Raw genomic sequence first — 72,089 nt, forward strand, 5'->3', positions numbered from 1 at the left:
ATGGCACCAGCATGCGCTTTTACGAAAGTGTCTGCAAGCATAGCAAATGAATCAATAGAATTAGGAGGTAAGTTGTGATACCATCTCATGGCTCCCTTTGACAGGGTCTCCCCAAATGTTTCCAATAAAATAGACTCGATCTCGTCGTCTTCCAAGTCATTTCTTTTGATGGCACATGTATAAGAAGTCACATGCTCGTTTGGATCGGTCGTTCTGTTGTACTTAGGTATTTTGGGCATACGAAATTTCTTGGGGATCAGTTTTGGGGTCGCTCTTGGAGGAAAAAGGTTTTTGCACGAAATTCTTGGAATCCAGTCCCTTCAATATCGAGGGCGCTCCTGGGATTTGATCTACCCTGGAATTATAGGTTTCGACCTTTTTATCGTTCGCTTCGATCTTCTTTTCCCCTTATTCTACCCGCTTTGTCAGCTCATCGAGAATTTTTATAATTTTGGGGTTAGCCCTCGACTCTTGCTCATTCGATCTTACCACAGGTGTTTCCATTCTGCGAGTGACTTCTTGGGGCGGATCGGGTTCAACCCTGCTCGGTGCCTGGGTTTGGCTCTGCAACTAAGTTATCGCTACCTATTGAGCTTGCAGTATTTTGAAGATCATGCGTAGGTTGATCCCGTCTTCTTTAATGTTTTGTGTGTTTCGAGCTGCTGATCGGGCTCCACCACGGATACTATTTTCAAGGTCGGTGGGCATGTTCGCGTTGATGTCCACATGTGAATTTATATTAATCGGATCCGCGGTCCGAATTCCAATGACATCAGCAGGTGGCCCTGCATTACCAGGCGCCATGTTGTTATTCTCACCTTGATGACCGGACTCGTTGTCGATATGTAGGGGTGCTAATTGAGAGTTTGTCATTTTTAGCATGAAATCAAAGACACTTCAAAGAGCAAGTGTAAAGCAGTGTGTGTTATGGAAATTTGTATCAAATAACTACTATTATCCTTAGTCCCACGGTGGGCGCTAAACTGTTTAACCTAGAAATCGGATAACAATTGAATTTGTACGTAGTTTTAAGGACACGTGATACAATTTGATACAGAGTGATAAATCAGATCAGTTACGAAAATAAAGATAAAAAGGTAAATGTAAACCACGCAAGTTTGAGCAATCCTAGCCTGTGAGATTAATCTTCCCCGAGCTGGAAATAATATAATTGATAATATTATTGATGCTGCAGTACAATGAACTATAGCAAAGATAGAAATAACAGTATATAGCCTTTTGATATAAGTTACAATGTGTCCTATGAATTATCAAGTCCCCCTTATATATTACGGGAGATCTACCTTTTGAGGTATTATTTTATTGTTCTATCAAAGGCAAAAGTCCTTGATTTGCTGACCGTTGGTTCCCTTTTTGAGTCATTCCGTGATTTCTGCCACAATGATTGGTTAATGGAGAGAATTACGGACCCTTGTCTGATGAGTTAGCAAAGCTTTCTTCGAGACCGTTAGAAACAGGACCGGTCACGCCTTCGACAAACTCGAGGGCAAATCTGATGGTTTCGATGGCTAATTTTGATAGTGCTTTGAGTTCGATCATAATTACCATGTGCGATTTTGGTTAGTGGTGTTAGTCGTCAGATTGATCTTTGAGCTTGATCTCACCCGATCATAGATATTTAGGCCTTGGCCTAATCAAGGATTTTGGAAGCTCGATCGAATATCGAGCTCGGTTTACCCGTATACACAGTCCAAGTTGATCTTTTTATGGTTGACTTACACTAATTTTATACGGAAAATGAGCTAATTAATTTGTTCTTCTAATAATGTATACTTGTGTAATAAAGTGGAAGGCTGGAAGCTGATCCCCATCAAATATGAACTTGTTAGTAACAAGAACAAAGAGGAGAAACCCGAGTTGTAGCATATTATAACGTGGTGGGTTAATTCTTGAAACTGAATTTAACTTAAGTGACCGATAGAGGTAGACCCAGGATTTGAAAGTGGTGAGGGCACCACTGTCAAATAAAAATTGAGCAAATCCTAGAGTCGGAATCAAACTCAGGCACCGTACTAAAAGTCAAATTGTACCCCTAAATCAACCAATGCAGCTGGTCAAAATTTAAATCTTAGGATGCCACCCAAAATATACCGTACATGTTATACACACACAAGTGTGTTTGGAGGGGGGGATGTCTCCTCTGTCCGAAGGGTAGGTCCGCCTCTGTTGACAATGTAAATATATTTACACTATCGGTGTGTGTGTAACTTTGATTTGTTATAATAGGTTATTTAACTTGCTGTTTAATTAGTTTGGGGAAATAGACATACTATAAATACTTGCCTATTGACAGTTGTTACAAGTCACATTAACCTAATAGTGTAAAAAATTTATATCGAACAGACTTTAAACTCATTGAAAATAACTTGGCAGTAAGAGAGGAAATAAAAAGTACAAACTGATCCATTGAAGTTACAAAGATAATTTAGCAGATATATGGACGGGGAATCCTTATCATCCACGTTGGTGTCCAGTAAAATTTCATATTTGTGGATACTTGTCACGTCCCTCTCACGAGCTTTTAAGATCATCAATTTTATCCTTCTTTTTCTTTTCTCCTTAACCCCAAAATTTGCAACTTGAAGTAGGGCTTCTTATTCTACATACTGGAATAAGTGTTGTTGAATGGATTCTTTATCTTGAATAAGACTATATTGACATTTTCAGCTTAATTGATTAAGACAGGGAATCACTCACTTTTACGAGAATATAAAAAAAAAGCAGCCCTCCAATTAATCAGTTTTAATTTTGCCTGTTCAAATTTCTTAAGTCACTATCGCAAATTATGATAAAGATGCTCAGTGTTGAATGCAGTGATCATTTGATGGGAAATGAGCTTTGCAACTTTCTTGGGAACCTTTTCAAAAGTTGATACTCACACACGGGGCTGAGTTTGAGTATTCCGTCCGAATCTAATTTTTGCTGAGACCTTATATTTGTATTAAAAAATTAATTAAATATATTTAAATATTTAATTATCAACTCAGTAATTAATTAAAGACGAATCATGTGTTTGATAGCAAATTTAGAACTCATAATTTGATACAGGATGTGATAATTGGATTCCTTATCATCCTTGTCTAGTTTGGACTTTGGAGTAAAAGCTTCCCATGGTTATCGCACCAATTTATATCTCTTTCATAACATTTGAAGCACGTCCAGCTATTTTAGCCCATCACTTTCTATGCTTTTAGGGTCCCAGGAAGTACATTTATTCAGAATTTTATATTAATGGATGAAAAATTATCATTGCACGCACCGTAAAATATTTGCAGATATACATTATAGATACTTATTTATTTAAATTAATAATTTACATTTTTATATAGTTTAAGTCGAAGACAAAGGATGTGTTCGCCCCGACTATTGAAAATATGGATCCACTCTGTATGTACTCTACTCATAACTCAAAGGCTGAGATCTTTTTAATATATACTCCATGAGAGAGAGAAAGAAAAAGGGAAGTGTGAGAATTTCTTCGGAAAAGTTACTTATTTGGCCGCTCAACCAAAAATATTTATTTCTCCTAGTCAATATACGTTTATATATGATTTATATTTTGAGTAAGCGGCTATTTAACTTAATTTCCCAATTTCTTATACTTGCAAAAGAAGGAAAGGATCTGCCTTTGGTTCTTTTCTATGACAAAACAAGCATAAAGTGATGATCCATCCATATTTGATGGGGGTGTCCAACGAATTAAATTAGTGCTGAAGTAGAATCTTACTTCGTCCTTGGCCTTAAATTAGTGATGTTTAACAATTATGCTTCTAGCTAATTTAAGGAAATTCCAATATTCTCAACACTCAACAAGACACTTATAGATGCCTTTTAACACTTCGGTTAAAAATAATTACAATCGCTAGCTAAATATATAAACTATAAAGATTATACACTAATTAATGTGTAAAATATGATTGGTTTATATATGTTATATATTAATATATAAGAAATATATATATTTGGAGGGCGGCTATACAGTATAGATTTCCCTAGATTTTTTATGGGGTTATTAAAAGTGACTTAGGCCTAGTTGAAGGTAGGGTGGACGTTCGGGCAGTTCTGATTGGATATGAAAATTTTGGTTTGGATTTTCAGTTTTCAGATTGAAGAAATGACAATACAAATCCAATCCAAATTAAATAAGCTCGGATTGGATCGTAAAATAAGAGCACCTGGCTTTGCCCATTCACAAGGACTCGTTTCTATGTCCAAACATCATAGAAACGAGTAATCAGTTTAGACATTTTGGATTTTCGGTTTAGAGCTTATAAGTTGAGATGTTTCTTCTTTTTACAAAAATAAATATTTAAATGAAGTACATGTTAAATTGCCTGAAAAGTTCATTATCACCGCAATCATCGAAATAAAATATTCAAGTAATGAAATTATTATCAAGAAAATGTAATAGAGACATTAATACGGCCGATAAGAAGTAGCAATAGCAAAACCGTATCCAAATAGAAAATATTATGACAGTAACTTTGTAATTAATGTTGAATAAATGAGATAATATCTAATGAGTAGGATATTTGAACTTATTACTATTGACATATGGATAATAGACTAAATATAAAGTATAAAAATTTCTGATTTTTTGATATCCAAAATTCTGAAGTACCAAATCCAAAAAATTTAAAAAATTAAACCCAAAATCCAATCCGTAATTTGAAAATCCAAACAAAAATCCAAAAAATTAGGATTTGGGCGGAATCAATAATATATTTATGTCATGTATTACTTGCAAATATCATATCAAGAGGTATGACACTGTTAGCAATAATAGCAAGTGGTGTACCAATAATGATTTTATTGTTAGCCCACCCACTTTAGATTTGAAATACCTCTTCAAACAATTTAAATAACCATCACAAAATATATCAAAGTAGAGCAATGGTGCTAAATTTATAAGGAAAGCAAAATTAATAATATGGGATGAAACACTTATGGATAAGTGTCAAACGGAGTTCTAAAAATATATTGGATATTAATGAACCATTTGGTGAAAAATTAATAGTTTTGGAGGTAATTTATGTCAAGTAAATCCAAAATCGATAAAAGTAGAGACTGTAAAAGCTAGCTTGCCAAAGTTATACTTCTGGCCTCAAATGAAAAAGATTCAACTGACAAAAAATATAAAGTAAGAACAGATCCAATATTTAGTGTCTTCTTGTTTCGTGTTGAAAACAAATAAGAGCATCCAATAAAAGATGATTTGGTTCTTCCTGAACACTTGGTTATCAATCCCAATAGTAATAGTAGTGCATTTAATAAGAGAAATATTTCTATCATTAGAGTAAAACGCAATTTATGCAAATCGCTAGATAGAATTAAAAAGATATCTTAGCTAGCAGAAATGAATATGTTGATCAACTATATAAAAGGTTGATTGCAAAATTTTATAGTAAAAATAAAATATTTTTCTGTTTTTGGCTCAATAGAAAATGATACCAATAATTACTACTAAGAAGAATACTTAAATACTTTAATACCAAACAGCCTTCTACCATATATGTTTGTTGTCAAATTTATTATGTCTTACGTATGTTAGTGTCACCGCATATATCATAGACTGAGTTGATCTTCCATTGTATATAGGTTGGTTTTGAAGAAAAATATGCATGTCATGCTACTGAAAAACTCAAATACGCCGAATAGCTTATGTAATAGCACACAGATGGTATATAGAAATTTTGAGAATAACGTCACACATGCAAAAATTATGATACTGGTCAATGTGCTTCTAAGTATATTCTTATCCCTGAATTCAACTTTCGTCTTCCGAAACTAAGGAATATCCTTTTAAATTTGTGTGAATAATTTTTAGTATGTTTATATTTTGCAAATATAATAAATAAAGCACAAGGACAAACATCCTAAATATTGGAGTATATTTACCGCAATATATTTTCTTGCACGAACAACTGTATGTTGCACTTTTAAAAGGGATATCAAGATCGACAACAATAGTTCTGGTTAAGGAAGAGCAACCAAAGCATTAGGGCATTAGGAGGAAACATACACAAAAAATAGTTGTCCACAAAGAAGTGTTCTTAAGATACCATCATATTAAATACTTTTAAACTATAATACATAATTATCTAACTAACATGACAAAAATGATCATTTGTGTAAGTTTTGATGATGTCATTTTATTTTAAATTCATGTATTATGCTAATATAATAATATATATTTTTCGGCATTTAGATGATTGTTGTATTATTATACATAAAATTCCTCTTATTAATTAAATTTTATTGTTCCTTCATATAAATAAATATTTCTATTATCATGTGTCACTATTAACGTGCAAAACATGTTCATAGATACTAGTATGTATTATATACATATAATATATATTATTTTATTCTTTTTTTGGTTAGCGTATGTAATTAGTTTTGACCAACCGGCCAATTTATATTTTGCCCTATCTTCCCTATCTTAAATTGTTGACTAGGTTAACTGTTAAAAGAAAAGGCATATGGGCCTTTACCAAGGTCAAAATATCAAAATTTGAACTACAAGTTCGAATCCAATTAATCGGCAAGACCAAAATGTCTTTTGAAAAATCAAATTAAGTTACGTATATTGTTTGAGAAGACTGCTCTGAAAATTGTGTTCTGTTTGTTTGGCGAAAAACAACAGTTTGAAGGAATTAAATCTCAATTGTGTATTAGTAGGGTGGGCATAGTTTGGGCAAGAGGCATCTACAAAGAATAATCTCGTTATAGCAGAGTCGACTCTTTATAATAAAGTTTTGAATGCTTGTTCTTGTTTAGGATTTAGCTTTGATTGTGCTTTCTCAGACACTTGTATAGCATTTTGATTCTTAATAATATATTAATTACTTTGTGTTCTAACTCTTTTTTTATAGAATAAATTTATGTAACATAAGATATTTTTTTAAACTTGAATAAGAATTTTACTCATATGATGAATTTTAAAAATAATTGAATTGGATTCTCTTGCTAAATAATTAATTAAAAGATTTAATTATTTGAGTTTAACATAAAAAATAATTTATTCTATGTTGATTCAGATCTTAATATTAGTTCATCTCTTATTTTGAATATTTAATCTTAATTATAATTTTATCCACCATAAATTTTATTTTTAAAGAGTAAAAGATTGATATGACATTTCAATTTTAGATCTTTATGTCTGTAGAATCATTAGTGGTATTGACTCTTACCTACCTTTTTTTTCTCTTTCTACCACTTTTATATTCTTAAATATTTTCTTAGTTGTTATTTAATAACTGAGTATTTTTTAATATTACATAAAAAATTGATTAAAAAAATATTATTTGAAAAATATTTCAAATATAATATAAAAATATATTATCGTGGACGTATATTTTTTCTCAATTTTAACTCTTTACGCAGTCCATTTAATATTTGTTTTTTGGTATTGGACATTATGGAGTGGCAATGTATTGTCAATGCGGAGGATTCTGATGAAATTGATTTTATTAAACCTTCCTACATAATTTTAAAATCTTAAATATTAAAAATTAGCATAGAAGATATTGTAGTCCAAAAAATAAGTTATTGCAGTTATGCTCTTTCCCTATGAGTTCTTCCGTTTAATATTTTAGGGCTATTTTGGTATATTAATATTGTATTTATGCTTTTATAATAATATAGGCTCTCCTTTTTTCTAAATGGATTCAGACTGTCCGATATAATACATTCTCAAATTAAATTAGTAATAGGACATTATAATACGTTTTTAAATTAAATTAGTAATAGAAATTTTTAAGAAGTATATCTTAAAAGTAATATGATTACATGACTAAAAATATTTACTTGTTCAATTTTATATGAATTAGATAGCCGGAAAGTAGTTATACTAATAGGATTCCTAAAGGTAATCATATAGGATTCCTAATGTGTAGTATTATGTCCTAAAACTAATAGGATTATAAGGCTAATATCTAAAATTTCGGTTATGTCCTTTTATTATAACTTTTTATGTTTAATATTATAAGGTTATTTTTGTAAAACGATATTTTATTCATGCTTTTATAATAATATAGATATAGATATAGATATACAAAAAATATAAATTTTATCGATTATTATTTCTAGAAGAGACTAAAAATATATATTTCTCTTTAAGTTTACGGTGTTTAGGAGTCCAGAAATTGGTAATTATTTTTTGTTCCATGGAATATACGAGGTCTTGGATATCTGCAAGCAGTTCCTTGGGACATGGTTTGTTAGAGACTGATCAAATCACAATGGCATTAAACAAGAAAGAAGCCCAAAACCTTGATTTAGCCATGAAAGACAAAAAAAAAAAAAAAAAAAAAAATGAAAATAGCAAGATTTACAATTGCTAATTAAAGATTAGTCATAATTTCAAAACTAATTGACATGTAGCAAATTTTTTATGTAAAATAAAATCTGAACAAAAACACCTTGAAATTTCGGAAAAATTCCAGCATAACATGCTTAAGTTCAAATTCTTTACATATGAGATTCCAACATAATATGCTGGAGTTCCAACATAATATGCTGGAAGTTTATAAGCAGGAGTTTTATAATCCATCATATCATGCTGGAACTTTTTGTGTTTCAGATAGGGGCGGAGCTAGCATACGACTTATGGATTCGGCCGAACTCAGTAACTTTGGTCCGAATCTTATATTTATCTTAAGAAATCTATTAAACATGTTAAATTATTGATCTAGAACCCAATAACTTAAAAAGATTAAAATTCCGAAACCATAAATTTTAAATCTTGGCTCTGTCTGCGGTTTCAATTAGGGTACTTTTGTCCAGATTTTATCTTTGTATTAAATAGTGGCTACTTTTCAATAACTTTGTAAACATTTGCTATTTTTTAATAACTACCCGTAAAAATGGTTATGCCACGCCATTTTGACCAAAGGACTGCACTGATTTGGGCCGAATTGCAAGTCAATTTTTATGGGGTGTTTTTCACTTTTAGCCCGCGCCAAAAACTATTTACATTCGGTAGTCGAAAAAGTGGATAAAATTTGTATAATTTTTGTATATAACATACATAATATATATATATATATATATATATATATATATATATATATATATATATATATATATATATATATATATATACACACACACACACACACACACACACACACACACACACACACACACACACACACACATATATATAATTTTATTATTTTATGCATATTCCTCATCTAGTGATCTAGCTTCGTTTAACGGATTCTAGCTAAGTAAAATGATCTTCTCATCAATCCAAAGATCATTTCAATGCCAATTAAGTCATCATATAGGTACTGGCTACAATCACATAATTTCCTATCACAAGTTTTAAGAAACTAGCGTTTTAATTTTTGACCCAAATCCATCAATTTGACGAACTGTGTGCGAGACCTGGTATATCTTATATGTGGGGAACCTGATCTTTTCCTATTTCAGCCTCTTTGTTATGTGTTCCAACTCGCTCAATAATTGGTGTTACTGTTATTCGATTTAGGTTGACAAACAATGCTAGAGTTGAAACCACTTATTATCTCCTGTTTAGTGAAAGGGATTTTGGAATGATAATTTACACCTACTATTTGAAAATTTTAAAAAGGGATTTGAGATGTCAGACATGATATTGAAAAAAGTAATTGGGAATAGGATTACACGGAATCCCTGATCCCACGTCATTTTTGTTGTGTATTAACCTGATCTGATACTTGTGAACCATTGAACTTTTTTATCGGTTACTTTAAGTTTTTTCTAATCTATATTTATCTATCTATCTATCTATACTATATTAAAAACATAAAAATTCTTAACGAAATATTTTTCGTCTTTTTTATCCTTTTAAAATAATATTCATACTGGACAAAATAGTTATTTATTTATTTTTTCTAATATTGAGGAATAGTCATTAATTATTTTTCTAATGTTTAGGACTTTAAAATCAACTAAAATTTGTATATTAAATTATACCTTATTTGAATTATAGATTTGTAAAAGAAAAATAATACTGCAATTTAACCCATTAATTCTTTCTAAATATTTTAAGTAATATTTTCGAACACCTTCATTTCCTTTTAGGTTTAGGGCTCTTTATATACATATTTTAGGTCAAAATCTAAAAGTATTTTAGGTCAAAATTCGAGAGCTTTCAAATCGTTTTAGGTTTAGGAGTATCTCTTTCTTCTGTTATGAAAATCTAGGTTTAGGAGTTCTAAACATATAAAGAGTAAAAACAACAAGCTATTCACACTTTCTTCTAATTGAAATTTATCAACTCTAAATATTATAACAAAGGTTTGTGATATTTATTTATTTATTTATTTATTTTTCAATTGCTATTGATAATATCTTGAATGGTTCCATTTATCTTTCTAATCATTGTTTATTATGAATGTGTTAGAAGGAAGTTTGTTATAGATCCAAAGAAAGTTAAGCAATTTAGCTGTAATTCTACAAGAAAAACAAAGTTGTAATTATATCATAAGTACTTTTAAGCCATTTAAACCCTGGTACTTGAAAAATATCAGTACAAAATGTAAACAAAATTTCTATACATACTGAAATTTCTGCCTATAACCGAAAGAAAAATTGTTATGTAAAAACAGAAGCATGATTAAACAAATGGGTTTCTCATTGGCTCATTCTAATATATTATTACTGCAGAAATCATGATTTAAGATAAAATATTCTTGGAATCTAAAGGACCCTTTTATTTTTAAAATTTAATAGTATACGTCATTCAAAAAACGTAAGTGATACAATAATAGAGGTAATTCGATATTTTCCTTTATCTATATTGTTTTAAAGTATTTTTCCTACAGTTAAAAAAGGTTAAGGCGGATTTATACTTTTTGGTAACTACTTTAAGCTATATTTTATACTTAATAATGCTGAAATTTAAACTTCAAATGAATTAAATATTTTGGATTTTGAAGTTAATTGTAAATTATCAAGCCTATATTGACGTTAAAGAATAGGGGTGGGCATAATACCGACCGAACCGAAAATTTCGATTTTTTCAGTTTTAGTTTTTCGGTTTATTCGATCGGTTTGTGGTTTATAGTTTTAAAAAGTTCGGTGTTCAGTTAGGTGATCGGTTTTAATGGTTCGGTTTTCGGTTAAACCGAAAAACCAAATTTTTTTACCAGTTTTGTTACTCTTAGTCCCTTATATTGTTACTCTTTCTTAGCCTTAAAGCCCAAAACTAATTCTCAACCTATAGAAACCCAATCCATTGGATATTCTAACACAAACACAACTCCAATAATATATTAGTCCACTTTTGAATTCTCCTTGATTATTTCTTTCTTCCATCCAAAAAGTATTTAATATGTTTGTTTGAAGCACCAAATTGAAAAAGATAGAAAAAATTTAAGATAATTAATTCATACTATTGAAGTTGCTGATTTGCTGTTATGGTAATTTGGTTGGATCTCCACTCTATACATTAGTTAGATATAGAGTTTTAAATTTTCTTCCTTCCCTTGTTTTCCCTCCTCTTCACTTATTCACGGCCCCATCCATAATTCAAAAACTTTTAAGAAAAAAGAAACTAAAAATAAATCAAAAGGAAGAGAGTAAAGGAAAAGACCAAAATAAAAAAAGGAAGAACATTCATAAAGCATTGCATCAGTTGTTGATTAATAACACTATTTCGTAAATGAAGTATATATATATTGCCGAAAACTTTTAAATTCTATATATGGACAAATATAAATGAAGTTTACTTTATATTGGATCATCCATAATAAATAAAATTAATTAGTAACCCAAAAAAATAAATCATGTCTCAAACTCTTTAGTTAAGTTGGGCTTCCATAACTCTCGCGTAAAGATTCTTATCTTTTTAGTGTATTTAATGGAATTTCTTATTTCTTTTATCTTTTTCTGTCAATAAGTAATCTATTTTCGTTGTTTCGTATTAATTTTGCCATAGTTTGAAATCGAAAAACTGAACCGATTAAACCGAATCGAACATGAATAAATTGAACCGAACCGAAATTATTATGATTCGATTTTGGTTATTAAAATCAGAAATCGAAAATCGAAAAAACTGAACCGAAATTCTACAAAACCGAACCGAACCGACCGGTGCCCACCCCTAAAAGAAGTACATTTATTGTAAAAAAGTCCTTGTTGCCGGTTGCAAAATTTTAATTTTGATATGATACTTTTAAAGGAACTATATTATCTCATTTTTTCTATATTCGTAATGCTATGTGCACATATAAATTCATAATTTTAGCACACTTTTGTTTGAATTATTTATAAGGGATGACACGTGTGAAATGTGCTTACGCTAAAGCTAGTATTTTTATTATTGTGAAACCTTTTTTCCCTCTTTTAAGTGACAAAGTGGATTACACTTCTAAAAATGAAATTGATTTCTGTAGCTTTTCAAATCACCTCAAAATTGTATCACTTTGATAAGTTATAAGGTGTTGTTTTCTGTCACTTCTTGTACTGGGGGAGCACCTACTTGGTTCAATGTTTTTGCTCCTTCTCAAAAGGATGAATAGAAAACCCTTCTTTTCTAGTGAATTGGACATAATTGTGGAAAATTCTCTTCTTCTTATTTTTTGGTGTTTTGTGGGTAAGTTTTCCTGTTGCAGTGTCTCAAATAAGTCCTCTTATCCACCAAACATTGGTCCAAATTATTTTTCTTCATTTTCTCTCCTAATATAATATTCACCTATTAAAAGGATGCAACAACAATTAAAACAAAGAATCACACCACAATTTCAAGCAAATCGAAATCGACTATATGAATTCTCTGCATTTTTTTTTTTGTCATTTCATCATAAGGCTGTAGATTGGTTGCTTTAGGTACTTTTATTTTTATTTTTAATATTTGTATACGGTCAAAAATCGATTCTGCCCTTCATATAATTAGTCAAAATTGGAACATGATGGACCGATGGTCGTTTTCATAATACCGAGATGAGATCTGAAGCCAGGTTACCAAGCTCAAGATTCAGGGACCGATCAATACCGAGCTCAAAGTCATTATCGAGCTCGAATCCAAATCGAACTATGATGTGAAGTAGCGTTATCGAACTCAAGATCCCAGCCCGAGTCAATATCGAGCTCGAGTCAGTATCGAGCTAGAAATCTGGAGATCGGCCAATATCAAGGCTGACCAAGATCGAGCTAAGAGACAAGAGCCGTTGTAGCCGCACTTGGGGAGAAAATCTCGGCGGGAATTAAGGAAAAGATAAATTAACTAATCTATCATGGGATCCCCACTATGTATTTTTTATTATATCCAAAAGTAGGATCCCTCCACTATAAAAGAGTGGCTATCGTTTCTGTAAGAGACAATTGAACATTAAGACATCTACACACTCCCTTATTGAAAAGATTATTGATATTCACATATAGATACAGAAGAAATTATCCTTTTCTGAGCCTTGTACATTGATTTTTCTCGCTTGTTCATAAATCGTTTTCTACTCAATTTGGTTTGTATTTCATTATTTTTTTACGGTCAATATTCGATATTTTTCTATATACTTTTTCGATTTGTGCCAAGTTATACCACGTATTCTTAGAACTACATATAAATTCAACTCTATCCATTTTTCGGGTAAGCAATATTAAAGCTAGATTCACCTCATGCTATAGGTTGCTTTCGGGTATATATTCATGTCCCTTGGGCTCTAGTGTCCTCTCACGGTCTTGTGAGATATATTTCTTTTAAAGTTTTTTTAACGTTTCCTTTTCGACCAAGCCCTCTTGGGCTCTAGATTGTTATCTGTATCCAACTTTGGTCGAGTAAGATCAATTATTCTGCAAATTTTTCAACTTCAAATTTGATAGGCTATGAGCTGGATTGACTAGCTGATAAGATTGAACGATTCAGTATATAGCCTTCTAGTTACGGCCCTACATTTTGGGAATATTTGCACTTTAATGTGGTGAGTTTTCTAATGTCATTTTCATTTTTCTTGAAATCTAATAGAATTTAGTTTCTCTTGTGAAATGTCATTTTTCTACATTGCATAATTGTTTACGTGCAGTACTTGCAAACTCTTAACTATCGAAAAAAATCTGGTTCCAAAACTAATAATCTAGTTCATTCCAAAAAGAATGACATATTTTTATATTCGGAAACAGTTTAACTTTAAAATTTTTATTTTATCCATATTATTGTTAATGAAAAATTTTTATGGCGACACAAATATTATGATACTACAAAGCTTTTACCTCTTAAACTTTTAGGACCACAAATTTTAAAATTCTTTATTTTCTTTTTTTAAACATTGTACAAAGTCAAATTAACTAATTTAAATTGAGTCGATGTAGTAGTATTGATAGCTGCCGACCTGAAGATCTTTTCCCTTTGTCATCAAAACTTTTGCTATATGATGATAAACGATATACCTTTGCATACCCGGTCCAAAGCCAGAAGAAAGGAGAGGTGTTGTAAGTTGACAACCAATGTAAAAGTAATTTAATCAATAATGAATCTTTTAAACATTATTGGAAAGAAATAAATCCAAATAAACTAAAGTACATATAGATGATTTATATAACAGATTTTGTGGAATTTAATATTGAGATGCAATTTAATGATTCTTTTTATTTTTTCGTGTTCGGTATTCATTTTGGTACCTAACTAATTTAGATTCTTGCGGAGAAATTACATTTTGGGAGATGCAATTGAATGATTGATTGATGATCGAAAGCAACATGGGACGTGAACATTGAATAATTGCTCTAGTACTCAAAATAGTGTGAAGAAGAAAAGAGGGGAAATGGGAATGGTCTGCGCTTGTTGATAATGAAACTTTAACCCAATGATGAATAATGGTAAGAGGGTTGATTGTGCATATTCTTGGATTTGTCTATGACCAAGTCAAATAACACCCCACAGTGTCTTGTTATTATGTCTCTGAAAACTATAGAAGCTGTAAGTTCATTTATAATGACAAGAAAATATGGACATGGTTCTGACCTACTACATTAGCAAACCCTTCACCTCCTCCACACACATACACATGTACAGACAGACACATCATATTTCAAATTTTTGTATTCAAGACACGTATACGTAGTGACAAATTTAACAATGAGTTCATGATTTTTACAGAATTCAGTGTTATTTTGTCAAATCCTATATACTTGCGGGTCTGTGCAAAAAAGCATATATATATATATATATATATCTATATTTTAGGACCACGTTCTTAATTCAGATTTCATAGCATCTAAATTGTAGGCCACTGCATATACGGTATACCCATTGTTTGTAAGTTAAATTTACCCTTTCGTTCATATTGGGAAATGTGATAAGCAAAGGGAAAAAAAAGAAGAGAAAATTAAAGAAAGTGCAAGTAAGTTTGGTCATGTAGTGACGACAATTGCGTGTTAATGCACTCCACCTTAGCAGTCTTTTCTTAATCAGTTGTCACATGGGGAAAAGGTCCGTTTCGTGAAAAGAAAGTCTTACCTGATACAAATATTAATAATTATTTTAAGCAATTTGAATTTGTGACCTATAAATCACATAGAAATAATTTTACCGTTGCTTCAAGACTCCCCTTTCACAGAGGGATACTTCTCATTTTGAATATTGTGTACGGGTGAAACCGAGCCCATGGGAAACCTCGATTTTCGATGAAGTAAATAGAGGAAGAGACGTGATTGTAAGGAATCAGAATCGAGGCAAGGAGCCCCTCGAGCCAGGGTCCAAGCAAAACGTCTGTCCTCGGGAGTATCGAGGCCACGATCCCCATGATCGGTTCGAACCCCAAAAATCACGGAGGGCATTACCAGATAATCGAGCATGACCAACAAAAGGTCGTGATATCCGTGACCAGCCGGATGTCACAGCGTGCATCTCGGCACGTATCGGCAGAAAACCGTTAGTTAAACGGAAGATTTTTACCTTTTGTGGAATTACACTTAGGGTAAGATTCCCCTACTACATAAAGGGGGTCTGATTATTCATTAGACACACTGTAACACGCATATCAAGGCAATATATTCTTATTTTCTCTGTTATTCAAAGTTCTTACTTTTGTTCATCAATTCCTCAATAACGTGAGCCCGGAATCGAATGCAGGTATTTCATTAAGCTATTACTAAGTGCGAGATCACTCTTTTTGATTGGTTTGATAATTTATTACGTCATTTATTTGTTTAATCTAACTTAATTTATTATTTGTATTGAATTAACCCACGTATCCTTAAAACCACTTACAAATTTAATTGTTATCCATTTTTTAGGGTAAACAGTTTGGCACCCACCGTGGGGCTAAGGATAATAGTGGCAATTTGATACAAATTTTTATAACATACTCTATTTTACACTTGTTCTTTGAGCTTTTAATTTCAGGTCAAATTAAAAATGTCAAACTCCCAATCTGCCCATTTGAACGTGGATGATGAGTCCGGCCACCATGGCGAAAACAACAACGTGGTACCCAGCAACGAGGTGCCCCCTTCTGACCCCAACAGAGTCCCAGTTGCTTATCCGATCGATACCAACTCACACATGGCTATCGAAGCAAACTTTCCCACTGACCCCGAAAACAGCATTCGCGTGGGAGTCCGGTCAATAGCCGGAGTATATACGACAGCGAAGGTGATGGGATCAACTTGCGTGTGATCTTCAAAATGTTACAGGCTCAATAGGAAGTGATAGCCCAGTTGCAGAACCAAAACCGAGCCCCCAGCATAGTTGAGCCCGAATCGTCGCGGAAAAACGCCCGCATAAATGAACCAGCCACAAAAAGGTAGAGTGAAGCAGAACCCGGGATGAACCCCGAGATAATGAAGATGCTTGAGAAATTGACAAAACGGGTAGAATCGGGAGAAAACAAAATCGAAACAACCGACAATGGAGATTGAAGGGGTAATGGGTCCGGACGTAACACTGAGTGAAGTGAAAGAAGAAGCGACCGAGGTCATAATAACCGGGGACTCATAAGCAAAAACGGTTTTGACAGACCCATCGGGTCTAAGGAAGCACCAAGGTTATCGGAGTAAAATTTCAACATCGATGCTGCTGGCATCGTATCAGCCATCAGACGCATCAAAGATACTAAGTGGCCTCGACCGTTATAATCCGATCCTGCCCAAAGGGATCCCAACCTAATGTGTAAATATCATGGCACTCACGACCACAAAACCGAAGATTGCCGACAACTGAGAGAAGAAGTAGCCCGGTTATTCAATAACGGACACCTCCGAGAATTTTTGAGTGATCGAGCCAAAAATTACTTCAGGAACAGAGACTCCAACAAGCAGATTGAGCAAGAGGAGCCTCAGCACGTCATCAATATGATCATTGGTGGAGTTGACATACCCCAAGGGCTGATGTTAAAGCGCACTAAAGTGTCTATTACAAGAGAAAAATGGACTCGAGATTATGTACCGGAGGGAACCGTATCTTTCAACGATGAGGATGCTGAAGGCATCGTGCAACCACAAAATGATGCACTAGTAATATCTGTACTCATAAATAAATCTCAAGTTAAGCGTGTATTAATAAATCCAGGTAGCTCGGCCAATATTATCAGATCGAGGGTCGTGGAATAGCTGGGTCTACAAGACCAAATTGTGCCTGCAGTCCGAGTTTTAAACGGGTTTAACATGGCATGTGAGACCACTAAAGGGAGATAACTCTGCCGGTAAACACTGCTAGAACTGTTCAAGAAATAAAGTTCTATGTGATCGAAGGAGATATGAGATACAATGCTCTGTTCAGGAGGCCTTGGGTTCACAACATGAGGGCAATACCCTCGACACTACATCAGGCATTGAAATTCCCCACACCGGGAGGGATCAAAATAGTTTACGGAGAGCAACCGACTGCAAAAGAGGTATTTGTGGTCGATGAGGTAGTCCCGATATCCGCTCTCTCGACATTAATGAACCCGAGTTTGGTCATCAAGGAAGAAACCAAATAGAAATCACCGACACCGGCCCCGACCGAATCAAAAAAGTAGGGGCCGGGTGAGGAGGACGATTACGAAGTCCTTAGGTCTTTCATAACCCCTGACAATTCCGATGCCACCAAGTCAACATTTGAGGAGCTGGAACAAGTCATATTGATCGAGAACCTGTCCGATCGGAAGGTATACATGGGCACGGGGCTTACTCCCGTGCTTAAGAAAAAATCATTGAATTCCTTATAGCTAAAATAGATTATTTCGCTTGGTCCCATCTTGACATGATAGGGATCCCGCAGGAAATAACTACTCACAAGTTGAGCTTAGATCCGAAGTTTCACCGGTTAAACAGAAAAGGAGGCCTCAGTCCGAAGTCAAGCACACATTCATCAAACACGAGGCATCCAAACTCCTTAAAATAGTTTCCATTCAGGAAGTTAAGTACTCAGACTGGTTAGCAAATGTAGTGGTAGTGCCTAAAAAGGTAAATACATTAAGAATGTGTGTAGACTATAAAGACTTGAACAAGGCATGTCCTAAGGACTCTTTTTCTTTGCCTAACATCGATCGCATGATCGATGCGACGGCCGGCCACGAGACACTCAGCTTTCTCGATGCCTATTCCGGGTACAACCAGATCCGGATAGATCCGGGCGACCAGGAAAAGACTTCCTTCATCACTAAATACGGCACCTACTGTTATAATGTAATGTCATTCGAACTAAAAAATGTTGGTGCCACTTACCAACTCCTAGTAAGTCGGATGTTCGAAGAGCAAATATGAAAATGAATGGAGGTTTATATTGACGACATGTTAGTTAAGTCCCTGCGAGCAGAGGACCATTTGAAACATTTGCAGGAAACCTTCAACATACTAAAGAAATATAATATGAAGCTAAACCCGGAGAAATGCTCATTCGGAATCGGGTCCGGGAAGTTCCTTGGATTCATGCTGTCCAACCGGGCAATCGAGATCAATCCCGACATGATCAAGGCCATAGAAGACATCACCGCGGTGGACAATATCAAGGCCGTTCAAAGACTAACCGGGTACATAGCTGCCTTGTGTCGATTCATTTCAAGGTCCATCGATAAGAGCCATCGATTCTTCTTGTTATTGAAGAAGAAGAATAACTTCTCGTGGACTCCGGAGTGCCAGCAAGATTTGGAAGAACTCAAACGGTATCTTTTGAGTCTGCCTTTACTTTATACTCCGAAGGCAGACGAGCAGGTGTACCTGTATTTAGCGGTATCCGAAATAGTGGTAAGTGGAGTCTTAGTTCGGGAAGAAGAAGGTACGCAATTCCCTATATATTATGATAGCAGGAATCTAGGCGAGGCCGAAACGAGGTATCCTCACCTAGAGAAATTGGCGCTCGCTTTGCTAAGCGCCTCCAGGAAGTTAAGGCCATATTTTAAATACAATCCTATATGTGTCGTGACTACTTACCCATTTAGGAATACAATGCACAAACCCGAGCTCTCGAGACAATTGGCCAAATGGGCCGTGGAAATTAGTGGGTACGATATTGAATATCGATAGCGAACCGTAATCAAATCTCAAATTTTGGCAGACTTCGTGGCTGATTTCTTGCTGGCCTTAATACCCGAAGTCGAAAAGGAATTATTGTTAACCTCGAGGACCTCTTCGGGGATCTGGACCCTCTTTATGGATGGTGTTTCGAACGCAAAGGGGTCCGGACTCGGTATCTTGTTGAAGCCGCCCACATGTAACGTATTTAGGCAATCTATTAGAACTGTGAAATTGACTAACAATAAGGCCGAGTATGAGGCCATGATTGCAGGTCTCAAACTGGCTAAAAGCCTGGGGGCCGAGGTGATCGATGCTAAATGTGATTCCCTCCTTGTGGTGAATTAAGTCAATGGGACGTTCGAAGTGAAAGAGGAACAAATGCGAAGATACCTGGATAAACTACAGGTAACACTACATCGATTCAAGGAGTGGACCCTGCAACATGTACCCCGGGATCAAACCAGCGAAGCCGATACTCTAGCTAACTTGGGGTTGTCGGTTTATGATGATGAATTCAACTCGAGAACGGTCGTACAACTCATGAAATCGGTAGTGGAAGAAGGCCACGCCGAGATAAACTCGACAAGCTTAACCTGGGACTGGAGAAACAAGTATAGAGATTGCCTGAAGATCGGGAAGCTGCCATCAGATCCTAAAGAATCGAGAGCTCTGCGCACGAAGGCGGCCAGGTTTAGCCTGTCCGAGGATAACACCCTATTTAGAAGAACGTTCGATGGCCCACTCGCCATATGTCTGGGACCGGGAGACATATGGCTGGTGAGCTACTGCATTCGGTCTTGTCACCTTGGCCATTCATGAAATGAGGAATGGACATTGTCGGTCCCCTGTCATGGGCACCCGGTAAGGCTCAATTTATATTATTTATGATTGACTATTTTTCTAAATGGGTTGAAGCTCAGGCATTTGAGAAAGTGAGTAAAAAAGAAGTCATTTATTTTATATGGGACCATATAATATGTAGGTTCGGAATGCCGGCCGAGATCGTATGTGACAACGGGAAGCAGTTCATCGGCAGTAAGGTAAGCAAATATTTCGAGGACCATAAGATTAAAAAGATCCTTTCAACACCCTATAACCCTAGTGGGAACGGGCAGGCGAAATCTACAAACAAGACCATACTCCAAAACCTTAAGAAGAGATTGACCGACGCTAAAGGAAAATGGAAGGAAATTTTGCCCGAAGTCCTGTGGGCATACCGTATGACCTCAAAGTCTAGTACTGGGGCCACCCTATTTTTGTTGGTCTATGTTTCCGAAGTGCTAATACCGGTCGTGGTAGGAGAACTGAGTTTCAAGTTCTGATATACGACCGAAGAGTCAAACGGTGAGGCCATGAGCACGAGCTTGGAACTATTGGATGAGAGGCGCGAGGCCGCCTTCGTCCGGTTGGCCGCCCAGAAATAATGGATCGAAAGGTATTATAACCAGAGATACAACCTCCAACACTTTAATATCGGAGACTTAGTGTTAAGAAATATGACACTAAACACCCGAAACCCGAACGAAGGAAAGCTGGGACCGAATTGGGAAAGCCCTTATCGAATTATCGAGATTACCGATAAAGGTTCGTACAAACTCGAAGCAGGGAACGGTGAGAAACTACCGAACAACTAGAACGTAACCCACTTAAAATGATACTACTGCTAAGGTACAACCCCATTCATTTTTTTTACATATATTGCAAATTATACTAACACTTGTAGGATATAGTCAAAGGATGATGTAGTTGTTAGGCGTGAAAGCATGCGTTGCACTCTTTTTCCCTTGAATTGGTTATGTCCCAAATGGGTTTTCCGGCAAGGCTTTTAATGAGGCAACAGTGGATCGTGCTAACTTAGAATCCAAGACCAGTTATGAACCGGAGTCGATGGTCACATCAACAGTATCAGAGCCATCTCGACGATCGATCTTGAAAAATGGGGGCCATCACCCTCGGGTAATGATTTTTAACATGGAAGAAAACTTTGTGCTTGAACAGTCTAGGCTCGGTAGATAGGATTTATTGTAAGGGCCAAACAGTCAAATGAACCGTGCCTGTATAGACCACTTAAGCCATAACACGAAACTTGTACACACTTACAATCTTGTATATTCCGCATAGGAATGAAAGAAAGTTTCTACCTTGTAGATACATATTTTGTCCCTTAAGACTATTACATTCTGTTCCTTAAGGATATCGAGCCCAAGGGCCGCTTCTATCTGGATCCAAAGGATCACCCCCACTCGGGGACTGTCGTCCAAGACAAACCCGGACGACTCGGGATATCGAAGCCCGGAGGCACAAAGGCCTATTAGGCAGTGGCTAAACATAAAAGGCTATGGCCACCCCCACTCGGGGACCATCATCTAAGGCAAGCTCGAACGGCTCGGGCTATCGAAGCCTAGAGGTGCAAAGCCTATTAGGCAGTGCCTGAACTTAAAAGCCTACGACCACCCTAAAAATGGCTCAGAGATGTCCGAAGCTAGTAATCAAAATATAAGGCCTTCAAAATTTCAAGCCGATTCAAAGGTTACCCTCGGCAAAATTATACTCTAAAAACATCTAAACAAACACTTTGGGAAAAGCTTCCAGTCATATCGAGCTCCCACAAGTTTCAAACAAAACTTACATCGAAAACAAGTCTTGTTCGGACCTCCGAACAACAACTTATTACTACGTTTTATTCCGTGCTAAAGCATTTGAAATCTTTGCAATTGTAAAAAGAATGCTGAAGGTAATAGACTTGAAAATTGCCAAGAGAAAAAAGAACTTTGTATATATACATCCCAAAATGTCTTTACAAAGGCTAATGAAAACGACCTCAACAAAATAAAAGTACAAAATGCAGACAAAAATTCCTAAGGCACCTATGCTTGATCTTTACCAGAACCCGCCTCTTCACCAGAGCCGTTGGGGTCTTCTCCATCCTCGGGTTCGCCGGAGCCCTCAGAGCATTCTTCATCCTCGGGCTCAACCAACTTCTTCGCCTCAACCTCGAGCATTTTCGATCTCGGTTGAAAAGTCAAAACAACAGGTATGGATCACCTCGAGGGTCTCCCTTCGAGAAAACCGCTTCACGTACTCAACAGTAACTTTCAGACGGGCCTCGACTGCCTCAACACTAGCCCTATACTGGGCCACTATCTCTTCAGCATCGGCCCTGGTTGTCTCCGACTCAGACCTTGCTATTTTAAGCTCCTTGCCAAGGGCATCCCATTCATCAATAGCGGATCCTAGTTGAGCTTGGAGGTCCTCATTTTGTCGAGCCTGTGCATCGGATTTCTCTTTCGCTACTTGGAGTTGGACCTTTACCGATGCTAGATGCTCTTGGGCGGTCTCCTTCTCTGAAGCTAGTCGGTCGATTCTTTCCTTCCAGACATCGGCCATTGCCTGGACCTCATTCATTTTAGCCCGGAGCTGGTCGATCCGGTCAACCTTCTGCTGGACCTGCGAGGTTTGATCGTTAGTCGCAATGGCTAAGTCATCATCGCTAACTTCAAAAAACAATTCCTGTTCTACCAGGTCGGCATACTCCTTTTGAGCCGTATCCAACTCGGCCCGGAGATTCTTGATAGCTTCTTCGTGTTGCTCGCTGAGAAGCTTATACGTTTCCTTCTTCTCGGTGAGCTCCCTGGCCTCAGCCTCAAGCTAATTAACCTCAGCCCGGTATCGGAGAAAACTTTCGTGATGGAGTACTGAGGCCTGCAAAAAGATAAAAAAGAGAAGACATGAGAAATATCAAAAACTAAGTTGGAAGATGGAAGAACGTGATGATGCCTTACCCAGTTCAGCGACTGCTGCGCTTCGTTGAACAAGCACGACACATCCACCTCGTTCATTTTTGCCTGGTCTTCTTCGGTTACCAGGCACCGGAGGTAGTTCACCACTCCAACGGGGGTAGAAAGAACCTGGGCATCCTCCAGGACGGTGATGATTATTGACCTCTTACGGTCGGGATCCATGTTCGGGGCGGGGAACTGGTTGATTAATTTTGGGCTCGAGTTCAGCCCGCCGACCTCTGAAGATGGGTCTTTCCTCGGCATCTCCAAGTCACCCAACCTGGAGAAGTCTTCCAGAGCGGTCGAATCTACACCTTCAAAAAAAGAACGAAGGGGATCGTCCGCTCCATGGGCCCCTTCGTTAGATAACTCCTTCACCGCTCGGGTTTCGTCAAACATGGATTCGGTGAATGAAGGAGACCCTAGAATATCTATGACACCGGGCGGACCAGAGTCGACGTCTCGATAAGTCTCAGTCCTTATCTCTACATCGGTTTCCCCATCTTGAGGGGGATCAGCCCCATTATTTCCCCCTCGGCTGCCGCCCGCTCTTCGAGAGAGGTCGGCTTATAAAAATATCACCTTCCTCGGGCTCGTCCCTGAGTTGGAAAAGTGAGTCTGAGTGGGGTGCTCGGGAGATAGAACTCTCTTTTGGCTTATGGGCCAACCTTCTTCTTGGTTTCTTCTTCTCTGAGCTCGGGGAACTCTGAGCCTTCCTTTTCTTCTTCTCTCCTGCTATGGCCCTGAGCTGCTCCAAAGCGGAAGGATCAATAGACAGGTCCTCATCCCCTACTAAAGGCCTAAGCTAAATGGTCTTAGGAAAGCCTGCGAAAAGAAAAGAGAGGGAATGAGAATACGGTGCTGAAAAAGGGGCCTAATGTTTCTTATTCGGGAAAGAGATCTTATCGTGAGAATGGTATCCTCCTAATGGCCCTTCGAGAGTTTGCGCCATGTGCGCTCAAAATAAGACATCTACGAACAAGTGCCCTCGATCCGCTCCTTGAGCCGAGGAATGGCGTTTGGGACTCGAGCAACAGCTGCATCACCGCAAATACTGGTGAGAAAAAAGGAGATAAATGTAAAATTGACATTTAAAGGAACGTTATGCTTACACGATACATTCCACTTCTCAGGCTTGAGAATGTGGCTTTGCTAGCCCGGCGTATGAGCTTTATCAGTCCCCCTCAGAAGATTCGGGGACTGTACAACAGAGTAGATGATCGATGGTGAACCGGCAGGAATCGATTTTGTTCACGAAGTATCGAATGAGGATTACGATCCTCCAAAGCAACGAGTGGATCTGACCGAGGTATATTTCATACCTCTTATAGAAGTCCAGAATAACCGGGTCCACCGGGCCTAGTGTGAAGGGATAAGTGTAAACACTCAGATACCCCTCCACATGAGTAGTAATGGCGTCCTCAGGCACGGGGATTACTTCGTCTTTATCCGCCTAGCCACAGTCCGTTCGAACCACATAAAGGACCTCTTCGGTGATGGAGCATATGTACCTAGATACCGCCTCACATCGGCCTTGCACCGATAAGGGCTTTTCGACCTTAAAATCATCCGCGATCGAGCACCCCCAGGGACGAACATTTTCAAGGGAGGCTCGGGAGCTGGTTCATTGGTAGCCGCGCCCGGAGCGGTTCTCTCAAGGACGAACACATCGGGAGTAGTCTCCTCGACTTTGACGGTCGATTGTGAAGAATAGGAAGCAACTTTTTTGGGGAACAGTTTTGGAAGTTTTAGCCATTGATATCTGAAAATGTTTTGAAAAATATGAAGAAAGGTTGGGAGATGAAAGGTAAAAGCTTTACTGAGAAAGTCAAGTGCACAAGTTTGGATAGAAAATAAGTAGAAGCTTGCAATTTACTTAGGAATCTCGAAGAACAGAGGTAAAAATGTTAGAGTATGAAGAAGGGCGATGATATCCTGAAGACTCGAAGGTAGAAGCTTGATCATAAGGTAAAAAGTGAATGAAGGAGGGGAGTATTTATAGAGGCTTGGTGTCGTTTCACATCCAGGGACGACCCGGCGATGGCTGACACACGTTTAAAGTCATAATGACGCGACTGACGAGACTATTCGGATTCTTTGTCGTTTCTGTCACGACGTATTGAAGAAGGAATCGAAGTGCACATATCATTTCTCATCATTTTCGTAAACTTACTCACCGAGAAACGATAGGAACTTAGGATCCACCAAACTGTATAGATAAACTGGTTCTCTATCAGTTCCCACAGAATACACACAGTAAGAGATAAGTAAATGACACAGCAGAGTTTTACATAGAAAACTTCAAACTCACAGGATTAAAAATCACGACCTATACTTGTAGGATTTCAACTTCACTAACCGAGCAACTTTTAAATTACAACCTATTGTAACCTAGGAATTAAACTCTCAATCCCTCACTCACTTGTAATAACTCTATTACAAGCCTCTTTGTAATAACTCTATTACAAAGCTCACAACTTGACTAACTCTAACCAAGACACAAACACAAGGTTTATGATTTTACAAATGATTTCCTGCACAATGCTTCTAGCTAAGCTAAGTAGGAATTACAAGTAAATCACTCTAACAAAGGTGCAACATAACTAAGGACATATAATAACACAATGATGGAAACTGATCCTTCGTTATGTTGTTCTTTGTTCTTGAAGCCTGGAAGTCACTTGCAGGATGGCAACATACTTGAGAGGAAACTTGATTAATTCTAGAATGTGCAAGTATGTGTTTTCTTCATTGATTCATGTTAATACTATCCAAGTGATGTCACTTGGATGATGCAAGTAATATCCGGTACAAGGCATTCCCCATAAAGTGGCTGCTGCACTGTTCACACTGTTGCATGTGTGCAGAGGACCAATTGCAGTGGCTTTACAACAGTGAGCAGTTGATTGGTATAGTCAGTAAGGGAACTGATGTCCATATGTTCCCTCTGTCGTCTCTTTGACTCTGATTGTTGGAACTTGTGCCCGACTTGAGACTTATTGTTCTTGAGCACTTTGAGGATATGTAACAGGTTCCATATTTGGTTCTTATCATTGAGTTTGTTAGATCATCAAAACATAACAGGGCACATAACCTATCAATTTTCCCCTTTTTGATGATGAAAAACTTGTAATTGAAGTTCCCCATAAGAACCAGAGTACCATACATATTTCCTGTATTCCCCCTAAACTTGTTCCCCCTCAATTAATCTTCCCACTTTTGGCATCATAAAAAAAATCAGTTACTAGTAATAAGCATAAAGAAGTCTATCATGGTTAACTCATGCCATATGTGTGTACACAGACATGACTAAGAACAGAGCATAAGAGCAAAGCATGCATAGTAAAAGGACGAGATATTTATTAATTTAAAAAGAAAAAGGGAGCAGAATTAGCAGTACCATTTGTTACATAACCATCCACAAAATAAAACAACAGAAAAAGTACCAACCACTAAACACATCAAAACAAAAGGACAAAAACAGAGGACAGACAACTTTGAACTGGACATTGGGAAGGGGATGATTTTAAGGAGCACTAGAAGGGGGAGACAGAGATGAAGAGACAAGAGTTCGAAGGAGAATATCCATTCTGGCATTTGCATATATTTTCTCGTTGAGCAGCCACTCCTTCAGGTCCTCGACCTGTTTCCCGAGATCTGCATTTTCCTTAGATAAACGGGCAACCTTTGTGCCTTGTACACTGCTGGAACCAGGTGCCTCCTGAGCCTGACTAAGTTGTCCCTCAAGAATATCATTCTGTGCCTTCAACTTCCTTATCTCTTCATTGGCAACATTTTGAGCCTTAATCAGTTGAGAGATAGTGGAATTTCTACCAACCCCTCCTTTCTTATCAATACACTCACACTCTTCTAATGTGGTCTTGGAGAAGGTTTGCTTGCGAGTACCCACTGTAGCTATCCACAAAAGGACTTTGAAGAGGTTAAATGCCTTAGTAAGTAAGAACCCTTAGGGCAACCCATGATTACCATCCTTAAAATCTTTCACTTTCTTCATGTACTCAATCATGATACCCGGCAGATTGATAGTGGAGTAAGCATCCAGTGCTTCCATGAGGAACAAGTCTGCTCGTGACGTAATGGAACACCTTTCTGCGCGTGGGAGCAAAACCTTGTTCACCATCTCAAACAACAGTTGGTAAACTGGAAGGAAGGCCTTCTTATGTACCCGTTCCCCTTGCTGTACTACTCTTCAAAATGGCATTTTCTGAAATTTGGAGAACAAGTCCCCTAAATGGATGATATTTCGCCAGTAGGCACTCCCAGAATTGTTCCCAACACAGCCTCATCCATCACAAAGTCAACACCATTCATCTTTAGGCAGATGTTGTCATCTTCTACTGTGAACATGTCTGCATAGAAACTGCGCACCTCTGCCTCATACACCTTAGGACTCTTATTGGTGAACAAATGTGTCCACTCACAGAAATCAACCAGTTGGCGCATCCCTGTCAGGTCAAGAATATCAGGAGCAATTGTTCTGCCCCACAACACCTTCTGGTTTCTCAGGTTTTCTCTTCATTCATCCTTGGGCACACCCACCTTGGCCTTCTTGGAGGAACCTGGTTCCTCATTGACACCAGCCTTCCTTTTCACAGACTTTCTCACACTTTTCTCTTTCTCTGGAGATTTCTCAGACAATTTCTCAAACACTATTTCACCAGAATTTTCAGACACCTTCTCACCAGACTCTTCTACCTCAACATTGCTAACTTCCATCATTTTCACAGATGACTCCCTCCTAGGTCTTGGAACTGTGGGTTTCTTAGAGGACTTACGAATTAAGGAACTAGGTTCCTCATTCACCTCTTCATCAACATCAACAACAAGTGCTGGAGGCACTTCTTACTCATTCACCAGCTTTCCCCCTTTCACTAACCTCCTCATTTTCTTCGCTTTATTATTTTTCTTCAGAACAGTTTCAAGGGCCTCCTTCTTTTGCAACCTAGTAGTGGGTCTTTTAAAAGTAGGCGCATTGGGAATTGCTTTTCCACTTTGAGAAGCAACGAAGCTTGCTATAGGCATATCATCATAGTCTTCCTCACTATTTTCCTCTTCAGATAGAGATCTTATCTCAGGAATGACAAGTTTAATGGCTCAACATCAAAGTGACGAGAGGGAGCAGGATCAGTACTGACCTGGGGCTCTTTTGTAGAGCAGGGATTTTCATCCCAAGTAGGAACATAGGGCTCCTCTTGAGGGGAGGGAACATATCCCTCATTAGTTTCCCCAGTAGTACTATCAGGTGCTAGACTTTTAAGAGGCACCAGTTCCCTACTCTCTTCCGGATGACCTTTACCTTCCCCCTGAGACCCAACAGTCTCATTAACATCCTCACAACCACTAACCAAAACACCCTCAGCAGCAATTAATGACATATTCTCAATAACCTTTTATTCATTTACCCTCAAAGTATATTCAAATGACACAAGAGGAATGTTACCTGTGGAGTTGGTAACGTTCAAATCAAAGCTTGGAATGGTCGTTGCTGAACCGTCACTGCCACAGACTATAGTCTGTGGGGCTTCAACACTCTCTTCAACTATCAGACTAGAAAATACACCAAAGTCCTCCAACTGCTGCTTGATCCACAATAAGAGGCAACAGACACATACTCAGCTTCTGCAATGGAAAGAGCCACTGAGTTTTGTTTCCTCATGCCGCATGAAATTAGACACGATCCCAGAAAATGTGTTATGCCAGACATGCTTTTTCTATCCACCAGATAACCAGCATAATCAGTGCCAGCATACCGAATCAAGTCGAAATTGTCTCTTGAAGGGTAGTAGAGAACCAGGTCCTGCGTTCCTTTGAGATACCTTAGAATTCTCTTGGTGGCCATCAGATGAGATTCCTTTGGATTAGATTGAAACCTAGCACATAATCCTATGCTGAATACGATATCTGGTCTGCTTGTTGTGAGATACAAGGGTGACCCAATGATACCTCTGTACATGGTCTCGTTCACAGGAGAACCAGGTTCATCCATGTCCAGACGAGTGGAAGTGGCAATAGGAGTATCAATGATCTTTGAACTTTCCATTTCAAATCTCTTTAGAAGCTCTTTAATGTACTTCTGCTGACTTATCATTATGCCCTTAGGAGTTTGCTTAACTTGCAGACCCAAGAAGAAATTCAGTTCCCCCATCATGCTCATTTAAAACTCACTTCCCATGAGCTTTGCAAACTTTTCACACAGATAATCATTTGTTGCACCAAAGATGATGTCGTCAACGTAGACTTGCACAATGAGCAGGTTCCTCCCCCGTTTCTTCAAAAATAGGGTGTTATCGATTTTTCCTCTTGTAAAGCCATTTTCTAGGAGGAATTTGGACAACCTTTCATACCATGCACGAGGAGCCTGCTTCACCCCGTATAAAGCCTTGTTAAGTTTGAATACATGCTCAGGATGCTCATGACATTCGAAGCCAGGTGGTTTTTTGGCGAAGACTTCTTCTTTTAGATATCCATTTAGAAATGCACTTTTGACATCCATTTGGAACAATTTGAATTCCATATGAGATGCAAAGGCAATGAGGATTTTGATGGCTTCCATTTGAGCAACCGGAGCAAAAGTTTCAATCCCTTCCTCTTGATTGTAGCCTTGAACTACTAACCTTGCCCTGTTCCTTGTTGTGTTTCCAAACTCATCAAGTTTGTTTTTAAATACCCACCTAGTTCCTATAACAGTTCTATCAGCAGGTCGAGGAACCAGGTGCCATGCGATGTTCCCCTCAAATTGATGGAGTTTATCTTGCATATCAGTAATCAGTCAGCATCTTTCAATGCTTCATTGATATTTAGGGCTCAATTTGAGAGAGAAAGGCCGAGAAGGCAAGTGAGTTTCTTGACTTTGATCTAGTTTGAATCCCTGAGTCAAGAGGAGTGATCACATTTTGAAGAGGGTGTGAACTTTTGTGCTTCCAGTTAGACACCTGAATCTCATTGTGAGAGGATCCAGGTTCTTCTGAATGTGATCCATTGTTGACATGAGTCCCGCTTCTCAGCTCAACATTTCTTGCATGACATCAATAACTCTAGTCTATGCTTCAGTTGTTGTGATTGAGGGACCAGGCTCCTCTGTATCAGTTGGAGAGTCGGCTGCACCATCTTCATTTGATTCCTTGACGTGACTCATCATGTCAGCCTTTCCATTTTCCATATCAATGACTTCACCAGGAACCTTTGACTGCTCTCCATCTTGATCAACCTTATCATGTGAATCTTTCCCATATAGGTGATGTGATTCATCAAAGATCACATGTATGTTTTCCTCAATACATTGAGTTCTTTTGTTGTAGACTTTGTAGGCTTTGCTTTGTGATGAATAACCAAGAAAGATTCCTTCATCACTTTTGGCATCAAATTTTCCAAGTGCTTCCTTGCCATTGTTGAGGACAAAACATTTACAGCCAAATGTCCTTAAATGTGTTAGCTTGGGTTTCCTCCCGTTTAGCAGTTCATACATGGTTTTGTTTAGAAATGACCTGATTATGCACCTATTCACCAAGTAGTATGTAGTGTTAACTGCTTCTGCCCAGAAACTTCTTGCAACGCCACTGTCAATCAGCATTGTCCTTGCCATGTCTTCAAAAGTCCTATTTTTCCTCTCCACAATACCATTTTGTCGAGGTGTTCTTGGAGCTAAAGAATTATGACTTATGCCATTTTCAACACAGAATTCGTCGAATTTTGCATTATCGAACTCTGTGCCATGATCAGATCTTATCACACAATATTATGGCTCATTTTCACTTGGATCTTCTTCACAAAAGCAGTGAACACTGGAAAAGTTTCATCCTTGGTTATGAGGAACAAGGTCTAGGTGAATCTAAAATAGTCGTCCACTATAACAAAAATGTACTTCTTTCCTCCTCTACTCGGCACCCTCATAGGTCCACACAGATCCATATGGAGGAGATCAAGTGGCCTTGAGGTGATAACTTCCTTTTTAGGCTTGAAGGAGGACATGCCATGCTTTCCTTTTACACATGCATCACACACCTTGTGATCTTTGAAGCTTGACTCAGACAGGCCACGAACCAGGTCCTTCTTGACCAATTTGTTAAGCAACATAAAACTTGCATGACCCAATCTTCTGTGCCATAGTTCAGCATCATCATCAACAACACTTAGACATGTGAGATCCCCATTTTACAAGGACTCAAAATCAGCAACATAAATATTTTTGTATCTCTTTTCCATCAGGACCACTTCACCAGTCACAAGATTTGTGACTGTGCAGATTTTTGACACAAATTCCACTTTGTTTCCTTTGTCACAGATTTTGGAAATACTCAGTAGGCTATATTTCAAGCCATTCACATAATACGTATTTTCAATTGAGTGGGTGAGTATCTTCCCAATTCTTCCTACTCCCAGAATGTATCCTTTTTTGCCATTGCCAAAGGACACACTCCCTCATTGCAGGGCTTCGAGTGAAAGAAAATCATTGATGCTTCCAGTTATGTTCTTGGAACAACTACTATCCATGTACCATTTTTGGCTGCTTCCTTTCACTACTTCCTCATCATCATCAGATTTTGCCATCAAGGCAAAGATAGAGTCATATTAAGCTGCTTCACTTTCAACTGCCATCATGGAGGTATCACCTTGTGCATTATCTTCTCCAGATTGGCTGGAAGAATCTCCCCATGTAGCAAGAGCTTGTTTCACAACATTGTCAGCGACTTCTTTTCTCTTGAATCGCTTGTCAGGAACCGGGTTCCTCTTGGCTGCTTTGTATGTGTTGTGCTTGTAATGGTCTTTATTGAGGAGAGGATAGTTCTTGATAAAGTATCCTGACTTTCCACATTTATAACATAATTCATACCCTCTTGGTTTGTTGGAGTTGCCCCTTTTTGAAATACCTCCATTCCTGCGAACTATTATCTGAAATCGCTTTGTCAGATAAGCCATATCAGCATCCTCACCACTTGAGTCATTGTTATCTGCCTTGAGGACCAGGTTCTTCTCCTTTTTGGGCTCTCTTTTTTCATGGTCCTTCTTCTTCTTCATTTCAAAAGTTTTCAGATTACCAATGAGTTCATCAATGGTCAGCTTTTGCAGATCCTTTACCTCTGTGATAACAGTTACTTTGCTTTCCCAGGAACCAAGTAATACACTAAGTATTTTCTTGACAAGTTTGTTCCTTGGAATGATCTCTCCTAGAGAATGTATCTCATTGATGATGGAGGTGAATCGAGTGTACATGTCCTAAATGGATTCATCATCCTTCATCCTGAAGAGTTCATACTGAGTGGTGAGCATGTCGGACTTCGACTGATTGACTTGAGTTGTTCCTTCGTGTGCCATGTGGAGAGCTTCCCAGATCTCCTTGGCTGATTGACAAGCAGAGATCCTGTTATATTCGTCTGGTCCAATACCACAGACGAGGATTTTTTTTGCTCGAAAGTTCTTCTCTATAGCTTTGCGGTCAGCATCATTGTATTCCTTCCTTGTCTTGGGAACTGTCACTACTGGTTTGCCAGAGGTATTCATAAGGACTAAAGGTCCATCGCAAATAACATCCCAGAGCTTTGAATCTTCATCCATGATAAAATCATGCATCCTTGTCTTCCACCATCCATAGTACTGTCCATTGAATCTTGGTAGTCTCTAGGTTGATTGATCTTCTTTAAAGGTTGGTGGAGCAGACATTTGGATCCTTTTTAGGTGTTAGCCAGATAGAAAGAACATGCTCTGATACCAATTGATAGGAACTTAGGGTCCACCATACTGTATAGAGAACCAGGTTCTCTATCAGTTCCCACAGAATACACACAGTAAGAGATAAGTAAATGACACAACAGAGTTTTACGTGAAAAACTCCCAACTCACTGGATTAAAAATCACGACCTACACTCGTAGGATTTCAACTTCACTAACCGAGCAACTTTTAGATTACAACCTATTGTAACCTAGGAATTAAACTCTCAATCCCTCACTCACTTGTAATAACTCTATTACAAGCCTCTTTGTAATAACTCTATTACAAAGCTCACAACTTGACTAACTCTAACCAAGACGCAAACACAAGGTTTATGATTTTACAAATGATTTCCTGCACAATGCTTCTAGCTAAGCTAAGTAGGAATTACAAGTAAATCACTCTAACAAAGGTGCACAATAACTAAGGACATATAATAATACAATGCTGGAAACTGGTCCTTCATTATATTGTTCTTTATTTTTGAAGCTTGGAAGTCACTTGCAGGATGGCAACACACTTGAGAGGAAACTTGATTAATTCTAGAATGTGCAAGTATGTGTTTTCTTCATTGCTTCATGTTAATACTATCCAAGTGGTGCAAGCAATATCCGGTACAAGGCATTCCCCATAAAGTGGCTGCTGCACTGTTCACACTGTTGCGTGTGTGCAGAGGAACAATTGCAGCGGCTTTACAACTATGAGTAGTTGACTGGTACAGTCAGCAAGGGAAATGATGTCCATCTGTTCCCTCTATCGCGTCTTTGACTCTGATTGTTGGAACTTGTGCCCAACTTGAGAGTTATTATTTTTGAGCACTTTGAGGATGTGTAACGGGTTCCACATCTAATTTTTATCATTAAGTTTTTTAGATCATCAGAACATAACATGACACATAACCTATCAGTAATGATTAGCATACTTTTAGATAAGACTACCAAATTATAGGTGACTATTATATTGGAGTCATGCTAATTACAGTTGCATAAGAGTCTAAGATTTTCTTCAGCAAAGCATTTTAATAGCATTAAATATTTCCTTATAGCAATGGAATCAACTAAGTTTTCCATTATCGTGAGTTTAGCTATAATTGGGATTTGGGACCCCCAATATAAATGAAAAGGTTTCTATTTTCTACCAACACGGGAAAAGTTTGACCAATATGATAAAACTATTAAGAGTAAGCTGTATAGGATCCACCCTTAAACAAGGATTTTGTGTTCGAGTTCCGGAGATGGATAAACTCTACTAGAAATCGCTTTCCCTTTAACGAGCCTTACGCGAGAAATGGTTATAGCCAAGAAAAGGATCTTTACACAAATAATGGATCGAATTCATTATAACTTTTTTTGGGTGAAATTTAAAAATAGTCAGATTTACAAGTGGTAATTGAAAAATAGTTACAGTTTCAAAAGTAATCGAAACTTAGCCACTTTTCATATAAAGATAAATCTGAACAAAAACACTGTTCAAAATCCGAAAAATATTCCAGCATAATATGCTGGAGTTCAAATTTTTTACATGTGAACTTCCTGCATAACATGCTGGAATTTCATAATGTGTTAGAGTTCCAACATAATATGCTGGAAGCTCATACATAGGTGCTCCAATTTCCAGTATATTATGCTGGAACTTTCGGTGTTGCAGCAAAATGATGGCTATTTTTCAATTACTTTACAAACGCTGGCTATTTTTCAATTACCAGTCCGAAAACTGGCTAGCCCGTGCTATTTTAACAACTTTTTCTAACCGGTATATATAGATTATCACAGGAGGATCCGGAATTTAAGCTCTATTGGTTCAACCTTAAGATTCTTAGCGTTGAACCCATTACATTTTAAAAATTATGGGTTCATATCTATTATTTGTTGTGATTGTAGTGAACTTTTACATATAAATTTATGTTACGCGTCGAAAATACTTGGTTTGTGGAACCCGGTACTTTCATGCTGTATCCGCCCCTGTAGATATACACCGATTATATACAGTTATATTCAAAGTCCATTATCTATGAAGTATGCATATATATTATATATCTGCCGGTTATTTTTAATTTAAGCGGCCGAAGAACGACAATTCGGGTTAATTCTTTAAAAAAAAAGAAAGATGGAGAGGTTAATATAAATGAACCTCGAAAGAAAGCCTTAAACATGATTTAACTCTTATAAGTAAAGGTAACGTATTGTACTCAAACAAATTACATAGTATAATTTGGCTTAAATCAAACTTGAGTTATTTTTCCATTTGATTTTCAAGCTTTCTCGATTGATTAGCAAGATTTTATACAATTTTTTTTATCCGACCCTGATTCTTGTTACTGTCCGAGATGAGAAAGACCAGAATTTCCCAGAGAGTACTTTTCCGAAGCTACAACTGCGACACAAACAGGAGTAGGACAAAAAAACTACAGTTATCCTGCTTCCTAGGAGGCTAGACCAAGCAGCAGAGAGTCAATTTGGCAGTTGCCTGCTTAAGAAATCATTAATGGCACTCTTGTTTATAAATGCTGAAGCTGATGCACTTGTTTAGCAGTTGTGGCAGTTGAGGATACTCTTTTCACCATTAATGCTCTTTATATCTTTTACTACTTCCAAATAGAGCATACATTAGTTCAAGCAGACCAAAAAAAATCTTTGCTCCAACTCACAAGTAGGCCATACAACATTTGTTTTTTATATCCTGAGACATATGTCATTGTAGTTTCAAGATTTCATGTTAGACTATTCTTTTACACTATATTTTGGGATATTTAAACTTGGCACTTACTTTGTCTGAACATATTTATATTTTGAAAATTCTTGTAACTCTCTTCTTATATTTATTATTCGAGCGGAATATACAATAAATGTGTTAGTAGCCGCTGCCATGAGGTTGCATCAACCCAAAGTACTAGCATCTAAGTGTTTACACTAAACTAACAATATAAGTAAAGTATCTTTCACATATGCATGTATTAGTTAACTATAGTTAAATCGATGTATATTTTTACTTTAATTTTTAACTATTAAGATTAATATATTTATTTTGGTATAAACATCAGGTACAAAAAAAATATTTAGTACTCGATTCATCCAATTTATATGAGGCACTTTTCATTTTGTACAATTTTTAAGAATTTAAATTCATTAATCTATTCTAACTTTAAAGTTTGATGTGATATGTTCTCCATCAAACAAACTTTTCAACATTTATATTACTAGTATTCTAAATAAGTTAATTAATATTAAACCTTGTATTCAATCAAATATCATCATTTTAAGAGACAAAACGTTGGAGGGTAGAAAAGCTTGTATTTGTACTTGCATGACACACTGGAAAGGAGCATTGAGCATCTAAAGTATCTATATTTAAAGGTTCTTGAAACAACTGTTGGAAATATGAAAATGGAAACATAGTTTTCACAGTATATAATAAGACCTCTGCATCAAAAAAAGTCTGTTACAAGATTTCATGGGAACCCAGTTCAAGGCTGCTCTTTTTCTCTTGTTCTTTTACTCAGTGTTAGCTAAGCAGAACCAACTGAGTTCCAACTTGGAACATCAAGATTTGCTGAATCTCAGGTCATCTTTGGGCATCAGAGCTAGAGATTGGCCAAGAAAATCAGACCCCTGCTCCAATTGGACTGGAATTGGCTGCACCAATGGCAAAGTTACAAGTATAAAGTTAACTGGACTAAGAAGAAGTCACAAAGGAAGTTTGTTTCCACAGTTTGCTGTTGATTCTTTGGCCAATTTTACTCAGTTGACATCCTTTAACTCATCAGGTTTCATTCTCCTCGGTCCAATTCCAGATTGGTTTGGTCAAAGATTAACTCAGCTCAAAGAACTTGATCTTAGTTCAAGCTCAATTCTCGGTTCACTTCCACCTTCACTTGGAAGTTTAAGTAAACTTAATTCTCTATCTTTGTCTAGTAATTCAATTACAGGTACTATTCCTACAGAATTTGGGAAGTTAAGTTCTTTAAAGGTTCTTAATCTTTCTGGTAATTCACTCACAGGTTCAATTCCAAGTTCTTTTTCAGATATTGAGAATCTCACTGTTCTTGATTTGTCTTCAAATTTGTTGTCTGGTCCAATCCCTATTGAATTTGGTTCATTTCATGGCCTTAAGTTTCTCAACTTATCCAATAATAGTCTGAGTTCTTATATTCCTGCTCAGCTAGCAAATCTTTCTCAATTAGTAGAACTTGATCTTGGCTACAATTACTTGTCAGGGTCATTGTCAGAAGATTTATCAAGATTGAGAAATTTAAGGAAATTGTTAATTGGAAATAATGAACTAGAGGGTGCATTGCCTGGTACCTTGTTTTCAAATCTTTCTCAACTGGAGTATATAGTTCTCAGTTGGAATCGATTCGCAGGCGAAATTCCTGATGTTTTGTGGTCATTGTCCCACTTTAGGATTCTTGATATTTCAGGGAACAACTTCACTGGTGTGGTTTCAAATGTTACCTTATTTAGTGCCAATAGTGCTTCATATAACCTTTCAAATAATCTCTTCTTTGGAAATGTGACATTTGTTGTTCAGAATTTTCAATCAATTGATCTGTCCAACAACTATTTTCAAGGATTAGCACCAACTATTTCTGGCATTCAAGTTATGAGTAATTGCTTTACAGGGTCTTTGAATCAGAGGAGTTCAGAAGATTGTCGTAAATTTTATGCTGATAGGGGTCTAGTTTTTGTCAATGGCGGCACCAATGGCACAAGCCAAACTCCAGCAGAAAGACCTTCAAAGAGAGGGCATACGCGCCTTCTTATAATGGTTGGAGTTTTTGGTGGGCTTGGGGTTCTTATGCTTTTGGCATTAGCCATTCTATTGTTTTTGAAGATATGCTACAGAGGAAATTCAAATGAAAGATGCAATTCGAACGTTAGTCCTGTCGTGGAAGGAGATAATCAGGCACCTGTGAAGTTCTCTAGTGAAATATCTGGTTCGGTCGAATCATTTACTTATGAACAGATACTCCAATCCACAAGCAACTTCAATGAAACAAACCTTATCAAGCACGGTTACACTGGAGACATTTTCCGGGGAATATTGGAAGGCGTTGTTCCCATAGTTATCAAGAAAGTTAGTTTACTTCAGTCTGAAAAAGAATCATACAAGTTGGAGTTGGATTTGTTAAACTGGATAACACACCATAGGTTTGTCCCTTTATTGGGCCACTGCTTAGAGCCTGAGAATGAGAAATTCTTGGTCTACAAATATATGCGCAATGGAGATTTGTTCAGTTTGTTGTCCAGGGATAGAGATATAGAAGACGAAAATCGACAGTCTTTGGATTGGATTACAAGATTAAAAATTGCAATAGGAACTGCAGAAGGTTTAACTTATTTACACCATGAGTGTAATCCTCCCCTTGTTCACAGGTATTTGTTTCTTTCACATTTTGGCATTCTTGTTTTTCTCTTCAAATGATGATATTCTCTATTTTTGGCTGTAACAGAACCATTATTAAGTTCAGTTATTGTAAAGTAAGCTAATTATTTTCTGTATTTTCTGGTTGAAGAGATGTTCAAGCTAGCAGTATCCTTCTCGACGATAGATTTGAAGTAAGGCTGGGAAGTTTGAGCGAAGTGTGTGCACAGGAAGGTGATAATCACAATTTGATCACAAAGATCTTCCGCATGCCAAAGTAAGTAATTTCTAAATATATGTTAAAGTTGTGTCGTCTTTCCTGCCATTTATAATTATAGCATTTCCTTTTAGAAACTATGAATGCTTTTATGTATCATAACATGTTTCATGACCAGTTACCCATTGAGTCTTTCTTTAAACTTTGCAAGATTTGGAAGGCATTCTCAATACTAGCTTTAAAAATGCTGTTTCTAAGTTGCTGACTAGCCTTGTGATGCTCCTGCTTGTCTGTCGAATCATTTTGATTAACCTTCGTAATATAGGCCTGCAAGTTGGAAAACTGAGGAAAACAAGTTCTAGTACTACTCCTAGTAAATGTTTAGTAATTCTAATTCCCGATTTGTCAGATATGTAATAGCCTTAAATTTTACCTAATGTATTTGACAAAAGTTAGTTCATGTATTTAGATTCCACAGACTCTGAATACTTCTTCTTCATATTGCTTTTTGTTCAATGTTCTAAGACATTTCTTCTTGACAATATACAGGAATCCTGAGGGAGACACTGCTGGTATGTAATATTCTTTTCGTAAAACCATATAGTTGGATTTTAGAGTTATTATTCCAACTTCTTATGCTGGCCCTATGCATGAACAGAATCTTCATTTACAAGTTGCACTTATGATGTATACTGTTTCGGGAAGGTCTTACTCGAGCTTGTAACTGGTAAGGTTGGCATAAGCCAGTCAGATGATGCCTCAACCAAGGAGTGGTTGGACAAATTTCTTCCTTTCATCACTATACGGGAGAAAGAATTAGTGGCCAACATCGTCGATCCATCTCTAATTCTAGATGAGGACTTACTGGAAGAGATGTGGGCTGTAGCTATAGTAGCCAAAGCATGTCTTCATCCGAGGCCTTCCAAACGTCCTGAAATGAGACGCGTCCTAAAAGCACTAGAGAACCCTTTCAAGGTTGTTAGGGAAGGAAGTTTCAACTCTACAAGGCTACAGACAACTTCATTGAGGCGATCGTGGAGTGCTGCTTTTCTTGGTAGTTGGCACCATAGCTCTCAAGATAGTTTAAATGCCAGTGGCCAAACAAGCAAAGAGGGTATGAACTACCTAAAACAGTCAGGACGAGTAGGATCTCATTCTCATAGCAGTGGGAATGAGCATTCATCGTCGTGTAAGAGATCATCCAGTGAGATTTTCCCCGAACCTCAGGAAACACTAGATATAGAAAGACAGGACATGAACTAGCCATCCTGTGAGTTCAAAGGTATCTCATCATTTGCAGTTAACCTATGCCAAATGCATTTCTGCAGACAATGGTTTTGTAAGTATCAGGGCTTTTGATTTTTTATTACATGAGCGGCCATTCTATGATCATTACGGATACATGGGTCCACGTGCTACACGCAAGAATGAATTGTCATACGGTAGGTAAACTCTTTCCTTCTCTGTGCAGCCTATCAAATTGGATTAGTATTTTTGAAAATGTTGTTACACCATGTACATGTATTCTGTTTTTCTTCTTTTCGTTTTTTTGATGGGCTACAAATGCTCTCGTCTTTGTAAACTTTCAAAAGTTTATCCTGTTAGGCGTGTTGATGACAAAAAAGTTGATATTAAAGGATGTTCAGTCCTTTGTATTCCCCTCTTTACTCTGTAAACTATGTTCCTTGGTTGTGTGCAAAATACAGATGTGATGGATAACAAGCATACAACTTGTGTCGAGAGTCTGCACTATATAATCTAGATTTACAGTTTCAACATCTCATATATTGAGATTGCATGAAAAAAAGTGATACAATTGAACTATAAATCCCTTGGTGGACTAAATAAGTTCAAGAAACTCAATACAACATGTATCAATGATTCGGTATCAAACCCTTTATATATGTGGGAAAAAAGTACATTAGGAGAGTTAGATTTTCGACTTAAAATTCACAACGTCTAAATACTAAATCTGCCACTATTCAGAAAAAGAGAGAATCATGTAACATATATTCTTCACCAGGCCTATTATGTTTATTAGGCGAGTACATGCTCAAGTTTGTCTTTGACTGGTAGAATCAGCACCTTAAGATGTGAGCATATAACGGCTAATGAGATCCATCAAAATTCAAGACAAAAGCAAATAAAAAAGGTGATATTTTCATTTTTGAAAAAATTGCTGAACCAAAAAGCGTAACACATGATTATTTGAAATTTCATAATCACATTAAAGAAACTCGTCATTGCTCCGTAATGAAAAGTTATCCACAATTTTCTGAACTGCAATTTACGAAAGTGAAAGAACAAATAAGTAGCGATAAAAAAAGAACAAGGTAGGAGTAGTTTGCAAGTTCCAGGTGAAAGAAGACTAATTGTTATAGCAGCTAAAGGTAAAGCAAAATGGGATGTAGCTCTAATGGTAGAGCGCTCGCTTTGCATGCGAGAGGCACGGGGTTCGATCCCCCGCATCTCCATCTCTTCATTGTTGAGCTGAGCTTTTATCTTTTACTTTGGATGGCTTTCTCAGCCAGAGACTCAGCAGCTGAATAATTTAGTCTAAACAGGACAAATAATAACCATAAAATGACACCACTACCTTAAGACTTCACAAAACTAATGCACGACTATTATCGTTTACAAATTAGAAATGTGATAATTAACGTTATTTATTTTACACTCTTATATAAATATTAACATCGCTTACAACAGATCTGCGTACACTCTTGACGTCTGGGACGAGAGGAAGAAATTTGACAGAAATTTCTCTATGACAACATTTTTTCCCGCTCATCGTTGCATGTCTTTTGGCTCTCTAATGGCGTGGCATAAGAAATTGATGTTCAAGTAACTTCTAATACAACGGAATACCTCCGATTAGGAGTGACAAAATGGTTAAAAGAAAACAGTTAACCACCCATATTATCCACTAAAAAATTGCTTGGATAACGAATTTTTTAAAAATGAATCAAATATGGTTAAGAACCATATTATCCATTTAGAAAGTGGATAACCAATGGATAACTAATGAGTTTAACTTTTACATTTGTAAAGCCTCAAATTGGGGGTTCCTCAAGTTTGGGAGATTAGGAATTCTCCCAAAAGTGATCATATTCATGAAGCCATGGATAATATGGTTACCCATATTATCCGTCGGTTAACCCGTTTTTTATCCGTATTAAATATGGGTCGGATCGAATAATTTATCCGTTTTTTACCCGAACCATATCCAACCCGACCCGCCTGTTTGCCACTCCTACCTCCGATAATAGACTTCTCAAAACAGAAGTCAATTTGGTACTTATTTCATGGCTATGGTTCTTTTGTAGCAGACAAATGGTGATACTAACGAATTCATGATTTTGTTTTTCTTCTTCTTCTTTTTTTTTTTTTCAAAAGTCTGCTGCACAATTCTATCATAATAAGCTGAGCTAATAAAATGACCATGTCACATACAACGTACGTAACTTTCACTGTAATAGTAAACAATATGTTGTCTCAAAAGTAAAATCTGTAGTAAAGTGCCTATTTGAATGCAGAATGATAAGGATTATGCAGAGTTCTCATCAGCGCGATATACTACTACAACTTTGTAGTGCAAAGTGATTAGCTATAATTGGAACTCTTAACTACTTAAATGGGACCATGTCTACATAAATATGAGATATCATATTTTCAACTGAATCATGATTTGTATGAGGTACTTTTCCCATTCTTAGCTGCTTCATCAATATGAGAAAAATATTTCTTCTACTCTAATGAACCCCCAACTAAGTTTTTTGATTGACCCATAGTTGATTGATTAATCCTAAAGCAAATATGTGATACACCACATATTTAAGTTTAGTATTATCTAGATATGAAGAATAAAACATTCATATAGTAAACATAGCTTGAATGACATGGTCACTAGTTCAAATTGTTTCAGTAGTGCCACAAGGCACCAATAAATAATGTTGCCTACTTCTAATCTAGCTAGAAAATTAGGCTTATCAGTAAACACCATTAGTAACAATTAACACGATTCAAAGAATAGTTTAAATAGGTGGTGCTCCAGAAGCCTGAAGCAAATACAACCGACAACACGGTGTTCCATCATCAGGATGAGTTTGTATTGACCGTGGCAAGCTGCGCAACTTGTTGAACAAATTTAGTGGATTATGCAACAGCCCGAAATGGGCATCTGGATCACCAATCTGAGAAAGTTTAACTTGAGAAAATCCTAGTGATGGCAATAACAGATCAGGCCAATCACTATAGAAATGGAAAATGGAGCTGCACATTTTGGTTGATTGCTTGTTCATGAAATCTGCTAAAAGTACTGTATGAGCAGAGGCACAGTTATTAGCGATAACATTGAGTACTTCCATTGCATGAGAATGTGATAGATAGTAGAGGATGCCTTCTAATACCCACACTGTATTTTTCTTTAGTTCTAATCCTGATGATTGAAGCTTTTTAAGCCAATCCTTTTCTCTTAAATCAGCTGCCACTCTCTTCAGTGATTTTGATGTCATCATCGGGTGTTTTTGATCATTTCTTGCTTCTTTTAGAACAGTAATTTTCATCTGCAAGACCTCTGGGAAATCAACCTCAAAAATATCACTTTCTTTCAAGCAACTTAAGCGGTATGCCCTTGTATCCATACCTGTAGATAAGCAGATTGATATTATTGGTCTGTTGTGTACTGTCCCTATTCAAATAATTGCAGGGGTAGAAAGCATATAAAATGCCAGATCGATATACTAAGTTCTCGCTAATGCACCAAGTTTAGGAAAAGGCCAGAATACATTGGGTCTTTTGTACGTAGCCTTATCTTGCATTTGTTGCAAGAGACTGTTTCCACGGGAAGATCTCCTAGTCACAACAATGACAACTCTTGCCATTGTGCCAAGGTTCTCCCTCATTGAGGAACTGAGAATGCTTGGAGTAAAATGCACATTTATATTGGGATACTCCAATTCATAGTTCAAACTCCCTAGTTATTGCGATAACTCAAAGCAAGTAAATTTTGCATCACGTATGTCGAATCCAGTTGAATGTTTCAATTTAAATAGTCATGACCCGTTTATAGATTGTAGAGATTGCTTATTACCAGTCACTAGGGTGTGAATGACTGCAGTTCTTGTTGAATTTTGACAAAATTAATGTGAACTAGTGTGAACATTTGAAGCCTCCTTTTAGGAAGAAATTGGTAGATGCATTTTTCATGCATTTATATTGCATGTTCACACTTAATATGATGTCATGCATGACATTATTAAGGTCATTTCCCTTCTATAAATAGCAAGAGTTTTGTTCATTTGTAAACATTTCTCACTTACCTTCTTATCTCCTAAGGCATTTGAATCTTCTTTCTCTCTTGTAGTATTTCACTTGTATTTTTGGAGTAAAATAAATTTGAGTTGATTGTGTCCGAGGACTAGGCAAAAATTAAATTTTGCCGAACCTCGTTAATTTCTGGTGTTCATTTTATTATTGTTTCATTTACTATTTATTAGCTATATTTAGATATAGTAGTTGTGATTTAATCACTCTCTATATATTCGACTTCCGCAACAATTGGTATCAGAGCCAAGGTTCTATCTTAGTATGCTCTATGGTTGCAGCATAGTCTGAACTTCCACATCAGAAAAGAATTACTTTAGTGTTTTGTACTGTCATCAAATAAATAGTATCTGTAGCAAAAATGGGAGATAATAAAAATGAAGAGTCCACATCGGGTGTCAGTAATACGTCGTTGGCATCTTCGCTTATGACAAGAATTATGTCAAATGCGAAATTTGCAGTTAAAATTTTTGACGGGTCAGGACATTTCGGGATGTGGAAAGCTGAGGTTCTTGATGTCCTTTTTCAACAAGAGATAGATATTGCCATAGAAGAAAAGAAACCAGACAATATCGGAGAAGGACATTGGAAGATTATCAATCATGTTGCTTGTGGTACCATTCGACCTTACCTCGCAAGAGAACAGAAGTATCCATACACAAAAGAAACTTCTGTAAGTAAATTGTGGAATGCGTTGAAGGATAAATTCTTGAAGAAAAATAGTCAAAATAAACTTTACATGAAAAAAAGACTATTACGCTTCACATATGTTCCTGGTACTACAATGAATGGTCATATCACCAGCTTTAATAAGTTGGCGACAGATTTGCAGAATATGGACGTGATTTTTAGTGATGGATATATGGCCTTAATGTTATTAAGTTCACTTTCCGATGAGTACGAGTACCTCGAAACTACTCTACTTCATGGGAATGATAAAGTGTCTCTCAAAGAAATTTGTCCTGCCTTGTACAGCTATGAACAAAGAAAGAGAGAAAAACAAAAGAGTGGAGAAGGAGAAGCACTGGTCGTGAGAGGTCATTCTCAAAATCATATGAGAACGAAGAAAGGAAGATCCAAGTCAAGATCTAGACCCAGCAAAGATGAATGTGCCTTTTGCCGAGAAAAGGGGCATTGGAAGAAAGACTGTCCAAAGTTGAAAAACAAGGCCAAACCTAACAATGGAAAGGTTGTCATGGATTCAAATATAGCTGATGTGATGACTCTGATTTCTCACTAGTTACAACCGAGACATTTAAACCATCTGACATATGGCTGATGGATTCAGCTTGTAGCTATCATATGTGTCCCAACAAGGACTGGCTCGTTGATTTTCAAGAAGGAGAATGTGGAGTTATTCACACCGCAAATAAAAATCCTCTTACCACATATGGTATTGGTTCAATCCGATACAGGAACTATGATGGATTTGATCAGAATATTAACAGATGTTCGATATGTACTAGAATTGAAGAAAAATCTCATTTCTATAGGAGCCGTAGAGTCAAAGGGGCTCAAAGTCGTTGTAGAAAATGGGGTAATGAGAATATGCTCTGGTGCACTAGTGGTAATGAAGGGAATTCGGCGAAATAATAACATGTACCACTATCGCGATAGTACAGTTATTGGGACAGCAACAGTGACATCCAGTGATGACAATGAGGCAGAAGCAACCAAGATATTGCACATGCGCTTGGGACATGCCGGAGGAAAATCCTTGAAGATTTTATCAGATCAAGGATTGTTAAAAGGAGTAAAAACTTGCAATTTGGAATTTTGTGAGCATTGTGTCAAGGGAAAACAGACAAGGGTTAAATTTGGAACAGCAATCTATAATACTAAAGGTATTTTGGATTATGTTCACTCTGATGTTTGGGGTGCTTCCAAAATACCTTCATTAGGTGGGAAATACTATTTTGTAACCTTTATTGATGACTTTTCCCAGAGAGTGTGGGTATATACTATAAAAACCAAAGATGAGGTGCTGAAAATTTTTCTCAAATGAAAGGCGATGATAGAGACTCAAACAGGCAAAAAGATAAAGTGTCTTCGCACAGATAACGGTGGAGAATACAAAAATGATCTTTACAATAAGATTTGTGAAGATGATGGCATTTTGAGACATTTCACCGTTAGAAATACACCACAACAGAATGGAGTGGCAGAACGCATGAACCAGACTTTGCTGGAGAAGGTTCGGTGTATGTTGTCCAATGCTAGCTTGGGCAAAGAATTTTGGGCTGAGGCAATAACATATGCATTCTACCTCATTAATCGTCTACCATCTGCCGCTATTGGAGGCAAGACACCATTTGAAAAATGGTATGGAAAACTTGATAAAAATTATAATTTTTTGCATGTGCTTGGCTCAATTGCATACTATCATGTGAAAGAGTCAAAATTGGATACGAGGGCAAAGAAAGCTATATTTATGGGGATTAATTCTGGAGTCAAAGGATACCGATTATGGTGTCCAGAGACAAGAAAAGTTATATTCAGCAGAGATGTTACCTTTGATGTATCTGCCATAACAGATAAGGTGACATTTGAAGATGTCAAACAAACTGATTGTGCTTTAAAGCAGGTGGAGTTTGAGGGAAAATTAATTTTCCCAACACAGGGAGAAAACGAGGAAACAATAGAATATTTTTCCCTGGAAGAAGAGTCAGTGGAAGGGGAAATTCCAACTCAGGAACCCTAACAACAACTTGAATCAATAGCAACCAACAAGCCAAAAAGAACAATAAAGAAATATGTTTGTCTCATAGAGACGGTGGCTTGTGCAGCCTCAATTGTAGCTGATGGTGTTCCTACCACTTATAAAGACACAATCCAAAGTTCAGAAGAAGATAAGTGGAGGATTGCCATGGATGAAGAAATGCAGTCCCTTCATCAGAATTGCACATGAAAATTTGCCAATCTCCCGAAGGGCAAGAAAGTAATTAGGTGCAAATGGGTATTTGCAAAGAAAGAAGAATTTCCTAACCAAGAAGATGTTCGCTACAAAGCAAGATTGGTGGCCAAAGGGTACGCTCAAAAGGAGAAAATTGATTACAATGGGGTGTTTTCTCCAGTTGTGAAACACTCATCCATTAGAGTTTTGTTGGCTTTGGTAGCACAGTTAAATTTGGAACTAGTTCAGTTAGATGTAAAAACTGCATTATTACATGGAGACTTGGAAGAGAAAATCTATATGACTCAGCCAGAAGGATTCAAAGTTGCTGAAAAGGAAAATATGGTGTGCAAACTTGAAAAATTATTGTACGGATTGAAACAATCTTCTAGACAATGGTACAAATGATTTGATAAGTTTATATTGCGGCAGAAGTACAGAAGAAGCAAATATGATCATTGTGTGTATGTGCGCAAGCTTGAAGATGGATCTTTCATAGATCTTCTCCTATACGTTGATGATATGTTGATAGCTTCCAAAAGTCAAGAGGAAATTGAGAAGTTGAAGATTCAACTAAGAAAGGAGTTTGAGATGAAGGATTTAGGTGAGGCAAAAAAAATTCTTGGCATGAAGATAAAAAGAGATAGACATTCAAAGAAACTCTATCTATCTCAAAAAGAATACTTGAAGAAAGTAATAGATCGATTTGGCATGAATGAGAACACGAAGTCAGTTAGCACTCCTCTTGCTCCTCACTTTAAGCTTAGTGCTGCTATGTCGTCGAAGAATGAAGCTGAACGAGAGTATATGTCAAGAGTGCCATATGCGAATGCCGTTGGTAGCTTGATGTATGCAATGGTTTATACAAGACCTGATATTTCACATGCTATCGGAGTTGTAAGCAGGTATATGCATGGTCCAGGAAAGGAGCATTGGCAAGCTGTGAAATAGATTCTACGGTATATTTATAATACTGTAGATGTTGGATTGATTTTTGAGAAGGAAGATAGTCAGTATCTGGTTGGATATTGTGACTCGGATTATGCGGGTGATTTGGACAAGCATAGATCAACTACTGGTTATGTTTTCACTTTTGCAAATGCACCACTTAGTTAGAAGTCTACTTTACAGTCAACGGTTGCTTTGTCTACTACTGATGCAGAGTACATGGCAAATTACAGAGGCTGTAAAGGAGGCAATTTGGCTTCAAGGGTTGCTTAGAGATCTTGGTATTGGTCAAGAAAATATCACACTATTTTGTGATAGTCAGAGTGCTATCCAATTAGCAAAGAACCAAATTTATCATGCAAGGACGAAGCACATTGATGTTCGATATCACTTTGTACGAGATATTATAGAAGAAGGTGAAGTGATGGTGCAGAAAATTCGGACTACAGACAACCATGCCGATATGCTAACAAAAGTAGTGACTGCGATCAAGTTTCAACATTGTTTAAACTTGATCAACATTGTTGAACTTTGAAGATTGGAGTTGAAGACACAATCAAAATTTATCAGTAAGAGAAAATTGCAAAAGTGGAATCTTGCCAAGGTGGAGATTTGTTGAATTTTAACAAGATTAATGTGAACTAGTGTAAATATTTGAAGCCTCCTTTTAGGAAGAAATTGGTAGATGCATTTTTCATGCATTTACATTGCATGTTCACACTTAATATGATGTCATGCATGACATTATTAAGGTCATTTCCCTTCTATAAATAGCAAGGGTTTTGTTCATTTGTAAACATCTCTCACTTGCCTTCTTATCTCCTAAGGCATTTGAATCTTCTTTCTCTCTTGTAGTATTTCACTTGTATTTTTGGAGTGAAATAAATTTTAGTTGATTGTGTCTGAGGATTAGGCAAAAATCAAATTTTGCCGAACCTCGTTAATTTCTGGTGTTCATTTTATTATTGTTTCATTTACTATTTATTAGCTACCTTTAGATATAGTAGTTGTGATTTAATCACTCTCTATATATTCGGCTTTCGCAACAGTTCTATTAGTTGATAAGATTAGTGCCTTACCTGGTTAACGTCTAGCTTTTTGGTTGATCAAAAGCTGGAACATGGCATCTTATTAATGTTCTGAGTCTTTGCAGAATCATTGGTCTGTTAATTTTGTAATAGAATGACTAACATACTCATACTTGAAGTTAATTAGTTCATGATGAGTCACTACAAGTTTACTAACCAATAAGAAATTGTCTTTGAGTTGCAAGAAGGAACACATCCATATATCTTTTGCCTAAGATGCAACAGAGAGATTAGTTTGATACATCTCCTAGTTTACCATAGAGGAAAAGTTTCTTTACCTGCACTGGAATGAAAGTGGTCCGAATAGCATGTAAAGATATGAAAGATTCATTTAGCCGACTCTTACTAGTTTGGTAGTAAGACATACTAGTTGATTTAGTTTAACTTTTGTCTTAGTTTAACTTCTATATGACAGTGTTGGGTGTGCGAACGAAGTCCCACATTGGAAGCTGAAAAGATTGGGAATCTGCCTATAAGGTATAGAGATCACTTAATGATGTGAGGCCTTCTCAGAAAAATCGTGCGGGATTGGTCCAAAGCGAACAGTATCACACTATGTTAAGAGTATCTTTAAGTTATTTTAGCCCAACAGACGGTACAAAAAGAACTTTTACACTGTCAGGTCACTTAAAATATAACTATAGGTAACTGTTCATCAAAAGTGGGATTCGTAACCTGGAAATTAAACATGCTAGTATATGCAAAATGAATAAATTTACATGGCCACCATATATAAGTTAAATCCTTTTCTATCACCTACCTGCTCCAAGAAGGACAACTTGTGTTGCTCCACCATCAAAGGAACTAAGAGCAGCTTCAATTTGTTTATCAAACCATAGTGTTCTAACAGCAATCATTACACCAGAAACCTCTGTTGCATTATTAAGACAATCCCTCTTAATCTTTTCATACAAGCTTTTGAGGTATGTCTCTCCTGCTAGTAACTCAGCTAGTGGATCATTTATCACATGCCTCCACAGTGCCCTTCCTGCTGCAATCTGGCACGCTGATCGTCGCGACATATCCCATTTATGTTCAATTTCTGTATGGAGTTCTCTAATATTATCGGTATACAACGAGTTGGGTAATATGAATTCTGGCCATTGCTGGACAGAATTCACTTGGTTAGACATTTCTATGCTAAGACGTTGTAATATAAATCATGAGTTTTATAGGAGAAATATTTGTAGTAGTAGGGATAAGAAAAGAGAGCCACACAGAACCAATTAATGTCACAGAAAAAAAGAACACAAATATCGTGTCCAGCTTCTTTTCGTTACATAAAGAAAGGGAATGAAGGAGGCCACGACTACTATCAATTCGTATAATTTTTTTTGTTGCATTACTATTAGCAGAGAAGGGCATATATAAGAGTGGTCCAATTTTTTTTTCCTAACTCAAGTACACGTTTGTTTCCATTATATTGGTTGTCTGCCTCAAAATCTACTTTCATGTGCCTGAAAAAGGCAAGTCGACCTAAGATATTTTAGGGGATTTGCAGTCTTACCCTATATTTGTGCCACCTTTTAATCTGTACCCTATTTTTAAAAATTATTGATTTGGTAACCAACTGACAAAAAATTCATAATAATATGACAGTTATACCCCTGACAAAAGATATAAAACCTACATCACGCATTAATCGCTTGATCTGCAACCTCATTCGTGAAAAAAGATCTCCTCCTCTCCTCTCAGCAACTTTATAAAAAATCAGAAACTTAAACCAGATTCATCTTCAGAATCACACTTGCATGAAGTTGTTTGACGGATATAGCATGAAGTTCACTTATAGATCTTCAAAAACTTTTCAAAACTTCAAATTTAATGCATGAAGGATATAAAAAAAAGTTGTTTCACGTTGAAGTCTGAAGTTTTAATCAAATACAAGCTAAAACTTCATGCTAATGTAGTATGAAGTTGTTTCACGTTGAAGCCAAAACTTCATTCTAATGTAGCATGAAGTTGTTTCATGTTGAAGCTAAAACTTCATGCTAATATAGCATGAAGTTGTTTCACATTGAAGCTAAAACTTCATGCTAATGCATGCTAAAATTATTTATTCTGCAGTCTACAGTTTTGTCATGAGTTTTATCTGAAACTTCAGTCTAAACAAGCTGAAGTTTTATAGTTCATTTGCTAAAACTTCAGACTAAACATGTCTAAGTTTTTGTCTTGCAGTATGTAATTTTCTAATGAGTTTTTGCTAATGCATACTGAAGTTATTTAGTTCATTTGCTAAAATTTCATACCAAAACATGCTGAAGTTTTGTCCTGCAGTCTACGATTTTTTCATGAGTTTTATCCGAAACATCAGTCTAAACAAGCTGAAGTTTTTTAGTTCATTTGCTAAAACTTGAGACTAAACATGCTTAAGTTTTTATCTTGTAGTATGTAATTTTCTAATGAGTTTTTGCTAATGCATGCTGAAGTTATTTAGTTTATTTGCTAAAACTCCATACCAAAATATCCTGAAGTTTTGTCCTGCAGTCTACAGTTTTATCATGAGTTTTATCCGAAACTTCAGTCTAAACAAGCTGAAATTTTTTAGTTCATTTGCTAAAACTCCAGACTAAACATGCTTAAGTTTTTGTCTTGCAGTATATAATTTTCTAATGAGTTTTTGCTAATGCATGCTGAAGTTATTTAGTTCATTTACTAAAAACTTTATACCAAAACATGCTGAAATTTTATCATGCAGTCTACAGTTTTGTCAATAGTCTTTTATTAAAGAAGGGCAAAATCATCTTTTAAAATGCTTTTAACAAAAAAACGGGTACAGATGCAAACAGAAAAATAAAATGGGTACAAGTTAAAAAGGGGCAACCAAATAGGGCGCCCCATGCAATTTTTACGATATTTTCTTGGTTGGTGTGAGATGTCTGGAGGCCCGATTCATATTTTAAAACAATTGTTACCAAAGTGTTACTGGACCTAGGGGTGTACATAGGTCGGATTGGTTCGGATTTTGCAATTACCAAACCAAACCTATTGTGTTGGGTTATTAAATCTAAAGACCAAACCAAATCAATAAACTCGGGTTTTTCAATGTTGGTTTTTCTCGGGTTTTCGGGTTGTTCGAGTTTTTTCGATTTTTTCTCCAGTAAAATCTTCGTAGCACAAAACATATAACTTGTGCTCCAAATATTTCTTTAATCCTAGTGAGATACAACTATATAAGGTATTTTCCAAGAAAATAATACAAAGTATGAGATGTGTCATGGCAATATCCTAAAATATTCAACAATAAAATCACTTAATATAAATATTGCTAATTAAAAAGTCATAATAAAAATAAACATAATCTAAAAGTACTAAGTCATGCTAAAATAAATAGACTAATTAGGGAGTATTAATTACACGATTGAACGCTAAAAATAATTTAAAATAGGTTATGTATTTTTATGTAAAACATTGCAAAACATAAAATAGATATTCAATACATTATCATTCCTAATATTAAATTGAATATCTTATGTTAGCATTAATATTGATTTGATTTTAGTTTGGGCTTTTGTTAGCATTATTTGAGTTACTAATATTAATAACTATAAAACTTATTGGAACATTCAAAAGTTCTAAGTTCAACCTTGAAATAATACCTTAAAAGATAAAATTATGAAAAAGTTTAAGAAATATTTATAAATTACATCACAATAAGTACAATTATATATTAAATATATTTAAAATTTCTATATATGTATTGTCGGGTTGGTTTGGTTTCGGTTTGACTTTCTTTAGTTAAAACCAAACTAAACCACTTATGATCGGATTTTTTTTTCAACACCAAATCAAATCAAATCGAACCATAGTCGGATTTTTTTCTCGATTTGACTCGGATTATCGGGTTGGTGCGGTTTGTTGGTTTCCTTTACACCCCTAACTGGACCTACTACTTAAGGTGCAAAATATCATTTTTAGCTCGCGCCATAAACTCTTTACATTCGATAGCAAAAAAAGTATATAAAATTTGTATATATATATATATATATATATATATATATTTTTTTTTTCGATTATTATTTTATTAACGGCTGGCGAATGACAATTGTTTTCACTAGCCGGCTACAAATGAATTTTATTCATCTTAATACCCGATAGGTCAAAATACAACTAAAACCCAAACATACAAAATGAAACTCGGAGATAGGGAATTACTATGTAAATTTGGGAGGACTTAAGCAAATAATTTAAGAAAAGTACATTAGCTTTCACTCTTTTTATTGTTTCGAAAAGCAGAATTAAAATAAAAAGAATGGGAGGTTGAATTATGTTGGGTAGGTTGGATTATCACCCATTTGACCCTTCTTGCCCAACTCACTTTGAACCAAATAAATTTTAATTGAACGGGTGGTGTCATCACCCGTTTATCAATTTGACTCGTTTTGACCCGTTCAAGTTTGGTCCGACCTGCCAATTTACCACCATAGTGATGCGACCAGACATGCATGTACATTTGCCGCTGGTTTTGATGTTGATAAGGTCTTGAAAACTTAGTGGGCGTTTGGACATAAGAATTGTAAAATTCAGAAAAAAGTGAAAAATATTTCTAATAAAAATGATATTTGAAAATTAGAATTAGTGCTGGGACATAAATATAATTTTGGGTTATTTTTGAATATTTGTGAGTAATCTGAGTGAAATTTTTGAAAAGCAGCTTTTTGGAGTTTTTCAAATTTTTGAAAAATTTTAAAATTTATTTTCAAGTGAAAATTAAAAAATTTTATGACCAAACACTGATTTCGGAAAGAAATAAAAAATATTTCACGGCCAACCGGGCTCTTAGCGTACTTATAGGCTATGTATCTACTAGTCCAGTCTTTTTCGTGAGATCATGACCAAATCTGAGAGGAAGGCTCACATTTGTATTGGTGTAATATATATGCTTCACCTGTAACACTGGCCCCCCAGCTCATTTCACATATTCAATTGTGGGATCTTTTGGTTTTCTGGAGCTTTATGTTTTTCTATTTTCTTTTACTTACATTTAAGTATACAAGATATATATCATGTGCTAACCCACATATAATTACACGGGAAAAAAGTTGCATACTTAACCTAGGCAGTAGAAATCAGCTTCCTATTGTATGGATGCTGAGGAGATAATTTCAGAAATAGTCCAGTGGTCAATAAATTACAATTAATCAGAAGGCAAATGTCATTCAAATTTTTAAGACGACCTCACTTGCTTGCCGTACTAATAATGAGAGAAATGACAAGAAAACGAAAATTTGTAAGGAGACGAATGAAATTGTTTTTGGTTCTATCTGGGATTTGCACATAAAGTGTGAAAAAAGCAAAAAAGATGCTAACAAAAAATATGAAACATTTGCTATTCTGCCTGTAGGAGTTGTGCTTAAATGAAACAAATGTACAAAGCGGAACTCCGCGGAAGCAACTTAATTAATAGTTTTAGTATAATACTAGAAAAGCATTTGTTTCAATAATCTGCTTTTTGTACAATGAATTAAATTATAATTAAATTAATTTTCTATCCATTATCACAAATAGAATTTAGTACTATTAGTTTAAATTCACTGACTTATAAATCCTAAGTCAAATGCTCCAGCATCAAGAACGTGGCGAAAATAGGGAGATTGAAAAACAAAGCAATTCATATAGACAATGAATGTTTTTCTGATTTTCTCTGCCTAAAACTACTATATATGCATCGGTACTGTTTCTAAAAGATGGAATTTTTCTCTTTAATTTAAAAGATGGAATATGAACGAGGTATTTTACCTATTATGAGCAGGACGTTAGCTCTAAGGCTCAGGTGTAAGCCTCGTGAGTTTGGCCTATTTATATGTGTGTGTGACGACCCAACCGGTCATTTTGAGTCCTAGCGCGCCGTTCAGTAGTTAGAGGCCATGAGTAACTTCACTTCAGGTATTACGACTTGTACGTGTGGTCGGAATTGAAATTTCGGAGGTTCAGAATTTATTTGGAAAGAAAATTCTTATTTTGGAAGCTTTAAGTTGGAAAAATTGATTAAGGTTGAATTTTTGAGCAAACGATCTCGGAATCAGATTTGAAGGTTCCAACAGGTTCGTATGATGATTTCGGACTTGGGCGTATGTCCGTATCTGATTTTAGATAACCCGAGAGTGTTTCGGCACCTATTGTGGAAGTTAGCAATTTGAAAGAATTTCATAAATATTGGTTGAGGAGTATTTCAATGTTATCGATGTTCGTTTGGGATTTCGAGTCTGGGAATAGCTCCGTATGGTGATACTGGTATTGGGAGCGCGTCTGGAAGTGGATTTGGAGGTCCGTAGGTCATTTCGGCGTCAATTGGCGAAAGTTAAAAATTTGGATGAATTTTGAGAAGTTTGACAGGGAATGGACTTTTTGATATCGAGGTCGGATTCCGATTCCGGAAGTTGGAGTAGGTCTGTAATGTCAATTATGACTTGTGTACAAAATTTGAGGTAAATCAGACTTGATTTGATAGGTTTCGGTATCGGATGTGGGAGTTCGAAGTTCAATAGTTTATTAGGCTTGAATCAATGCGCAATTCATGGTTTCGATATTGTTTGAAGCGATTTGAGACCTCGAGCAAGTTCGTGTCGTGTTTTGGGACAGGTTGGTATAATTGGACGGGGTCCCGGGGGGTCTCAGATGTGTTTCGGGGTGGTTTCAGATCGAAGTTGGATGAAAAGCTGTTGCTGGATTGCTGGTTCTGGTTTTTTTCTTCGCGAATGCGAAGGGAGTCCCGCGTTCACGAAGAAGAAAAATGGCGGCTGCTATCTTGTGCTTCGCGAACGCGATCAGTGGGTCGCGAACGCGAAGAGGAGTTTTGAGGCCACTGGGTTTTGGCCTTCGCGAACGCGAGGTGTAGTTCGCGAACGCGCAGAAGAAAGGAGGAGACGGGCCTAAGGCCATTTGGCGTACGCGAACGCGATGCCTTGCGTGGATAGGCCTTCGCGAACGCTATACTGGTCACGCGAACGCGAAGGGGAAATACTGGGGCAGAAACATTTGGCCTTCGCGAACGCGAAGAAGAACGAGTCTAAGCAGTGTTCTGTTAAAGACGGGGGTTGGACTCATTTCCACTCCATTTCTTCATGGTAGCCGATTTTGGGGATGCACCATTTCCATCGTCAATCATAAGGTAAGTGATTTTTACTAGTTGTGAGTCAAATACAAAGTTTATACATGGATTTAGACATGAAAATTTGTGAAAATTTGGAATTTTGAAGAAAAATCTAGAAATTAGTGTTTTTTGATTTTAACCCCGAAAATGTCTATGGAATTGGGTAGAAATTATATAATTGAGTTCTTGAGATTATGGGTAACGTTTTCACCTGCAAATTTCCGGAATCCGGGCACGTGGGCCCGGGGTGAATTTTAGAATTTTTTACCATTTTGGTTAGGGTAATTTATTTAATAGCCTAAATTCGAATTATTGAACAAGTATTAATTATTTCATATAACTCTTGGATAGTTTCGGATTTTTCGGCATCAAATTGAACTTTTTACCCGACTTTTTGATCGAAAAGTGGACCTTGAGGCAAGGTAAGTTTCTTGTCTAATCTTGTGAAAGGAAAATTACCCCATAGGTGATTAAATTAATAATTGTTGCTAGTTGTGGGGGCTACGTACGCACGAGGTGACGAGAGTCCGTGCATAGCTACTATTTATTGCTAAAGTCCGGGTAGTTTATGACTCAAATCATGAATTACTTGTGTAAACCGTATTCTTTACTTAATTATATATATATATATATATATATATATATATATATATATATATATATATATATATATATATATATATATATATATTGTGAATTGTTAGGGAAGATAGTAAAAGATGGAGATCTCATATACTTAATTTTCTGTTTAAATTAATTAATTATTAAAATAAATTGTTCATCCTCTCGAATTAATCTTACAATAAATATACTCTCATTCCGGAGGTACATAAGAAAATGTCCTCCTTTCTTGTGGAGCGGGATGAACGCCTCGGTATTATAGATGCATCTATGGATCATGCCGCATATCCCTCGGCAGTGTACACCATACTCTGGATCGGGTCGTACGACCTCGGCAGAAATCTAATAATAATTACACGATGCTTTGCTATTTTAATTGCAGCTTGTGAATTTAATTAATTGATTGGGAATTGTTGCATTTGAAGGAATTTGATTATTTCTGTTGGTTAAATAAAATTATCGTTAATCCTGTGAATCATGTTGAATTAAATATTTTTATTTTTATTTTATTGATTATTATTATTGATCCTTAGTGAGTGTCAAAGTCGACCATCTCGTCTCTACCTCTTCGAGATTAGGCTTGATACTTACTGGGTACACGTTGTTTACGTACTCATGCTGCACTTGTTGCACATTTTATTATGCAAGTACGTATATGTTTAGCGGCCTTGTAGGCCCAGAGGTGTGATTAAAATATGGGGACTTAGGTGAGCTGCATTCTGTATTTCGATCCGCAGCCAACAGAGTCTCCTTCGGAGTTATTATATTTTTTTTTGTCTAATTTGTATTCCGGACAAATGCTGTATTTTATTTTAACTCCCTAGTAAATGCTCATGCACTTGTGACACCGAATTTTGGGAGAAATTATGGGTTGTTTAGTAATTTAGTTGCTAAATTATTTATTACTTACTCTATGAGTTCTATCTTTATTATTTAATTGAGAAAATTTTGATTTCAAAAATACTAAAAAATAGTCAATTAAGTTAATTGATTATGGTTGGCTTGCCTGACAGCGATGTCTGGCGCCATCACGGCCTTAATGGATTTTGGGTCGTGACAACATGGTATCAGAGAACTAGGTTCACTTAGATCTCACGAGTCATGAACAAGTCTAGTAGAGTCTTGCGGATCGATACGGAGACGTCTGTACTTATCTTCGAGAGGCTACATGGTTGTTAGGAGCATTTCCCTCCTTGATTCCTCATCGTGCGATTCGATTCCTTTGAGGCTTATGCCTTAGTTTCTTTCCTACTCGACCTTATGCGACTTGAAGCGCTCGTTATAAATCGGGAATTGAGGAATTGTAATGGTACTACAGATGTGGTGCAGGATGTTTCTCCCTGCATAATTGATTGGGCTATTGTCGTCGCCTTGCAGAACTATGTTCTATCATTTAAGCTCAGTAGCTATATTTCGGATGGTTTTTGAGACTATGCACATGTTGCTATGATATTCATGAGTTATTATCTCGCAGAATTGATGTAATGGCGGGGTGCTCATTTATGTGCCGACGCAGTGAATGAATTGAAAGAAGTTTTTTCTCAGTACATGATGTAGAGGTTCGGCGTTTAATCCCAGCAATGTAAAGGTTATCGTACTATAAATGTTCAGGTTTGGGGTTGATGGAGTAATGAGACATGATACTTTCGAGCGTAGTAGAGTTCTCAATTGTGATGGGGTGTCATTGCCTTGTTAAATGCATTAAGGTTCTCCGGTGTTAAGGTTTTCTTCAACTCGCCTTCACGGTGGGGTGTTAGGAATTGGTGTCGGGGAAACAGTTGTCAGAAATCGCGGTGTGCAGTGGTTCGGGATCAAATCGGTGTTCCTAGTGTTGATGTCTCGAGAAGGATGATCTTCAGAGAGGTTTAAAGCTGGTAGCGATCTATTGGTCCAAGTGCTACAGAGACGGATTTTGGGTTAAGGCAATAACTGGGCAGCAGAGGACGAGGAAGGACATGTGAGGGGTGTCTTGTGGTGGTTAAGTTCCTAGAAGGCCAAGTATGAGAAATAGAAGTCGAGTAGTTGTTTAAAGGAGAGGGTTTGGCCAAAGTGGGAGAGTGGAAAGGTAGTATATGGGTTACGTGGTAGGATAATTACACGTATTGAGGAAAGTTTGGAGTGATTTGGGGTTTGTGATGGACAGTGACTAGGTCTACGGACATAAGTTGTAATATTGGCTGCTATATTGAGGAAGATTGGATACGACAGGAGAGAGTTGCTTAATATGAAGAAGGATGCAACATGACTTTGGATTGGGATGTATCGTTGCACTATTAGTTGATGTCAACGGGGAGTGAACAGACTTGTACAACTGGTGAACGAGCACGGGCTCAGGATGGTTTGTTGGTAATAGTACTCGGTGCAGCGTTGTTGGAGGATGTCAGCATGGAATTTCCACAGGTGGGATATCTCCTGCAAGCAGGTTAGCGGGTGCGTAGTGTTGATGGAGCTTCTACGAAGAATTTTACTGGTTATCCAGTAAGAGATCGAATATGTGAATGTGGCTAGTGATTCAGAATCTTCACGAAATGTTTAACACAAGGATTTCGAGGAAATTTGACGGGTTGATTGTGCAAGATCATGTCAATAGGGGATAAGAAATCTTGGTGGGTTCCGGAGTTATGTAATTGTAGCTTCAAGCTAAGTGGGAGAGCCCCACCGTCTACAATTGGATTGCATGGTTGTCTATTTGTGAGGTTTCTGGTTATCGGTGTATTGGTGGGTCATTACAACTAAGGAAGGAAAATGTCAGTGGTAGTTTGAGCAAAGTATTTGGGGAATGTGTGCTATATTTGGCCTTATCGATTCATGTTCAGGCTTTGGGAAGACTCAGGGTTTATGCTTCATGCGAAGTTGATGTACAAGGAAAGTGATCCAGCCGGGTGCTTCTTTGTGAGGGTATTCATGTACTAGTAGGGCAATGGAGTTTGGTTATATTCGAGACTAGGTTAGAGTGGGTGACTCTTAGCAAAGGTTCAGTGAGTTCATGAATTTAAGTCCGGTACTTGAAGATTTCGGGTATGTGGTATGGTTAAGGATCGAGTTCTGTAGTGGATTGCGAACGGGATTTGGAGTGTTCTATATTATTATCGGGTAAGCAGTGTAGTGTTGGAGGAAAGGAAGAAATGGCTTAGGATTTGCGGGAGGTTCTGCATAATGTGTATACCAGTCGGAGATGCTATCGTGCGTTGGAGAAAGGTATGAGGTGATTCATGGGTATTGAGATGATATAGTCTCGCGATTCGGGTCACTCAGGATAAGTGCGGATTGAGTTCGATATGTTATGAATGGAGCTAACGTTATTTCTAAGGCATGTCAAGGGTAAATTTAAAGAAGTTGGGTCGGTTGCAATGGCTGAATCAGCGTGATTGTGGCAATGATCGGTTCATCCGGTGTGTGAAGTTATAATATGTGATTTGTGGTTATGCGTGCAGGCTTGATAGCCACCAATAACTGATTGATTTGGGAGGTAGTTGATACAAATGGCCTTGTTGGGTAGATGGATCTCAGAAGTGTTATGGTGGTTTAGACCACTAGTGGAGGAGTTTATTTCCTGCAGTTATGGGAATTCAGTAGCGTGTTGCAATGGTTCTCCTGAATTGAGTTAAGCAAAAGGTTGCTATATGATGAAATGTTTGGTCTATTAGTGGTTCAAGAGTGATTACGGAATTTTGGTACTCTCATGTATTGGTATGTTAGGTACAGTGGGCGGCAGGGGAAATTAGAAGCTGAGGATCAAGGTTGCGGTTCGGTGTTGACAAGAATGTCACGAGCTCGGATAAGCAGTGAAGAATTCAAATGTTTAGAGTAAGTTGGTATTGTCCTTAGCGTTACCTGAGATCGGTGTCATGTGTAAGAGGCTTTGTGTACTGATTTGCAGCTTCTTGATTCGCTTTTCAGCATTTGTATGGCCGGTGGTATGGATGTGCAGACTTGTGGTCTAGTGCGGAAGGTCGTGGGAGCGTATTCCACGGGAAGATTGTATAAGTATGACCTGTAGTCACTTAATTGATCAGAGATCGAGACCAAGTATGGAGATTGTGGTGCTATCACTAATTTGAGAAATTATGCCTGAAGGGCGCTTTATTCAGTTAGTTGAGAATGGTGAAAGTTTGTTTCAAATTCGATGGTTGTTCTTGCGTGTCATAGGAAAAGGGTCATTGTGGATCCTTGAGAGATTATTTACCCAAGCGTGGTATGATCAGAATCAGTTTGAGGTCAGTTGATGGGTCCAAATGTGGATGTGTACTCTACACCAGCCTGGGTGTGTTCATTCAGCATAGCATTCCTTATGGAAGAATATTCGGGCGTAAGATGTTAATTTCGTCTCTAGCTATTTCAGATGATACTTTATTGTTCCATGTGGGCTGTGAAACGACTTGATTATTTGTACAATGTGTTGAGGTCCCGCACATCGGTGGTATTATGTGAGCAGGATGACTCTCGAGATGCAGATCATATATCGCACCTTAGATGTGCTTGAGTTTTATAGCGTATGACGCTATCCGTCTCCCCATGATTTACATTATGCACTTGGCATGCTTATGGTTGATATTCAGGCATTCATGAGTATAAGCATTACGGTTTGAGGTATGTTTTCCTTAGATTATTGCGTGTGGATCGGGTGGCACGCCGCCACGGGTATTATATGTGAATTGGGTTGCACGCCGAAATAGCGTGATGTTGGGCACATTTTCCTATATCTATTCCTGTGTATTTTGTTCGCATTTTCTGAGAGAGATTCATGACATCTTTTCAGTTGTTAAATTAGTTACGCGGGTTGAGTAGTTCTTTCCAGAGTTCACTTTTCCTTATGTATCACATTCGAGTTTGTGGCATGTTGGCGCATTGTTGGCGTCATACGAGATCTTGGTCAGGGTTTGAGGTGGCTTATTGCCTGTGTAGCTTATACTGGGTGAGACGAGACTATTGGATCGAAAATCAGTACAATCAGATTTATATAAGGTATATTAAAGAATAAATATCGCTATTCAGTTCAGAATGAGGTAATGGTCCTTGTAAGGAGGAGAAACTCCATGATTTGTTAACTCGGCAAGTGTTTATGAGTTTCTACGCATCTCTTTTGTCGCGAAAATATTTTGAGAATTGGAACAAGACTTATATGTGTCATGAGCATCAGATTCATGGGATTTCGGCTATTGTTGTCAGAGGATATTAATATGGTCATGTGAATGATGCGGTGCATGGTGTGAATTCAGTGAGAGTATACAATCATGTATTGGTACATTGTGTAGTAATTGAAACGATGTTCGAATGATGGAAGCAGTCCTGGTAAAGGATTTCAGATGTCAGAATTTGGCTCTAAGGCTTATTTGCCTAAATAAAAGAGAATATATTCAGAATTGATCAAGCTAATGTTCTCAACTGAGTTGAGGTAGCACGAGTAGGTGCACGGGTATTAAATAATGATTTCTGAAAACTCTAGAGCAGTTCTTAGCACGTTCGAGGACGAATGTATGTTTAAGTGGGAGAGAATGTAACGACCCGACCGATCGTTTTGAGACCTAGCGCGTCGTTCAGCAGTTAGAGGCCATGAGTAGCTTCACTTCCGGTATTACGACTTGTACGCGTGGTCGGAATTGAAATTTTGGAGGTTCAGAATTTATTTGGAACGAAAATTCTCATTTCGGAAGCTTTAAGTTGGAAGAATTGACTAAGGTTGGATTTTTGAGCAAACTATCTTGGAATCGGGATTTGAAGGTTCCAACAGGTTCGTATGATGATTTCGGACTTGGACGTATGTCCGTATCGGGTTTTGGATAACCCGGGAGTGTTTCGCCACCTATTGTGGAAGTTAGCAATTTGGAAGAATTTCATAAATTTGGGTTGAGGTGTATTTCAATGTTATTGATGTCCGTTTGGGATTCTGAGTCCGGGAATAGCTCCGTGTTGTGATATTGGTATTGAGAGCGCATCCGGAAGTGGATTTGGAGGTCCGTAGGTCATTTCGGCGTCAATTGGCGAAAGTTGGAAATTTGGCTGAATTTTTAGAAGTTTGACCGGAAGTGGACCTTTTGATATCGGGGTCGGATTCCTATTCCAGAAGTTGGAGTAGGTACGTAATATCAATTATGACTTGTGTGCAAAATTTGAGGTAAATCGGACTTGATTTGATAGGTTTCGGCATTGGATGTGGGAGTTAGAAGTTTAATAGTTTATTAGGCTTGAATCGATGTATAATTCATGGTTTCGATGTTGTTTGATGCGAGTTGAGACCTCGAGCAAGTTCGTGTCGTGTTTTGGGACAGGTTAGTATAACTGGACGGGGTCCCGGGGGCCTCGGGTGTATTTCAGGGTGGTTTCGGATCTAATTTGAATGAAAAGTTGCTGCTCGTTTGCTGGTTCTGTTTTTGTTCTTCGCGAACGCGAAGGGAGTCCCGCGTTCGTGAAGAAGGAAGATGGTGGCTGCTATTTTGTGCTTCGCGAACGTAAAGAGGAGTTTTGAGGCTGCTGGGTTTTGGCCTTCGCGAACGCGGAGGGATTGACTGAGGAAACTACGCGAACGCGAAGGGTCAATCGCGAACGCGCAGAAGAAAGGAGGAGACGGGCCTAAGGCCATTTGGCCTACGCGAACGAGATGCCTTGCATGGATAGGCCTTCGCGAACGCTATACTGGTCACATGAACGCGAAGGAAAAATGCTGGGGAAGGAACATTTGGCCTTCGCGAACACGAGGCATTTGTCGCGAATGCGAAGAATAACAGGTCTGAGCAGTGTTCTGTTAAAGACGGGGGGTTGGACTCATTTCAACCCCATTTCTTCATGGGAGCCGATTTCGGGGACGATTTTTGAGCACCATTTCCATCGTCAATCATAAGGTAAGTGATTTCTACTAGTTGTGAGTCAAATACAAGGTTTATACATGGATTTAGACATGAAAATTTGAGAAAATTTGGGATTTTGAAGAAAAATCTAGAAATTGGTATTTTTGGATTTTAACCCCGCAAATGGCTATGGAATTGGATAGAAATTATATAATTGAGTTCTTGAGATTATGGGTAACGTTTTCACCCGAAAAGTTCCGAAATCCGGACACGTGGGCCCGGGGTGAATTTTAAGAATTTTTATCATTTTGGTTAGGGTAATTTATTTAATAGCCTAAATTTGAATTATTGAACATGTATTAATTATTTCATATAACTTTTGGATAGTTTCGGATTTTTCGGCATCAAATTGAAGTTTTTACACGACATTTTGATCTAAAAGTGGACCTTGAGGCAAGGTAAGTCTCTTGTCTAATCTTGTGAGGGGAAAATTACCCCATAGGTGATTAAATTAATAATTGTTGCTAGTTGTGGGGGCTACGTACGCACGAGGTGACGAGAGTCCGTGCGTAGCTACTATTTATTGTTAAAGTCCAGGTAGTTTAGGACTCAAATATATATATATATATATATATATATATATATATATATATATATATATATATATATATATATATATATATATATATATATATATATATATATATATATATATATATATATATATATATATATATATATATATATATATATATATATATATATATATATATATATATATATGTGAATTGTTAGGGAAGATAGTAAAAGATGGAGATCTCATATACTTAATTTTCTGTTTAAATTAATTAATTATTAAAATAAATTGTTCATCCTCTCGAATTAATCTTACAATAAATATACTCTCATTCCGGAGGTACATAAGAAAATGTCCTCCTTTCTTGTGGAGCGAGATGAACGCCTCGGCAGTATAGATGCATCTATGGATCGTGCCGCATATCCCTCGGCAGTGTACACCACACTCTAGATAGGGTCGTACGATCTCGACAGAAATCGTGCCTAATAATAATAATAATTACACAATACTTTACTATTTTAATTGCAGCTTGTGAATTTAATTAATAGATTGGGAATTGTTACATTTGAAGGAATTTGATTATTTCTGTTAGTTAAATATAATTATCGTTAATCCTGTGAATCATGTTGAATTAAATATTTTTATTTTTATTTTATTGATTATTATTATTGATCCTTAGTGACTGTCAAAGTCGACCATTTCGTCTCTACCGCTTCGAGATCAGGCTTGATACTTACTGGGTACACGTTGTTTACGTACTCATGCTGCACTTGTTGCATATTTTATTATGCAGGTACGTATATGTTTAGCGGCCTTGTAGGCCCAGAGGTGTGATTAAAATATGGGGACTTAGGTGAGTTGCATTCTGTATTTCGATCCACAACCAACAGAGTCTCCTTCAGAGTTATTATATTTGTTTCTGTCTAATTTGTATTCCGGACAGATGCTGTATTTTATTTTAACTCCCTAGTAAATGCTCATGCACTTGTGACACCGGATTTTGGGAGAAATTATGGGCTGTTTAGTAATTTAGTTGCTAAATTATTTATCACTTACTCTATGAGTTCTATCTTTATTATTTAATTGAGGAAATTTTGATTTCAAAAATACTAAAATGGGCAATTAAGTTAATTGATTATGGTTGGCTTGCCTGACAGCGGTGTCCGGCGCCATCACGGCCTTAATGGATTTTGGGTCGTGACAGGTTCAAAAGGTTTTTCTATCTTATCTGGCCTTTGTGAGGGATGCTACTGCAGAGATGCCTGCTATTGATTCTGTTCCGGTGGTGCGAGATTTTCCGGATGTGTTTCCTGCAGACCTGACGGGCATGCCGCCTGACAGGGATATTGACTTCGGTATATATATATATATATATATATATATATATATATATGAGTCCACCAAACAATATAGAGAACCAGGTTCTCTATCTTGTTCCTAAAGTAAATAAGTGGCAAGTAAAACCAAACAATATAGAGAACCAGATTCTATATCAATTCCCACAGTAAACAAGCAGTAAGTAAAGAACACGCGATATTTACATGGAAAATTTCTTGCTCAAGGGATTAAAAACCACGACCTACCCTAGTAGGATTTCAACTCTACTAAACCGAGCAAACTTCAGATTACAACCTATTGCAATCTAGGAATTAAACTCTTAACCCTTCACCCCTTATAATAACTCTATTGTAAGCCCTTTGCAATAACTCTATCACAAAGCAACAAGCCTTGACTAACTCTAGTTAAAAAACCAAACCAAACGATGGTTGAAATCTGTCGTACTAAGATACTTCTTGAAAGGAGTGTAGGATTACAAGTGAAGAACAAAATAACAAAGACTCAACAAACCTAAAAACTTAAGACATCTTCAATATTAGGATATAGTCCTTGAGGTTGTAGTAACTTTGTTCTGGAGAGAGCCTTGAAGGGCGTGGCGGCTAGCACTTGAGAGAGTATGAATTTTTTGATTTGCAAGTGTTAGGTTAAACATTGTGTCATGTTCTATATATGTATATGAGTGAGCATGTGAGAAGAGATAGGGTCTTTTAATTTGTCCTTAGCATGCTACAGCTGTGCTGCTGTACTGCTATCAGTCGGTACAGTGCAACAACTTTTATAACTGTAAAGTTGACTGTACGACGACCAAGAAAACTGATTCACACCTGGTCCCTATCTGATTCCTCGAGAACGATTGGCAAATCATCAAAACACAAAATAGCATAACTTATCAATATATATAACAAAACTCCTCCAAACTAGTATACTACTGGTGTCCTATATATCTTTTTAAATATCTGAATTATATATTTGTATAACTAGTAAGACTGCAGTAATGTTGTTGCATATTGTTTACCCTAAAAATCGGATAACAATTAAATTTGTAAGTGGTTTTAAGGATACGTGAATTAACTTGACATAAAATGATAAATTAGATTGCAATTGAAATAAATAACGATAAAGTAAATGCAAACCACACGAATTGGACGACTTCAGCCTTGGAAGGTTAGCCACCCCCGAGTCGAACGCACTTTGATCGGTATCAAGATACATAATAATAAGAGCTTACAGAGAATAATAATAATAATGTATGTCTTTGGAATTCGTGTTACAATGTGTTTTACAAGTAATCAGACCCCCTTTATATAGTAGGGGAGTCCTACATTAGGTACAAATCTATAATAGGTAACAAATCCTCTAATTAACTGATTGCCGATCTCTTATCGATACGTGTCGAGATCTCCGTCGCGATATTCGGTCGGTCACAAAAATCACGGCTTTCTATTGGCCGAGCTTGACTACTTGGCAACATTCTTTGAAGTTAATCGAGGCTAGGGACCGATCCCGAATCACGTCCCCGACATCCTCGAGGGCAGGCGTTATGGTACAGGCTCCAAATTAATGAGATTTCTACCTCAATCTAAGCTCCCCTGTTGCTATATCTCGAGCTTGGCTTATTATGTCGGAGCCCGGGATGTACTATGAGACCGGTTCTACCCGTATACAAATAGTCTCCTCATTTTTCGGAGATTAGATGACGAGAAACGATATGAGCTCCCGATTCTCACTTCGATATACTGTGACAGAAATGACAAAATAGTTGAAACGCCCCGTCGGTCTAGTCTTAATGGCATTAAATGCTTGTCAGTTGCCGGTCGGCCACTCCCAGATGTGAACCGTCGCTGGAAAACTAAGTACCCCTTCCTTTATTCATTCAAACTTTACATCCAAGCCTTCTGCCCTCGTGTCTAAGAAATTTCAATACTTCCAAGCACTTATATTCTGGTTACTTTGAGATCTTTTATAAGAACTTTCATTCGTCTTCATCTCAAACCATCAAGTGTACTCTTTTAACTTCTTCTTTTTCCTCATTTTTTCATCATATTTCAAAGAAAGGGCGAAGACTTCAAAATTTATTCCCCAAAAAGAAACTCCCTCTACCTCGTGGCCGGCTACCGAGGAAGTGGTCTCGCATACTGCTGTCGAGGAACCGGTACCGGAACCTCCTATGAAAATGTTCATCCCTGGGGGGTGCCCGGTTAATGTTTATTTTAAGGTCAAAAAGCCCTCCTCCGTACCAAGTCAGTGCGAGGAGGTCTCGAGGTACATCTGCTCGATCACCGAGGATATTCTCTCCGAAGTCAAAAAGGATTGCAACTGGGTTGAGAAACATGTGGTGATTCCTAAACCCGACACTTATCCCTTCATGCTGGTTCCCGAACCGGACGAAGCCATCACCACCCAAGTCGAGGGATTTTTAAGTATTTACACTTATCCCTTCACGTTGGGCCCCTTGGACCCGGTTATCATCAACTTTTGCAAAAGATACGAGGTATCCCTTGGTCAAATTTACCCTTCTTTCCGAAGGATTGTAATCCTCCTCCGTTTCTTTGTAAGCAAGATCGAAGGGTGCCCTTTCACTATCAACCACCTTATGCATTTATACAGTCCCCAATTCTACTGGAGGGACTGATAAAACTCGCATGTCGGGTCAGTAAAGTCCCATTCTCGAGTATCAATGAAGATCGGGATAGAGGTTGGCTAGGCCGTTTTGTCTGAGTGAGGACCTCGGACTTGATTCCGGCCGAGCACATGCCGTTCCATGAGAAGTGGAACATGTCACGTAAGTATAATTTTGCTTCCAAGATTTAATTTATTGCAGTAATATGTGAATAGTAGACATCTCATAGCGTCTGAGTTGAGTTGGAGTTGGGCTTGAGCTTATTTTTATTATTAATAGTTACTGGAGTATGTATTATGGGGTTGGGTAACTTGGGTTGATAGGTTGGGCTTATAATTATAGTTAAAGTTATAGGAAATATTTTGGTATTTCGGTATACCGAAATACCAAAAAATCAAAACTTGAATACCGAGATCTGTACCGAAGTACCGAACAACCGAAAATTTCGTATCGAATTAGTATCGAATAATCGAAGAACCGATACCGAAATACCGAATTAATTCGGTTCTTCGGTTTTTCAAATTTTATGCCCACCCCTACATCCGGTAGCGATGATTTCCCTACCTAATCCCCTGCTCTGAGATAGGGTGAAGAGAAGAAAAGAAAAAAGGGCTCCGAATTCTCCGAGCTCGGATAAAAAATAAGCCAATGAGAAGGTTGGTGCATAAATCCAAAGAAAGCACCAGTGCTCGAGCACCGTCTCCGGATTCACTCTATCGCCTGAGGGATGAATCCGAATCCGAAGGAGAAGTCTTCGATCTGATGGCCAGCATTTCATCACGACTTGAAGGGCAAGGGGCCTCCGAATCGGAGAGAGGCGAGGCCGATCTACCTCAAGTTAGGGAGGCCGATGAGGAGGCCTATCTATCTCGGGATGTGGGCGACGCCCTGAAGAGGCGCTTGGTATGATAGACATAACTGAGTTGCCTTTGTTCACTGAGTCCATGTATAACATGGATCATATGGTGAAAGAACGTCTCAACGAGGGGGCCCATGGAGCAGACGACCGCTTCCGCGGCATTTTTGATAGCGTGGAATCTACCGCCATAGAGGATGTCACCGATTTGGGTGACTTGGAGGTGCCAAAGAAGAGTCCATCTTTGGGAACAAGCGGGCCCTTTTCAAGCCCAAAATTGGTCAACCGGTTCCTAGCTCTGAGTGTGGATCCCGACCGAAAGTGGTCGATCGTCATCTCCGTTCCACAGGATACCCAAGTCCTTTCTGCCCCCGTGGGGGTGTCCAGCTACCTTCGGTTTTTGGTGACCGAGGAAGACCAAGCTAAGATGACCGAGGTGGACGCGCCCTGCCTGCTCAATGAAGCACAACAGGCACTAAACCAGGTAACTTCAAATACCTCTTGATGACTTCAATTCATACTTAGACTAATTTGTAGATAATCCTAACATTTTTCTTTGTGTATGCAGGCCTCGGTGTTTCATCATGAGACCTTTCTCCAATATCAGGACGAGATGAACCAGCTTGAGGCCGAGGTCCGAGGGCTCACCGAGAAGAGAAATACTTACAAACTTCTCAGCAAGCAGCGTGAAGGGGAGGCTAAGAGCCTCCGAGTTGAGCTAGAGGTTGCTTGGAAGGAGCATGCCGATCTGGTCGAGAAGGTAAAATATTTGAGGTTAGGACGACGAGCTAGGCTCGGTGACTAATGGTCAGAATCCGCAGGTCCAACAAAAAATTGACTGGATCGCCTAACTTCGAGCTGAGATGGATGTTGTCAAGGCCGAGACCGACGAATGGAAAGGTAAGATGGACCGTATGGCCTTGGAAAAGGAGACTGATCGGGCGCAGCTGACTTCTACGGAGACACATCTTCGAGCGGCAAAGGAAAAGGCCGAGGTACATGCCAAAAAGGTTGAGGAGCTCCTGTCTCAGCTAAGTGCGGTCGTCTCTGATCGTGAAAATCTTGCCAAGGAGCTCAAAATAGCCAAGACGGTGGTTTTGGTGGATAAAGACGATGCTGACGAGATGGTGAACCAATACAAGGCCGATACTGAGGTTGTCTAGGATCGAACGAAGGATATCATCGAGCATGCGAAACAGCAATCCCGAAGGGAGGCCCTCGAGTAGATACATGCTTAGAGTTTTGACTTGTCGGCCAAAATTGAGAGTGCTAAGGGGCTCAAAGATGAGGCCAAGAAGTTGGCTTATCCCGAGGAAGACTCCAAGGGTTCGAGCGGATCCGAGGGTGGAGGAGACTCCGAAGATCCTGGCGATGAGGCGGGCTCCGGTGAAGACCAGGTCGTTTAAGTGCCTTGTATATTTTTTTTATATTTTTGTACTTGTGTACTTTTGTGCTTTGTGTCAAGGCCGTTTGGCCTTTGTAAAGACTTCATGTATATATAATACAAGGCTTCCTTTTCCCTTCGACAATTTCTGAGTTTTTGTTTTCTTAGCTTTATTCTTTATGTTCGCAAAGATTGAAATGCCTTAGCATGAACTAGTTAGGTCATGTTCGGTGGTTCGAACACGCCTTGCCCTTGACATTATTTTATTCAAGGCATCGTGGGGGTTCGGTATAACCAGAAGTTTTCCCCAAAGTTCTTATAATATTTAGACTATAGTTTTCTGAGGGTAGCCTTTAGAACTGGTTACGGATGTCTCCGAGCCATTTTAATATATCCGTAGTTGTTTTAGTTCTGGTGTTGCCCAGTGGGCTTGTCACCTCGAGTTATTCGGGCTTGCCTAAGATAACAGTCCTCGAATGGGGATGGCCGTAGCCTTTAAGGTTCGGGCGTTGCCTAATAGGTCTTGTGCCTCCGGGCTCCCTTATCCCAAGCCGTCCGAGTTTGTTTTTGGACGGCAGTCCCCAATTAGGAGTGATCATTTGAACCCGGATAAAGGAGGACCTTGGGCTCGATACGTTTAGGGGATCGAATGTAGGAAATTCCTTAAGAGGAAAGAAAAAAGAGAAATTTTTAAGGGACAAGATATTTATCCGCAAGGTAGAGATTTCTTTTTATTCTTGTGTGTAATAGTTACACATGTGTACAAGTTTTGTGCCAGGGCTCGAGCAATATATGCGGGCCCGGTTCATTTGACCGTTTGGTACTTACTGTAAATCCTATCAATCGAGCCGAGACCATTCAATCATAAAGTTTCTTTCCTTGCTAAAGTCGTTATCCGAGGGTAATGCCCCCAGTGTTCGGGGCCGATCGTAGAGATGTCTCGAATACTGTTGTCATGATCTTTGATACTGGTTCGTAAATGGACTTCAATTCTAAGTTAGCACGATTTACTGTTGCCTTGTTAAAAATCTCGCCGGAAAACTCATTTGGGACAAAACCGGTTCAAGGGAAAAAGAGTGAAACGCGTGCTTTGAGGCCTAAATATTGTATCATTCCTTGCTCGTTACATTCAAGTGTTAGTTCAAAAATAAAAAAAATGAATGGGGTCGTACCTTAGCAGTAATATCATTTTAAGTGAGTTATATTCCAGTTGTTTGGTAGTTGCTCTCCGTTCATTACACCGAGTTTGTAGGACCTATTTCTGGTGATCTCGATAATTTGATACGGACCTTCCCAGTTCGGCCCCAACTTCCATTCATTCGGGTTTCTGGTGTTTAGTGTAACCTTCATTAATACTAAATCCCCGACATTGAAGTGTCGAAGGTTAGCTCTTCTATTGTAATACCTCTCGATCCGCTGCTTTTGGGCGGCCAATCGAACAAAGGCGGCTTCATGCCTTTCATCTAGTAGATCCAGGCTTGTATTCATGGCCTCTTCATTTGATTCCTTGGTTGAATATCGGAACCTAAGACTTGGTTCTCTGACTTCGACCAGTATTAGAGCTTCGGCATCGTAAACCAGCGACAAATGGGGTGGCCCCGATACTGGACATCGAGGTCGTACGGTATGCCCATAAGACTTCTGGAAGGATTTCCTTCCATTTTTCTTTGGCGTCAGTTAATCTTTTTTTGAGGTTCTGGAGTATGGTTTTGTTGGTCGATTCTGCTTGTCCGTTCCCGCTAGGGTGATAGGGCTTTGGTGATCTTGATCTTGTGATCTTCGAGAAACTTGATTACTTTGCTGCAGATGAATTGTTTCCTGTTGTCGCACATGATCTCGGCCGGCATTCCGAACCAGCATATGATGTGGTCCCAAATGAAGTTGATTACCTCCTTCTCCCTGACCTTCTCGTATGCCTGGGCTTCCACCCACTTAGAAAAATAGTCAGTCATAAACAATATAAATTGAGCCTTACCGGGTGCCCATGGAAGGGGGCCAACGATGTCCATTCCCCACTTCATGAACGGCCAT

General features: G+C 37.6%; 4 protein-coding genes across 4 annotated transcripts; 1 reads left to right on the top strand and 3 right to left on the bottom strand.

The window, feature by feature from the left end:
• Nucleotides 1-28,788: 28,788 nt before the first annotated feature.
• On the bottom strand, nucleotides 28,789-29,334 carry LOC142169745 (secreted RxLR effector protein 161-like). The gene has a single exon (XM_075231651.1). The coding sequence runs from the start codon at nucleotides 29,332-29,334 to the stop codon at nucleotides 28,789-28,791; it is 546 nt and encodes a 181-aa protein (XP_075087752.1).
• A 3,125-nt stretch (nucleotides 29,335-32,459) lies between these two features.
• LOC142169746 (uncharacterized) lies at nucleotides 32,460-32,798 on the bottom strand. Its single transcript, XM_075231652.1, has one exon. The coding sequence runs from the start codon at nucleotides 32,796-32,798 to the stop codon at nucleotides 32,460-32,462; it is 339 nt and encodes a 112-aa protein (XP_075087753.1).
• Nucleotides 32,799-36,171: 3,373 nt separating this feature from the next.
• Nucleotides 36,172-40,246, top strand: LOC107766769 (putative LRR receptor-like serine/threonine-protein kinase At2g16250). The gene is made up of 4 exons (XM_016585613.2): nucleotides 36,172-38,324; nucleotides 38,465-38,590; nucleotides 39,080-39,102; nucleotides 39,189-40,246. The coding sequence occupies exons 1-4, from the start codon at nucleotides 36,403-36,405 to the stop codon at nucleotides 39,791-39,793; spliced, it is 2,676 nt and encodes an 891-aa protein (XP_016441099.1). The 5' UTR covers nucleotides 36,172-36,402; the 3' UTR covers nucleotides 39,794-40,246.
• A 2,141-nt stretch (nucleotides 40,247-42,387) lies between these two features.
• Nucleotides 42,388-50,115, bottom strand: LOC107766770 (uncharacterized). Its single transcript, XM_016585615.2, has 2 exons — nucleotides 49,545-50,115; nucleotides 42,388-43,175 (listed from the first exon to the last, which is right to left on the bottom strand). The coding sequence occupies exons 1-2, from the start codon at nucleotides 49,915-49,917 to the stop codon at nucleotides 42,565-42,567; spliced, it is 984 nt and encodes a 327-aa protein (XP_016441101.1). The 5' UTR covers nucleotides 49,918-50,115; the 3' UTR covers nucleotides 42,388-42,564.
• Nucleotides 50,116-72,089: the final 21,974 nt, after the last annotated feature.

This window comes from Nicotiana tabacum, chromosome 15 (assembly GCF_000715075.1).
Source record: "Nicotiana tabacum cultivar K326 chromosome 15, ASM71507v2, whole genome shotgun sequence".
In the NCBI taxonomy this organism is placed as follows: Eukaryota; Viridiplantae; Streptophyta; class Magnoliopsida; order Solanales; family Solanaceae; genus Nicotiana; species Nicotiana tabacum.

Bases quoted from the DNA above. Each gene is read 5' to 3' on its own strand.
- LOC142169745 (XM_075231651.1), bottom strand. From the start codon at position 29,334: ATGATAAGTCAGCAGAAGTACATTAAAGAGCTTCTAAAGAGATTTGAA.
- LOC142169746 (XM_075231652.1), bottom strand. From the start codon at position 32,798: ATGGATGAAGATTCAAAGCTCTGGGATGTTATTTGCGATGGACCTTTA.
- LOC107766769 (XM_016585613.2), top strand. From the start codon at position 36,403: ATGGGAACCCAGTTCAAGGCTGCTCTTTTTCTCTTGTTCTTTTACTCA. The intron at 38,591-39,079 runs GTAAGTAATTTC...GACAATATACAG, and splicing joins AAGATCTTCCGCATGCCAAA to GAATCCTGAGGGAGACACTG. The intron at 39,103-39,188 runs GTATGTAATATT...ATGCATGAACAG, and splicing joins TCCTGAGGGAGACACTGCTG to AATCTTCATTTACAAGTTGC.
- LOC107766770 (XM_016585615.2), bottom strand. From the start codon at position 49,917: ATGTCTAACCAAGTGAATTCTGTCCAGCAATGGCCAGAATTCATATTA. The intron at 43,176-49,544 runs GTAGGTGATAGA...GCTTATCTACAG, and splicing joins AGTTGTCCTTCTTGGAGCAG to GTATGGATACAAGGGCATAC.